The 72,089-nt window shown below is 40.8% G+C and overlaps 5 protein-coding genes across 5 annotated transcripts; 1 reads left to right on the forward strand and 4 right to left on the reverse strand.

Moving 5' to 3' along the window:
* Positions 1-968: 968 nt before the first annotated feature.
* LOC136161712 (small proline-rich protein 2E-like) lies at positions 969-1,187 on the reverse strand. Its single transcript, XM_065926739.1, has one exon. The coding sequence runs from the start codon at positions 1,185-1,187 to the stop codon at positions 969-971; it is 219 nt and encodes a 72-aa protein (XP_065782811.1).
* Positions 1,188-13,529: 12,342 nt separating this feature from the next.
* Positions 13,530-13,748, forward strand: LOC136161722 (small proline-rich protein 2E). The gene has a single exon (XM_065926747.1). It carries the CDS (start codon positions 13,530-13,532, stop codon positions 13,746-13,748), a length of 219 nt encoding a protein of 72 aa, XP_065782819.1.
* Positions 13,749-20,917: 7,169 nt separating this feature from the next.
* LOC136161729 (small proline-rich protein 2E-like) lies at positions 20,918-21,136 on the reverse strand. Its single transcript, XM_065926759.1, has one exon. It carries the CDS (start codon positions 21,134-21,136, stop codon positions 20,918-20,920), a length of 219 nt encoding a protein of 72 aa, XP_065782831.1.
* Positions 21,137-37,545: 16,409 nt separating this feature from the next.
* Positions 37,546-37,791, reverse strand: LOC136161737 (small proline-rich protein 2E-like). The gene has a single exon (XM_065926772.1). The coding sequence runs from the start codon at positions 37,789-37,791 to the stop codon at positions 37,546-37,548; it is 246 nt and encodes an 81-aa protein (XP_065782844.1).
* A 15,043-nt stretch (positions 37,792-52,834) lies between these two features.
* Positions 52,835-53,053, reverse strand: LOC136161743 (small proline-rich protein 2E-like). The gene has a single exon (XM_065926785.1). It carries the CDS (start codon positions 53,051-53,053, stop codon positions 52,835-52,837), a length of 219 nt encoding a protein of 72 aa, XP_065782857.1.
* Positions 53,054-72,089: the final 19,036 nt, after the last annotated feature.

Raw genomic sequence — 72,089 nt, forward strand, 5'->3', positions numbered from 1 at the left:
TAGAAAAGGAAAAAAAAAACCAGAATATGAAAGTACAGTACAGTGTTAAGAAACTTCTTGTTTGAAACAGAAGCTATTTCTGAGCTACTATCCTTTGGACCTAATACGGTGGTGAGGGTAACAGGTGCTGGTAACAGTGGTGATAATGCAGACAATGAGGACCTGGACAGGGAAATTTGGCGTGCTGCAGTCCATGGGGTCACAAAGAGTCTGACATGACTAAGTGACTGCACTGAACTGAACCGAACTGTCTTCCAAGTGCTATTTATGAGTCTGGCATGTCCCAACTAAATTATAGACATTCATTGGATATTAATTCCTCAGAAATTTGGAATGAAAATACAATTTTCCCTACATTTTACTAAAGGGACTGAAAACCTGGAGAGATAAATATTTTGATCCTCAAACCATCAAGTGATAATTAAGGATATAACATGGAACTGAAATTATGTAGAAGTATTCCTTGATAAGACTCAAAATTTAGACAACACTGATTATGAGAGCTTGAACCTTGGCATCAAAGGATAGAAACAAAATAAGATGATGATATGGTATTACTAAAAAACTTTTGAAAAGAAAACATTTTTGCCATCACACAAAGGAACTATAGTTTATTCATGAAGAGGAGGATAAACAACAGTTGACCAGCTGGTAGAAACCCCTGCCCAGGTGACAGACAGACCCAAGGGAGGGAGAGAATCCTCTGATGGTGCCCGGGAGAAAAGCTGCTGCTCTTCCATCTGAAGCTCTGTGATGCTTTCCCAGCTGTCCTCCCAGAGGAGAGCAGAACAGCAGCCTCAGGAAGGAAACCTCTGGTTGTCAGGATCACCACAGGCATACTGCAGGCTGAAGGATGGAGAAGCTTCTATATCCATGATAGGCTTTAAAGGGAAGATGAAGGTGGAGCTGTGGAGCCAGGTGAGTCAGTTGTCCTCATCCTTTCCTGATCCAGATACAACCTGATGCTTCTACTTGCTTTTGGGTGGGCACTTCTGCTGGCATTGTTGGGGAGGTGGCACAGGAGGGCATTTCTGCTGGCACTGAGGAGGTGGGCATGGCTCAGGGCACTTTGGAGGTGGGCAAGGCTCAGGGCACTTTGGAGGTGGGCAAGGCTCAGGGCACTTGGGAGGGCACACTACTGGAGGTGGTTGGCAGGGCTGCTTGCACTGCTGCTGCTGATAAGACATCTTTCTGGAGTCTCAGAATCTGAAAGAAATTATATGACAGTGTTCACAAGAAGGAACTGCTACAGTGAGAAAAGTCTGAGCATGTTTAATAACATAGGATAGAATCTTTACAGTCACTAAGAATGTGCTTTGATCTCTTTAATCCCTTTCAATGAAATCCTGGCTTCTCTCTCCCTCTTTAGCAAATTGTATTATTGGCTCAGAGAAAATCTTTACTTTTGCATAAAACTTGAAAAAAATGTTTTTCAATGAACCAATCAATGTTGTTTGGTTCTTCTTTTATTTCTGAAAACAGCATCTTCAAGAAAGGCCATCATAAGTTCCAAAAGCCTAGGTAAGCTCACAAGCAATTCTCATCATCACTATCTATTATGAGATCCCAGAAGTATCACTTCTGTACAGAGCAAAAGGCCACCAGGAAGGATACAAGGACCCCACACCTTCTAAGATAAATGACTCTTCAACAACAGCAGAAGGACACAAGAAAGATACAAAAAGAGGGAAAGTGCTTCTTTCTTTACCTCTTCTTGTCACAGATTTTGTTGCAATCTCTTCAATAAAGGAATTCAAACTCTGTCCCAGAAACTTAATAAATAATGTATATCACTGTGTTCATATTCCAAGCTTTCATCCACTAAGGAGCATTAAAGTCATGACAATAACTTTGGACACAGCACATTTGCTGTAGCCAGAATTAATTCATAAGTAGAGAGCCCAAGAATAGAGTTGAACTGAAGAATCAGACTCACCAGGTTCTCCAAAATCTATCTGGACTTGAGTAGCAGAAGGATGGCAGTGATGCAGCAGAGGGCCTTTTTATAGGGACTAGCTGCCCCACCCAGGAGGAAGCAGAGCTGCCAAAACAGGCCTGGTTCAGTCATTTCTCAACCAAAATGCAAATCCATCCATAAGTGGCTTGACAGGGGCTCCAGAAAGAGGAAATGTCCTGCTCCAGGATCTCCTCCCTGAATTATCTTCCCATGACGCACAGCATCCTTGTTTTAAGCTCTCAGTTTCAGGGATTTATGGCAGTGGGAGGATTTGTTTGGGTTCTTTAACTTGGAGTCAAAGCCTCCCTTTCTTGATTGGAGAAGATTCCTCTTTGATACCTTTCACCTTCCATGAATTATAAAAGTGCCTGTCTTATTCCACATGAACTGGTTGCCATTTTGTTGTACATACTGGGTTGAAAAGAGTCTGGCTATCTAGTGACGCCTTTCTCTTTACCTCAAGTCCTTCTTATGCTTTTCTCTTTGATCCATGACCTGCTAATCTGTCTCCTTTCTTCTTCCAAACTGGACCGAGGGCAGGTTGCAGATCATCGCTCCAGCCTTCCCATCATAATACTTAGATATGTTTGGTAAAGCGGTGCCCTCTAGGAACCTCCTTTCACTGCTTTTCTCCCTCAGATAAAAGACATCAAGCTGTTTATTGCAGCCTTTAGAAATCTGTTTCACCTTGGGTCCCAGGGAATTCACTAAGAGTTTAGCATCTTCTACTGTAATTCAGGTGTTGCCGCAGCCCAGACTCTAGACCAACAACAGAAAGCAAGCTTTTTGAACCTAACTCTCCAACATGATGTACCACTTACTTCTACATAATTTCTCCCAGCTGTCCTCTTTGTACTATGTCACTGTATGAAAAAAATCTCAGAGCATTGTTCAAATTTTCCAATGTGCTTCTCCTTTGAAATATCGAAAGGCCCAATCTGGTAAATATTGCCATAAAACAACTATTTTTTAGTGAAAGTTGAAATCATGAGCCATTCAGCCTTTGAAGTTAATTGCCATTCCTATACAACTTCTCAAGTCATTAATAAGGATTTCAGTGTAATTTAAACCATTTTTTTTAGATTTACCATACTGATTACATGGAATATATGTTAGATAAATCTCTTTCCTGGTCACTTCCTTCATAAAATTTGTCGGTGTGCCGGAAAGAATCATAGTTAATTTATGAGTCATCTTGACTGGCACAGGGTGCCCAGATAATTGGTCAAATATTATTCTATGTGTTTCTCTAAGGATGTTTTTGAATGAGATGGGCTTCCCTAGTGGCTCAGTGGTAAAGTATCTGCCTAAAAAGCAGGAGTTGCCAGTTGGATCACTGGTTGTGAAAAATCCCCTGGATAAGGAAATGGCAACCCACTCCAGTATCTTTGCCTGGAGAATCCCACAGAAAGAGGAGCCTTGCGGGCTACTTTCCATGGGGTCACAAAGAGTTGGACAAAGCTTAGCAACAGACAACACCCTTCAATCAGAGGTCTGGGTAAAGGAGGTTGCCCTCTATAAGGTGGGTAGTGCTTTATCCATTGAAGGCCTGAACAGAGCAAAAGTCTAAGCCTTTCTTGGGTAAGAGATAATCCTCTTGCCTGATAGCCTTCCACAGGTTTTCAGTTCCACAGATTTTTAATTTGCCAGCCTTTATAATCTCTCTTTCTATCTTTTTCCTGTTTCTCTCTGTATCTGTCACTCTCTCATATAAAAATATATATAACATGTATTATATTATAATTTGAAAATATTTTCTGCCATTTCATGTACATCATTTCTTATGTTCAATCAAATTAAAAATTCAAGGAGCTTGTCTAAAGTGATTAAAGTAAAAATATAAATATTACATGATACATGTGAAATGTAATTATGGCAAATATAATGAATTTTTAGAGAATAACTGAAGTTCAAAAAAGAATGCCCTAGCGTGTTCTCCAGCCCTGGCATAATATTTTGTTTATGCCTTTTCAGAGACTTAGCTATCAATAGATCTTCTACAGTTCCTTTGTTCAGCTGGAGCTGAACTATCCTCTTTTCTATACTATCCTCTTGGGCACTCTTCAGAGGTTGGTGAGGAATCATATCTGGTTTAGGAGTAAAGTTACAATGCTGGCTTTATATTACTATAGAATGTGGGAACACAGTTAATGGAATCAGGATGTCTCATTTCAGCTGACCCCTACAGTCCCCTAGAATGCTGTGTCGTGCTGAAGATTACTTTACCAGGAAGTAAATCATTTTTATTCTAATAATAAATATCAGGCTTAAATTGCATAAAAACAAAAATGAATGTGAGATACCATTTAAGACTCACACCACCACATACAAGTGATTGAGAGTAGGTTTGGGAGGGGAGAGAGGATCAGAGAACTAAATGTCTGAAATAATTAAATACATTCTTAGGGTTTATCTGATGAGTTTGTTTTCTTCTACTCTATCCCAACATGTTTTAGATCTTTAAAAGAGAGTGGTTTTATTTAGTAATAGTCTTTGCATATCTTTCTTTTTTCTTCCTGCACTCAGTGGAATAATTGACCTACTAACTTGCCTAGGGCAAAAAATCAGGAAGCTTTTCAAGAATGTAATTTTATAAATGGGAAGGGAAGAAGAGGAGAAGAAAAGAGAAAGAGGAAACATTTAAAGCTTTGAAACAGTCACCAGGTATGCATGTTCCAGAAGTCAGGACATAACATTCTCCTTTAGCTCAGCTGCATCTCCACTGATTACTATATATTTTTTAAATATTATAATAGAGAGGAGAAGTCAAGCTGGTAGAATAGGAGGATGTGAAGTTCATACTTTCTCACATATATACATCAAATATACATCTACAAATGGAGTAATTCTCAACAGAATATTTGATGAATATTAGTGGAAGTCTTGGGAAACCTAAAAGGACAAGAAAAATCCACTCGTAATCAGGCAAAATGAAAAAAAGTAACACAGAAAAGAGGAATCAGCAACCCTGACAGGAAGCTGAAGATGGAGGGAGGTCCCTCAAACTCAGAAAAAGCCCATCACAGTGGGGAAATCAGCTGGGACAGAAATGAGCCTTCAGGGGACCAAAGCAGAGGATGGTCTGTGAAAGGCAAGACTAAGAGCTGCATGCATGGTCTGTGCCACAGCCCTGCTCATCCTAGCCTGAATCATGTGTCTCCTGTTGCAGAGGGGCTGGGTGCTAGAATGTGGGATTCATAGTGAAGACTCAGGGAGGGAACCGTTGTTGGCTGTGAAAAGACAGCCTGAAGGGGCAGGAGTAAGGAGTTCTACATCTGGGAAAGTTTGCAGATAAAGCCTGGGACACCACAGAAGCTCGGTGTCATTGTTGAGTGGCATGCAAGGGGCAGGGCTGCCATCATAAGCCCTTTCCCACCTGCCAACTTCTTTGGCTTTCAGAGGCACTGGAAGGGGCTCCCATTGATTCATCTTGCCCATCTCTCAAGTCAAGGCCTCTTCTACACAAGTAGGTTCAGTGGTCCTGAGTGCCGCCCATCTTAAAGCCACATTTGGAATTAGCTCTGAGAGCCTTTGTGCTGGGAGGCCTGAATGCTAAAGTGTGGGGTTAAGAGAGTGGATCCTGTGAGAGGATCACAGATACAACAGAGAGGACAGGAGCAAGAGCCTCTGAGGCTGGGAGTGCCAACTGGAGGAAGTGTGTTCTGCCCAGGAAACGAGGCACTATTGTTAAGTAGCATGCAGAGGGTAGGGCCATCACAGCCCCCACACCACATACCAACCCCTGCCTCTCTGGGCACTGGGAGGGAGTCCCACAAGGGCAAGTGTGCCCCCATCTGTTGCAACTGCCTGCTGGTCTACACCACAGGCAATTTGTGCACACTCCAATTGTGGCTGCTGGTCTGAGTAAGTAAGTGTGTGCCACTCAGACTCTATTTTCACTTTGTCTCCTCTGGGTCGGAAACAGATGTCTGAGGGTGGCACGGACACATACACACACACACAGCGGGGGGCGAAACCAATGCTGAACCCCAGGGACGGTGCAACTAATGAAGAGGAGCAGAAATGTCTCCCTGTAGCTGCAGAAGCTTTGGGTTAAATCCCTGTGATCGGCTCAGTAAATCCTGTGTCTGTGGAATATCTGAATAGATAATGACTGTTACCAGTGATACTGTCCAGCTTTAGCAGCAGTGAGCTTTGGAGGCAATTACACATGGGAGTTGAGGCTGGTCACAGTCTGAGCTGGTTCTGCAGTGCCCACAGCAGATCCAGACTTACCTAGAAGTTTTGGAAGGCTGTTTGGGGAGGCAGGAGTTGGCTCTGTCTCCCTGTAGGAGCAAGGACACTGACAGAGGAAGCGCCAAGGAAATGTTTTTATTACTATTGTTCTGTTTTGCTTTGTTTCATTTTGTTCAGTTGTTTTTTTTTTTATATTCTATTTTTTTGTTGTTTCTATGTGTTTGCTTTATGTTTTCTTTTGATTTTTTTAGATTGCTTTCTATTGTTTGATTTATTTTCACTTTTTGTTAGCTTAGTCTTTATTCAATAGCCTTAGTTTTGAATTCTTTTGTTTGTTATCTTGTTTGGCTTGTTTCCTTTTTTGTCCATTCTCTCTGCTTCTTTGTTTCTGTAAGTTTGGTTTTGTTGTTATCATTTGTGGTGGATTTTGTGTGTCTGTTTTCTTTGTATGTGTGTGACTGTATTTTGTTTTTCTTGCTGTCTGTTTATATTTGTACTATTTGTCTTGGGTTTTGTTTGTTTTCTTTCCTTTTATTTATTTTTCTTCTTTTCTCTGGCCACAGTTGTGGTTTGTGGACTGTTGGGTCCCCAACAGGAATCAGACCTCTGTCCCTTTGTGGTGGGAGCACTGAGTCTGGGATGCTGTACTGCCAGAGAACCCGGGTTCATAGAATATTAATTTGCATGTGCTATCCTGGAAGTGTGTATTTCAACACCAAGCCCTCACTCCACCAAACTGCCTATAGACTCCAATACCTACAGACTCCATGCCAAACTAGCAGCAAGACAGAAATACAGCCCCGCCTATCAATAGATAGGCTGCCTAGTAATTCTAGTCTTACAGACATCCCAAAACAACCCTTGCTCATCAGAGAGAAAAGACTCAGTTCCCATCACCAGAGCGCAGACACTAAGCCCTCCCATCAGGAAGCTTAAACAAGCCCCTGGACCAATGTCGCCTACCAGGGGACAGACAACAGAAGCAAACGAAACTACAACCCTGCCACCCGTGAAAAGGAGACCATAAAAACAGTAAGACAGATAAAATGAAATGACAGAGAAATACGTTTCAGATGGAGAAGCAAAGTAAAAACTGAGGAGACCAAATAAATGAAGAAAAAACAGGCAATTTATCTGATAAAGAATTCTGAGTATTCAGAATTCTGTTTCCGTTGTTTCCCGATCTATTTGCCATGAAGTGATGGACCAGATGCCATAATTTTAGATTTTTGAATGTTGAGTTTTAAGCCAGCTTTTTCACTCTCCTCTTTTACCTTCTTAAAGAGGCTCTTTAGTTCCTCTTCAGTTTCTTCCAGATGGGTGGTATCATCTGTATACCTGAGGTTATTGACATTCCTCCCAGCAATCTTGATTCCAGCTTGTGCTTCATCCAGCCCAGCATTTCTCATGATTTACTCTGCATATAAGTTAAATAAGCAGGGGGACAATATACATCCTTGACTTCCTCCTTTCCCAATTTTGAACTGGTCTGTTGTTCCAACCTAGACAGCATATGAAAAAGCAGAGACAATACATTGTCAACAAAGGTTCATCTAGTCAAGGCTATGATTTTTCCAATAGTCGTGTATGGATGTGAGACTTGGACTGTAAAGAAGCTGAGTGCTGAAGAATTGATGCTTATGAACTGTGGTGTTGGAGAAGACTCTTGAGAGTCCCTTGGACTGCAAGGAGATCCAACCAGTCCATCCTAAAGGAGATCAGTCCTGGGTGTTCATTGGAAGGACTGATGTTGAAGCTGAAAATCCAATACTTTGGCCACCTCATGCGAAGAGCTGTCTCATTGGAAAAGACCCTGTAGCTGGGAAAGATTGAGGGCAGAAGAAGGGGATGACAGAGGATGAAATGGCATCACTGACTCAATGGACATGAGTTTGGGTAAACTCGAGGTTTGGTGATGGACATGGAGGCCTGGTGTGCTGTGGTTCATGGGTCGCAAAGGGTCGGACATGATTGAGCAACTGAACTAAACTGAACTGCACTGAAGCTTACAAAAAGTGAAAAATAATTCAAACAATAGAAAGCAATCTAAAAAAATAAATGGAAAGAAAACATAAAGCAAACACATAAAAACAATAAATAATAATAAATAATAAAAATAACTGTACAAAATGAAACAAACCAAAACAGAGCAATAGGAATAAAAACATTTTCCTGGAGCTTCCTCTGTCAGTGTCCTAGCTCCTACAGGGAGCCAGAGCCAACCCCTGCCTCCCCAAAAGGCCTTCCAAAACTTCTAGGTAAGTCTCTGGATCTGCTGTGGGCGCTGCAGAACCAGCTCAGACTGTTACCTGCCCCCACTCCCATGTGTAATTGCTCCCAAAGTTCACTGCTGCTAAAGCTGGACAGTATCACTGGTAACAGTCATTATCTATTCAGATATTCCACAGACACAGGATTTACTGAGCTGACCACAGGGATTTAACCCTCAACTTGTGGAGCTGCATGGAGTGGTTTCTGCTCTCTTCCTTAGTTGCATCACCCCTAGGGTTCAGCTTTGGTTTGGGCCTCAGTTGTATGTGTGTTTGAGTGTGTGTCACCCTCAGACATCTGTTCCATACCCAGAGGAGACAGAGTGAAAATAGTGTCTGAGTGGCACACACTTACTTACTCAGACCAGCAGCCACAATTGGAGTGTGCACAAATTGCCTGTGGTGTAGACCAGCAGGCAGTTGCAACAGATGGGGGCACACTTGCCCTTGTGGGACTCCCTCCCAGTGCCCAGAGAGGCAGGGGTTGGTATGTGGTGTGGGGGCTGTGATGGCCCTACCCTCTGCATGCCATTTAACAATGGTGCCGTTTCTCCTAGGCTGGCCGCACTTCCTCCAGTTGACATTCCCAACCTCAGAGCCTCTTGCTCCTGTCCTCTGTGTTGTATCTGTGAAGCCAACAGTGATCCTCTCCCAGCACCTTACACTTTAGCATTCAGCCCCGGGCAGGGCAAAGGCTCTCAGAGCTAATTCCAAATGTGGCTTTAAGATGGGTGGCACTCAGGACCACTGAACCTACTTGTGTAGAAGAGGCCTTGACTTGAGAGATGGGCAAGATGAATCAATGGGAGCCCCTTCCAGTGCCTCTGAAAGCCAAAGAAGTTGGCAGGTGGGAAAGGGCTTATGATGGCAGCCCTGCCCCTTGCATGCCACTCAACAATGACACCGAGCTTCTGTGGTGTCCCAGGCTTTATCTGCAAACTTTCCCAGATGTAGAACTCCTTACTCCTGCCCCTTCAGGCTGTCTTTTCACAGCCAACAACGGTTCCCTCCCTGAGTCTTCACTATGAATCCCACATTCTAGCACCCAGCCCCTCTGCAACAGGAGACACATGATTCAGGCTAGGATGAGCAGGGCTGTGGCACAGACCATGCATGCAGCTCTTAGTCTTGCCTTTCACAGACCATCCTCTGCTTTGGTCCCCTGAAGGCTCATTTCTGTCCCAGCTGATTTCCCCAGTGTGGTGGGCTTCCCCCTCCATCTTCAGCTTCCTGTCAAGGTTGCTGGTCCCTGTTTTGATTCCTCTTTTCTGTGTTACTTTTTTTCATTTTGCCTGATTATGAGTGGATATTTCTTGTCCTTTTAGGTTTCCAAAGACTTCCACTAATATTCACCATGTTTTCTGTTGAGACTTATTCCCTTTGTAGATGTATACTTGAAATATAAATGTGAGGAAAGACAAATTTCACGTCCTCCTATTCTACCAGCTTGACTTCTCCTCTTTATTATAATATTTAAAAAATATATGGTAGTCAGTGGAGATGCAGCTGAGCTAAAGGAGAATGTTATGTCCTGACTTCTGGAACATATGTATCTGGTGACTATTTGAGAACTTTCAAGTGTTTCCTCTTTCTCTTCCTCTTCTTTCTTCTCCTCTTCCCTTCCTAATTATATAACTACATTCTTGAAAAGCTTCCTGATTTTTTGGCCAAGACAAGTTAGTAAGTTAATTATTCCACTGATTGCAGGAAGAAATAAGAAAGATATGCAAAGACAATTACTAAATGCATTGCCAAAACATCAGTGTACTAAATTGAACAGTTAAGAGATATATTAATACATTAGGAAGTGAAGAGTAATATGGCAATTTGAGGGGTCTGAATGGTTGAAGGAAAAGTTAGAGAATAAACATTAAAAACCTTTAAAACCACTCTCTTTTAATGATCTAAAACTTGTTGGCATACAGTAGAAGAAAACAAACTCATCAGATAAACCCTAAGCATGTATTTAACTATTTCAGACTTTAGTTCCCTGATCCTGTCTCCTTTTCAAAACCTACTACCAATCACTTGTATGTGGCAGTGTGAGTCTTAAACTGTATCTTATATTCAGTTTTGTTTTTATGCAATTTAAACCTGATATTTACTATTAGAATAAAATGATTTATTTCCTGGTAATGTAAACCTCAGCACGAGACAGTATTCTAGCAAATTGTAGGGTTATGTTGAAATGGGACAGCCAGATTCCACTAACTTTGTTCCACATACTACAGTAATATAAAGCGAGTGTTGTAACTTTATTCCTAAACCAGACATGATTCCTCACCAGCCACAGCCTAATTATAAAAATCTTCAGTGTCCAAGAAGATAGTACAGAAAAGAGGATAGTTCAACTCCAGACCTGAACAGAGGAACTGTAGAATTATCGAGAGCTAAATCTCTGAAAAGGCATAATGAAATAATTTGCCAAGGCTGGAGAACATGCTAGCACATTCTCTCTTGAACTTTATTTATTCTCTAAAAATTTATTATATTTGTCATATTTATACTTCACATGTATCATGTAATATTTATATTTTTACTTGAATCACTTTACACAAACTTTGATTTATTGGACATAGGAAATGATGTACAGGAAATGGCAGATGAAATTTTAAAATTATAATATAATACATATTATATATTTTTTATATGAGAGAGTGACAAACACAGGGAGAAACAGGAAAAACAGAGGATGAGAGATTACAAAGGATGGCAAATTCAAAATTTGTGGAACTGAAAACCTGTGGAAGACCATCAGACAAGAGGATTATCTCTTAACCAAGAAAGGCTTAGATTTTGGCTCTAATCAGGCCTTCAATGGATGAAGGACTACCCACCTTATAGAGGGCACCTCCTTGACCCAGACCACTGATTTATATATTAAAAGGTGAAAGTCTGTCGCTAAGTTGTGTCTGACCCTTTGTGACCCTGTGGAATGTAGCCCTCTCTCTGTGGGATTCTCCAGGCAAGACTACTTCAGTGGGTTTCCATTTCCTTATCCAGGGGATTTTCCTGATCCAGTGATCAAACTGGCATCTCCTGCCTGTTAGGCAGATACGTCACCAGTGAGGCACCAGGGAAGCTCTTCTCATTAAAAAAAATCCTTAGAGAAACACATGGAATTTGACCAAATATCTGGGCACCCTGTGCCAGTAAAGATGACTCATAAATTAACCATGATCCTTCTAGAACACTGACAAAGTATATGAAGGAAGTGACTTAGGAAAGAGGTTTATTTAAATATATTCCCTGTAACCAGTATGGTAAATCTGAAAAATTGGTTTAAACTACAGTGAAATTCTTATTAAAGTGAGAAGTTGCATATGAATGGCAATTAGATTCAAAGATTGAATGGCACATAATGATTTCAACTTTCACTAAAAAATAGTTGTTTTATGGCATTACTTCCTAGATTGGGCCTTTCAATATTTCAAAGGGGAAGGACATCAAAAAATTTGAACAATGCTCTTAGCTTCTTTCACAGAGTGACGTAGTACAAAGAGGACACTTGGGAGAATTTATGTAGGAGTAGGTGGCACATCATGTTGGAGAGTTATGTGCAAAAAGCTTACTTTCTGTTATTGGTCTAGAGTCTGGGGTATGGCAACACCTGAATTACAGTAGAAGATGCTAAACTCTTAGTGAATTCCCTGGGACCCAAGGTGAAATAGATTTCTAAAGGCTGCAATAAACAGCTTGATGTCTTTTATCTGAGGGAGAAAAGCAGTGAAAGGAGGATCTGAGAGGGCACTATTTTACTGAACATACCTAAGTATTATGATGGGAAGGCTGGAGAGATGATCTGCAACCTGCCCTCGGTCCAGTTTAGAAGAAAGGAGACAGATTAGCAGGTCATGGATCAAAGGGAAAAGCATTATAAGAAGGACTTGAGGTAAAGAAAAAGGTGTCACTAGATAGCCAGACTCTTTTCAACCCAGTATGTACAACAAAATGGCAACCAGTTCAGTGGGACAAGACAGGGACTTCTATAATTCATAGAGGGTGAAAAGTATCAAAGAGGAATCTTCTCCAATCAAGAAAGGAGGCTTTGACTCCCAGTTAAAGAACCTGAACAAATCCTCCCACTGCCATAAACCCCTGAAACTGAGATCTTAAGACAGGAATACTGTGCATCACGGGAAGATAATCCAGGGAGGAGATCCTGGAGCAGGACATTTCCTCTTTCTGGAGTCCCTGTCAAGCCACTTATGGATGGATTTGCATTTTGGTTGAGAAATGACTGAACCAGGCCTGTTTTGGTAGCTCTGCTTCCTCCTGGGTGGGGCAGCTAGTCCCTATAAAATGGCCCTCTGCTGCATCACTGCCATCCTTCTGCTACTCAAGTCCAGATAGATTTTGGAGAACCTGGTGAGTCTGATTCTTCAGTTCAACTCTATTCTTGGGCTCTCAACTTATGAATTAATTCTGGCTACAGCAAATTTGGTGTGTCCAAAGTTATTGTCATGACTTTAATGCTCCTTAGTGGATGAGAGCTTGGAATATGAACACAGTGATATGGGACAGAGTTTGAATTCCTTTATTGAAGTGAAGAGATTAAAACAAAATCTGTGAGAAGAAGAGGTAAAGAATGAAACACTTTTCCTCTTTCTGTATCTTTCTTGTGTCCTTCTGCTGTTATTGAAGAGTCATTTATCTTAGAAGGTGTGGGGCCCTTGTGTCCTTCCTGGTGGCCATTTGCTCTGTACACAAGTGATACTTCTGGGACTTCATGATAGATAATAATGATGAGAATTGCTTGAGCTTACCTAGGATTTTGGAACTTATGATGGCCTTTCTTGAAGATGCTGTTTTCAGAAAAAAAAGAAGAGAACAACATTGATAGGTTTTTTGAAAAAAAATTTTTCTTTTCAAAAAGTTGTATGTTAAAAGTAAAGATTTTCTCTGAGCCAATAATACAATTTGTTAAAGAGGGAGAGAGGGGCAAGAAGTTCAGTGAAAGGGATTAAAGAGATCAAACCACATTCTTAGGGACTGCAGAGATTCTATCTGATATTATTATACAGGCTCAGTCTTATCTCCCTGTAGCAGTTTCTTCTTGTGAACACTGTCATGTAATTTCTTTCAGATTCTGAGACTCCAGAGAGATGTCTTATCAGCAGCAGCAATGCAAGCAGCCCTGCCAACCACCTCCAGTAGTGTGCACTCCCAAGTGCCCTGAGCCTTGCCCACCTCCAAAGTGCCCTGAGCCTTGCCCACCTCCAAAGTGCCCTGAGCCATGCCCACCTCCTCAGTGCCAGCAGAAATGCCCTCCTGTGCCACCTCCCCAACAATGCCAGCAGAAGTGCCCACCCAAAAGCAAGTAGAAGCATCAGCTTGTATCTGGATCAGGAAAGGATGAGGACAGCTGACTCACCTGGCTCCACAGCTCCACCTTCATCTTCCCTTTAAAGCCTGTCATGGATATAGAAGCTTCTCCTTCCTTCAGCCTGCAGTATGCCTGTGGTGATACCTGACAACCAGAGGTTTCCTTCCTGAGGCTGCTGTTCTGCTCTCCTCTGGGAGGACAGCTGGGAAAGCATCACAGAGCTTCAGATGGAAGAGCAACAGCTTTTCTCTTGGGCACCATCAGAGGATTCTCTCCCTCCCTTGGGTCTGTCTGTCACCTGGGCAGGGGTTTCTACCAGCTGGTCAACTGTTGCTTATCCTCCTCTTCATGAATAAAGTACAGTTCCTTTGTGTGATGGCAAAAGTGTTTTCTTTCTTTTAAAACTGTTTTTACTAATACCAAAACATCATCAAGTTTTGAGTCTCTCCTTTGATACCAAGGTTCAAGCTCTCACCATCAGTGCTGTCTAAATTTTGAGTCTTATCAAAGAATACTTCTACATAATTTCAATTCCATGTTATTTCCTCAATTATCACTTGATGGATTGAGGAACTAAATATTTACCTCTCCAGGTTTTCAGTCCCTTTAGTAAAACTATGGAAAATTTTATTTTCATTTCAAACTTTGAGGAATCAATATCAAATGAATGTGTATAATTTAGTTGGCAGATGCCAGACTCATAAATAGTATTTGGAAGATAGTAGGTCATCAGTGTCTCCATCATCACCACCATCACCACCACCCCTGTTACCCTCACCACCATATTTGCAGCTGACTCATCTATCTCCACAGCTCCACCTTCATCTGTTCAAAGCCTGTCATGAATACAGAAGAAGCTTCTCCATCCTTCTGCCTACAATGTGCCAAACTATTGCTTATTTAATGTGTATGCAGAGTATATCATGAGAAACGCTGGGCTGGAAGAAGCACAAGGTGGAATCAAGTTTGCGGGGACAAATATCAATAATATCAGATATGCAGATGACACCACCCTTATGGCAGAAAGCAAAGAGCTAAAAAGCCTCTTGATGAAAGTGAAAGAGGAGAGTGAATAAGCTGGCTTAAAACTCAACATTCAGAAAGCTAAGATCATGGCATTTGGTCCCATCACTCCATGGCAAATAGATGGGGAAACAGTGGAAACAGTGGCTGACTTTAGTTTTTTGGGCTCCAAAATGACTGCAGATTGTGATTGCAGCCATGAAATTAAAATATGCTTACAACTTATAAGGAAAGTTATGATTCTAAGATCAAAACTACAACGAGGTATTAGCTCACACTAGTCATGATGGCCATCATCAAAAAAATCTAAAAACAATAAGTGCTGCATGCATGTGGAGTAAAAGGAACCCTCATGCACTGTTTTGGTTTCCATGATGGCTCAGATGGTATAAAATTCTGCCTGCAGTTCTCACAACCCAGGTTTGATCCCTGTCTAGGGCAGATCCTCTGGAGAAAGGAATGGCAACCCATTCCAGTTGGTAGGAATGTTAACTGATGCAGCCACTATGGAGAATGGTATGGAGGTTCCTTCAAAAACTAAAAATAGAGTTACTATATGACCCAGAAAGCACACTCCTGGGCATAATCCCTGAGAAATCAATAATGGTCATTGCATCACTATTTACATTCGCCAGGACTTCGATGCAGCCTAAATGTTCATCAGTCGATGAATGGATAAAGAAGACACGGTACATATATACAATGGAATACTCAGCTCAGTTCAGTCACTGTAGTGACTGACTCTTCGTGACCCCATTGACTGCATGCAGCATGCCACGCTTCCCTGTCCATCAACTCCCAAAGCTTGCTCAAACTCAAACTAATGTCCATTGAGTTGGTGATGACATGCAACCATCTCATCCTCTGTTGTCACCTTCTCTTCTTGCCTTCAATCCTTCCCAGCATCAGAGTCTTTTACAATGAGTCAGTTCTTCCCATCACGTGGTCAAAATATTGGAGTTTCACCTTCAGCATCAGTGCTTGCAAGGAATATTCACGACTTACTTCTTTTTTTTTTTTTCAATTATTTTTATTAGTTGGAGGCTAATTACTTTGCAACATTGCAGTGGGTTTTGTCATACATTGACATGAATCAGCCATGGAGTTACATGTATTCCCCATCCCGATCCCCCCTCCCACCTTCCTTCTTTTAGGATAGACTGGTTTGATCTCCTTGTAATATGGGGGACTCCCAAGAGTCTTCTCTAACACCACAGTTCATAGGCATCAACTCTTTGATGCTCAGCTTTCTTTATAATCCAAATCTCACATCCATACATAACTGCTGGAAAAACCATAGCTTTGACTAGATGGACCTTTGTTGGCAAAGTAATGTCTCTGCTTTTTAATACTCTGTTTAGGTTGGTCATAACTTTCCTTCCAAAGAGTAAGCGTCTTTCAATTTCATGGCTGCAATCACCATCTGCAGTGATTTTAGAGCCCCCTAAAATAAAGTCTCTCACTGTTTCCATTGTTTCCCCATCTATTTGCTATGAAGTGATGGGACCACATGCCAAGATCTTCATTTTCTGAAAGTTGAGTTTTAAGCCAGATTTTTCACTCTCCTCTCTCACTTTCATCAAGAGGCTCTTTAGTTCCTTTTCACTTTCTGTCATAAGGTGGTGTCATCTGCATATCTGAGGTCATTGATATTTCCCTCTGCAATTTTGATTTCAGCTTGTACTTCATCCAGCCTGGTATTTCGCATGATGTATTCTGCATAGAAGTTAAATAAGCAATATACAGCCTTGACATACTCCTTTCCCACTTTGGACCAGTCTGTTTTTCCATGTCCAGTTATAACTGTAGCTTTTTGACCTATGTACAGATATTACTCAACTATAAAAATGATTGAAATTAGGTCATTTGTAGAGACATGGATGGATCCAGGGTCTACCGTACAGAGTGAAGTTAGAAAGAGAAAAACAGATGTCATATATTAGTGTATATATGTGAAATCTAGAAAAATGGAACAGATGAACTTATTTGCAGCACAGAAATAGAGATGCAGACATAGAGAAAGGTCATGTGGATACAGAGTGGGTGGGTAAGAGAGGGTGGAATGATTTGGGAGATTAAGATTGACATAAATATACTACCTTGTGTAAAATGACTAATGGGAACCTGCCAGATAACCCAGGGAGCTCAGCTCACTGCTCCCAATACAGGTGAAATGGGGTGGGGGATGATGAGAGGAAAATCCAAGAGGGAGGTGAAATAGGTATGCAAATAACTGATTCACTTCATTTTCTAGAAGATTCTAATACAGTGTCATAAAATAACCCCAATAAAAAATAAAAATAAAATGGATAACCAACAAAGATCTAGTGTATAGAACATGGAATTCTGCTCAATAACCAGGTAACATCCTAAATGGGAAAAGAATTTGAATAAGAATTGATACATGTATATGTAGAAGTGAATGGCTTTGCTATATGCCTGAAATTAACATGTTGTTAGCCAACTATACTCCAACATACAAAAAAGTTAAAATAAAGAATAGTTTGGTTAAGAATATATTTTTTCCTCCTTTGTCAAAGATAAGGTGTCCATAGGTATGTGGGTTTAGCTCTGGGCTTTCTATTCTGTTCCATTGATCTATATTTCTGCCTTTGTGCCAGTACCATACTGTCTTGATGACTGTGGCTTTGTAGTATAGTCTGAAGTCAGGCAGGTTGATTCCTCCAGTTCCATTCTTCTTTCTCAAGATTACTTTGGCTATTCAAGGTTTTTTGTATTTCCATACAAATTGTGAAATTATTTGTTCTAGTTCTGTGAAAAATACCGTTGGTAGCTTGATAAGGGTTGCATTGAATCTATAGATTGCTTTGGGTAGTGTAGCCATTTTGACAATACTGATTCTTCCAATCCATGAACACGGTATATTTCTCCATCTGTTTGTGTCCTCTTTGATTTCTTTCATCAGTGTTTTATAGTTTTCTATGTATAGGTCTTAACAGAACTTTGGACTCTGTGGGAGAAGGCGAGGAAGGGATGTTTTGAGAGAACAGCATCGAAACGTGTATATTATCTAGGGTGAAACAGATCACCATCCCAGGCTGGATGCATGAGACAAGTGCTCGGGCCTGGTGCACTGGGAAGACCCAGAGAAATCGGGTGGAGAGGGAGATGGGAGGGGGGATCAGGATGGGGAATGCATGTAAATCCATGGCTGATTCATGTCAATGTATGACAAAAACCACTACAATATTGTAAAGTAATTAGCCTCCAACTAATAAAAATAAATGAAGAAAAAAAAAAGAATATATCCTTTTTCACAGCTTACTTGATTAGTAAGCTAAACATTAGGAAAAAACTTGCTTAGCAATAGTGACTTTATAAATCTAAATAAATATTGTAAACCTCAATGTTCTTCAAAGTTGGTGTCAAAACAGAGAAGTAATTTCAGATGAGGAAAAATATTTAAGGCTCTGAGGTTAATGAGTTGTTGGAGTAAGAAGAGCAAATAGTACACATGGAGAGTGGGCAAAACTTTACCTAGTAAGGATCCTTTAAATTTTCCATTCTTCTGTACTACCCATGTTTTCAGAGCTACTATAATGTCATGAGGAGAAGGCAGTGGCAACCCACTCCAGTACTCTTGTGGAAAATCCCATGAATGGAGGAGCCTGGTAGGCTGCAGTCCATGGGGTCTTGAAGAGTGGACAGGACTGAGTGACTTCATTTTCACTTTTCACTTTTATGCATTGGAGAAGGAAATGGCAACCCACTCCAGTGTTCTTGCCTGGAGAATCCCAGGGACGGCAGACCCTGGTGGGCTACCATCCATGGGGTCGCACAGAGTCAGACACGACTGAAGTGATTTAGCATAGCATAGCATAGCGTAATGTCATGCAGAATGTTCCACTACATCCCAAAAGTCCTTTATCTGCAGTATCACATTAAACATAAGGTTAAATTAGAAAAGAAAAAGCACAATAAGAAAATGAAGGGGCAAAGGAGTGTAAAAGTCTTCTTGGTTGCTGTGCTTATTACGTCTGTGTCACTTCCCTGCTGGAGCAAGCATGGTGGTTAGGCGATGATGTTGATGGTGATGATGGAGACAATGATGATCTGAGGTCTTCCCAGTGCCATTTCTGTGCCCCAACATGTGAAATTATAGTATACACAATCATGTAACTTTTACGCCTCAGATATTTTGCAGTGTAACACTATTTTCCCCATTTCAGTATAGGGACTTTAATTCTGAGGAGTTAAATAATTTTTTACTCAAATTAGTCAAGCAATAATTAACATGCATTCTAAATTATATAGCAATAATCTGTTTTAAAAAGAGCTTCCTTTCTTTTTTAAACGGTGTATTTATTAATTTATTTTGGCAATGCTGGGCCTTCATTGCTACATGGGCTTTGCTCTAGTTGCGATGAGTTGGACTGCTATCTAGTTGTGGTGTGTGGACTTCACACTGAACTGACTTCTCTTGTGTGGAGCACAGGCTCTAGGGTGCTTGGATTCAGTAGTTGCAGCATGTGGGCACAGAAGTTGCAGTTTCTGGGCTCTAGAGCACAGGCTCGATAGTTGTGTCACTTGGGCTTAGTTGCTCCTCGGAACGTGGGATCTTCCCAGACCAGGGGCCAAACCCATGTCTCCTGCATTGGCAGGTGGATTCTTTACCACTGACCCATCAGGGAAGATCAGAAAGTGTCTCTGATATTACTCATTTTCAGACAACACTGATTGTGGAAACTGGAACTTTAGGATCAAAGAAGGAAAATAATAAACCCAAACACAATATGCTTTTGCTATAAATGCTTTTAATAGAAAGAAACATTTTTACCATCACAAAAGAGAATTGTAACTTACTCAGGAAGTGCAGAACAAGTAATAATTTTCTAGTTGGTAGAAACCCCTGCCCAGGTGACAGACAGACACAGAAGACAGGGAGAGGATCTTCTGATGGTGCCCAGGAGGAGAGCTGCTGCTCTTCCCTCTGAAGCACTGTGTTTTCTCAGCTGTCTTCCCAGAGGCAAGTGGTGTAGCAGCTTCAGGAAGGAAGCCTCTACTGTCAGGAGCCCCAACAGGTATATTGCAGGCTGAAGGATGGAGAAACTTCTTTTGTATTCATGGCAGGCTTTAGCAGAAGATGAAGGCGGAGCTGTGGAGCTGATGAGTCAGCTGCAAATATGGTCAGGGAAACGGGTGGTGGTGATGGTGGTGATGATGGAGGCAATGATGACCTGCTATCTTCCAAGTGCTATTTGTGAGTCTGGTATGTGTCAACTAAATTATACACATTCCTTGAATATTGATTCTTCAGAAGTTTGAAATGAAAATACAATTTTCCCTACATTTTATTAAAGGGACTGAAAACCTAGAGAAGTAAATATTTTGATCCTCAAACAATCAAGTGATAATTAAGCAAATAACATGGAATTGGATTATGTAGAAGTATTCTGTGATAAGAATAAAAATTTAGACAGCGCTGATTGTGAGAGCTTGAAATTTGGCATCAAACAGATCACCAGCCCAGGTTGAATGCATGAGACAAGTGCTCAGGCATGGTGCACTGGGAAGACCCAGAGAAATCGGGTGGAGAGGGAGGTGGAAGGGGGGTTTGGGATGGGGAATACATGTAAATCCATGGCTGATTCATTTCAATTTATGACAAAAGCCACTACAATATTGTAAAATAATTAGCCTCCAACTAATAAAAATAAATGGAGGGGGAAAAAAGGATAGAAACAAAACTTGATGATGGTATGGTATTATACTAAAAACAATTTTAAAAGAAAAGAAACATTTTTTTCCATCACACAAAAAAACTGTACTTTATTTGTAAAGAGGAAGATAAGTTACAGTTGACCAGCTGGTAGAAATCCCTGCCCAGGTGACAGACCCAAGAGAGGGAGAGAATCCTCTGATGGTGCCCAGAAGAAAAGCTGCTGCTCTTCCATCTGAAGCTCTGTGATGCTTTCCCAGCTGTCCTCCCAGAGGAGAGCAGAACAGCAGCCTCAGGAAGGAAACCTCTGGTTGTCAGGTATCACCACAGGCATACTGCAGGCTGAAGGATGGAGAAGCTTCTATATCCATGATGGACTTTAAAGGGAAGATGAAGGTGGAGCTGTGGAGCCAGGTGAGTCAGCTGTCCTCATCCTTTCCTGATCCAGATACAAGCTGATGCTTCTACTTGCTTTTGGGTGGGCACTTCTGCTGGCATTGTTGGGGAGGTGGCACAGGAGGGCATTTCTGCTGGCACTGAGGAGGTGGGCATGGCTCAGGGCACTTTGGAGGTGGGCAAGGCTCAGGGCACTTTGGAAGTGGGCAAGGCTCAGGGCACTTGGGAGTGCACACTACTGGAGGTGGCTGGCAGGGCTGCTTGCACTGCTGCTGCTGATAAGACATCTTTCTGGAGTCTCAGAATCTGAAAGAAATTACATGACAGTGTTCACAAGAAGGGACTGCTACAGGGAGAAACGTCTGAGTTTGTTTAATAACCTAGGATAGAATCTGTGCAGTGTCTAAGAATGCCATTTGATCTCTTTAACCCTTTGCAATGAACTTCTGGCCTCTCTCTCCCTCTTTAACAAATTGTAGTTTTGGCTCAGAGAAAATCATTTTACATACCACTTTTCAAAAAAATTTTTTTTTCAAAAAACCAATCAATGTTTTTCTGTTCTTCTTTTTTTAATTTTTTCTGAAAACAGCATCTTCAAGAAATGCTATCATAAGGTCCAAAATCCTGGATAAGCTCACAAGCAATTCTCATCATCATTATCTATCATGAGGTCCCAAAAGTATCACTTGGGCACAGAGCAAATGGCAACCAGGAAGGATACAGAAGGATACACCTTCTAAGATAAATGACTCTTAAATAACAGCAGAAGGACACAGGAAAGATACAGAAAAAGAAAAAATACTTCTTTCCTTGCCTCTTGTCATAGAATTTGTTGCAATCTCTTCAATAAAGGAATTCAAACTCTGTCCCAGAAACTGAATAAATACTGTATATCACTGTTTTCAAATTCTAAGCTTCCATCCACTAAGGAGCATCAAAGTCATGACAATAACTTTGGACACACCAAATTTGCTATAGCCAGAATTAATTCACAAGTTGAGAGCCCAAGAATAGAGTTGAACTGAAGAATCAGACTCACCAGGTTCTCCAAAATCTATCTGGACTTGAGTAGCAGAAGGATGGCAGTGATGCAGCAGAGGGCCATTTTATAGGGACTAGCTGCCCCACCCAGGAGGAAGCAGAGCTACCAAAACAGGCCTGGTTCAGTCATTTCCCAACCAAAATGCAAATTCATCCATAAGTGGCTTGACAGGGACTCCAGAAAGAGGAAATGTCCTGCTCCAGGTTCTCCTCCCTGGATTATCATCCCATGACGCACAGCATCCCTGTCTTAAGATCTCAGTTTCAGGGGTTTATGGCAGTGGGAGGATTTGGGAGCATTCTTTAACTTGGAGTCAAAGCTTCCCTTTCTTGATTTGAGAAGATTCCTCTTTGATACCTTTCACCTTCTATGAATTATAAAAGTGCCTGTCTTGTCCCACTTGAACTGGTTGCCATTTTGTTGTACCTACTGGGTTGAAAAGAGTCTGGCTATCTAGTGACACCTTTTTCTTTACCTCAAGTCCTTCTTATAATGTTTTTCCCTTTGATCCATGACCTGCTAATCTGTCTCCTTTCTTCTAAAATGGACCAAGGGCAGGTTGTAGATCATTGCTCCAGCCTTCCCATCATAATACTTAGATATGTTCAGTAAAGTGGTGCCCTCTCGGATCCTCCTTTCACTGCTTTTCTCCCTCACATAAAAGACATCAAGCTGTTTATTGCAGCCTTTAGAAATCTATTTCACCTTGGGTCCCAGGGAATTCATTAAGAGTTTAGCATCATCTACTGTAATTCAGGTGTTGCTGCAGCCCAGACTCTAGACCAACAACAGAAAGCAAGCTTTTTGCACATAACTCTCCAACATGACATACCCTCTACTTCTATATAATTTCTCCCAACTGTCCTCTTTGTACTATGTCACTCTGTGAAAGAAGCTCAGAGCATTGTTCAAATTTTCTGACGTCTTTCCCCTTTGAAATATTGAAAGGCCCAATCTGGTAAGTAATGCCATAAAACAACTATTTTTTAGTGAAAGTTGAAATCATTATAAGCCATTCAGTTATTGAAGTTAATTCCCATTCATATACAACTTCTCAATCATTAATAAGAATTTCACTGTAATTTAAACCAATTTTTCAGATTTACCATACTGGTTACAGGGAATAAATGTTAAATAAACCTCTTTCCTGGTCACTTCCTTCATATATTTTGTCAGTGTGCCAGAAAGAATCATAGTTAATTTATGAGTCATCTTGACTGTACAAGGTGCCCAGATAATTGGTCAAATATTATTCTATGTGTTTCTCTATGGATGTTTTTGAATGAGATGGTCTTCCCTGGTCACTCAGTGGTAAAGTGTCTGCTTAAGAAGGAGGAGATGCCAGTTTGATCACTGGATCAAGAAAATCCCCGGGTAAGGAAATGGCAACCCACTCAAGTATCTTTGCCTGGAGAATCACACAGAGAGAGGAGCCTTGCTGGCTACATTCTGTGAGGTCACAAAGAGTTGGACACAACTTAGTGACAGACAAAACTTTTCAAAATATAAATCAGTGGTCTGGGTAAAGGAGTTTGCCCTCTATAAGGTGTGTAGTCCTTCATCCATTGAAAGCCTGAGTAGAGCAAATATCTGAGTCTTTCTTGGGTAAGAGATAATCCTCTTCCTGATGGCCTTCCACAGGTTTTCAGTTGCACAGAGTTTGAATTTGTCAGCCTTTATAATCTCATTCTCTCTCTGCTGTTTCTCTCTGTGTGTGTCACTCTCTCATATAAAATATATGTATATCATGCATTATATTATAATTTAAAAATTTCTTCTGCCATTTCATGTATATCATTTCCTATGTTCAATCAAGTTAAAAATTCAAGAAGATTGGGTAAAGTGATTAAAGTAAAAATGTAAATATTACATGATACATGTGAAGTGTAATTACGAAAAATATAATGAATTTTTAGAGAATAACTGAAGTTCAAGAAAGAATGCCCTAGCATGTTCTCCAGCCCTGGCATAATATTTTGTTTATGCCTTTTCAGAGATTTAGCTCTCAATAATTCTTTTACAGTTCCTTTGTTCAGCTGGAGCTGAACTATCGTATTTTCTGTACTATACTCTTGGGCACTGAAGATTTTCATAATAGGCTATGGCTGGAAAAGAATCATATCTGGTTTAGGAACAAAGTTACAATGCTGGCTTTATATTACTATAGAATGTGGGAACACAGTTAATGAATGTCCCATTTCACCTAACCACTACAATCCCCTAGAATGATGTCTCATGCTGAATATTACCTTACCAGGAAATAAGTCATTTTTATTCCAATGTAAATGTCAGGTTTAAATGACCTAAAAACAAAAATGAATGTAAGATACCATTTAAGACTCACACTGCCACATACAAGTGATTGAGAGTAGGTTTGGGAGGGGAGAGAGCATCAGAGAATTAAACATTTGAAACAGTTAAATACATGCTTAGGGTTTGTCTGATGAGTTTGTTTTCTTCTACTCTATCCCAACATGTTATAGATCTTTAAAAGAGAGTAGTTTTAAAGATTTTATTTTTTAATTAATTAATTAAATTATATTACTTTATAATATTGTGTTGATTTTGCCATACACTGACTTGAGTCTGCCATGAGTGTACATGTATTCCCCATCTTGAATTCCCTTCTCACCTCCCTCCCCCCTCCCTCTGGGTCATCCCATTGCACCAGCACCGAGCACCCTGTATCATGCATCACACCTGGACTGGTGATTTGTTTAACTTGTGATATTTTTACATGTTTCAATGCCATTCTCCCATATCATCCCGCCCTCACCCTCTCCCAGAGTCCAAAAGACTGTTCAATACACCTGTGTCTCTTTTGCTGTCTCACATATAGGGTTATCATTACCTTCTTGCTAAATTCCATATATATGTGTTAGTATACTGTATTGGTGTTCTTCCTTCTGGCTTACTTCACTCTGTATAATAGGCTCTAGTTTCACCCACCTCATTAGAACTGATTCAACTGTATTCTTTTTAATGGCTGAGTAATATTCCATTGTATATATGTACCACAGCTTTCTTATCCACTCATCTGCTGATGGACATCTAGGTTTCTTCCATGTCTTGGCTATTATAAACAGTGCCACGATGAACATTGGGGTACACATGTCTCTTTCGACTCTGGTTTCCTCGGTGTGTATGCCCAGCGGTGGGATTGCTGGGTCGTATGGCAGTTCTGTTTCCAGATTTTAAAGGAATCTCCACTCTGTTCTCCATAGTGGCTGTACTAGTTTGCATTCCCACAAACAGTGTAAGAGGGTTCCCTTTTCTCCGCACCCTCTCCAGCATTTATTGCTTGTAGATTTTGGATAGCAGTCAATCTGACTGGCGTGTAATGGTACCTCATTGTGGTTTTGATTTGCTTTTCTCTGATAATGAGTGATGTTGAGCATCTTTTCATGTGTTTGTTAGCCATCTGTATGTCTTCTTTGGAGAAATGTCTGTTTAAATCTTTGGCCCATTTTTTGATTGGGTCTTTTATTTTTTTGGAATTGAGCTGCAGGTGTTGCTTATATATTTTTGAGATTAATCTTTGTCCATTGCTTCATTTGCTATTATTTTCTCCCATTCTGAAGGCTGTCTTTTCACCTTGCTTATCGTTTCCTTTGTTGTGCAGAAGCTTTTAATTTTAATTAGGTCCCATTTGTTTGTTTTTGCTTTTATTTCCAATATTCTGGGAGGTGGGACATAAAGGATCCTACTGTGGTTTATGTTGGAGAGTGTTTTGCCTATGTTTTCCTCTAGGAGTTTAATAGTTTCTGGTCTTACTTTTAGATCTTTAATCCATTTTGAGTTTATTTTTGTGTATGGTGTTAGAAAGTGTTCTAGTTTCATTCTTTTGCAAGTGGTTGACCAGTTTTCCCAGCACCACTAGTTAAAGAGGTTGTCTTTTTTCCATTGTATATCCTTGCCTCCTTTGTCGAAGATAAGGTGCCCATAGGTATGTGGGTTTATCTCTGGGCTTTCTATTCTGTTCCATTGATCTATATTTCTGTCTTTGTGCCAGTACCATACTGTCTTGATGACTGTGGCTTGGTAGTAGAGACTGAAGTCAGGCAGGTTGATTCCTCCAGTTCCATTCTTCTTTCTCAAGATTACTTTGGCTCTTCGAGATTTTTTGTATTTCTATACAAATTGTGAAATTATTTGTTCTGGTTCTCAGAAAAATATTGTTGATAGCTTGATAGGGATTGCATTGAATCTATAGTTTGCCTTGCATAGTATACTCATTTCACTGTATTGATTCTTTTGATCCATGAACATGGTAAATTTCTCCATCTATTTGTGTCCCCTTTGATTTCTTTTATAAGTGTTTTATAGGTTTCTATATATAGGTCTTTTGCTTCTTTAGGTAGATTTATTTCCTCGTCTTTCCTCACATATATATTTAAAATATACATCTAAAAATGGAATAATTCTCAACAGAATATCCAGTGAACATTATTGGAAGTCTTTGGAAACCTAAAAGGACAAGAAATATCCACTCATAATCAAGCAAAATGAAAAAGTAAAACAGAAAAGAGGAATCAAAACAGGGACCAGCAACCTTGACAGGAAGCTGAAGATGGAGGGGAAAAGCCCATCACAGTGGGGAATCAGCTGAGACAGAAATGGGCCTTCAGGGGATCAAAGCAGAGGATGGTCTGTGAAAGGCAAGACTAAGAGCTGCATGCATGGTCTGTGCCACAGCCCTGCTCATCCTAGCCTGAATCATGTGTCTCCTGTTGCAAAGGGGGAGTGGGTGCTGGAATATGGGGTTTGGAGTGAAGATTCAGGGAGGGAACTGTTGTTGGCTGTGAAAAGACAGCCTGAAGGGGCAGGAGTAAGGAGTTCTACAGCTGGGAAAGTTTGCAGATAAAGCTTGGGACACCATAGAAGCTAGGTGTCAATGTTGAGTGGCATGCAAGGGGCAGGGCTGCCATCATAACCACTTTCCCACCTGCCAACTTCTTTGGCCTTCACAGGCACTGGAAGGGGCTCCCATTGATTCATCTTGCCTATCTCTCAAGTCAAGGCCTCTTCTACACAAGTAGGTTCAGTGGTCCTGAGTGCCGCCCATCTTAAAGCCACATTCGGAATTAGCTCTGAGAGCCTTTGAGCTGGCAGGGGCTGAATGCTAAAGTGTGGGGTTAATAGAGTGGATCCTGGGAGAGGATCACTGTTGGCTTCACAGAATACAACAGAGAGGACAGGAGCAAGAGCCTCTGAGGCTGGGAGTGCCAACTGGAGGAAGTGTGTTCTGCCCAGGAAATGTGGCACCTTTGTTAAGTAGCATGCAAAGGGTAGGGTCATCACAGCCCCCACACCACATACCAGCCCCTGCCTCTCTGGGCACTGGGAGGGTATCCCACCAGGGCTAGTGTGCCCCCATCTGTTGCAACTGCCTGCTGGTCTGTATCACCACAGGCAATTTGTGCACGCTCCAATTGTGGCCACTGGTCTGAGTAAGTATGTGTGGGCCACTCAGACACTATTTTCACTCTGTCTCCTCTGGGTGGGGAACAGATGTCTGAGGGTGGTGTGCACGCATACACACACACACACACACACACACACACACACACACACACACACTCAAATGGGGCCCAAACCAAAGTTGAACCCCTGGAGCAGAGCAACTAAGGAAGAGGGGCAGAAATCACTCCATGCAGGTCCACATGCTATGGGTTAAATACCTGTGATCAGCTCAGTAAATCCTGTGTCTGTGAAATATTTGAATAGATAATGACTGTTACCACTGAGACTGTCCAGCAGCAGTGAACTTTGGGGGCAAGTTCACATGGAGTTGGGGCTGGTCAGAGTTTGAGCTGGTTCTGCAGTGCCCACAGCAGATACAGAGACATACCTAGAAGTTTTGGAAGGCCTCTTGAGGAGGCAGGGGTTGGCTCTGGCTCCCTGTAGAAGCAAGGACACTGACAGAGGAAGCACCAGGAAAATGTTTTTTATTAATATTGTTCTGTGTTGATTTGTGTAATTTTGTTCAATTGTTGTTGTTTATTATTTTTTGATTGTTTTTATGTGTTTGCTTTATGTTTTCTTTGCATTTATTTATTTTAGATTGCTTTCTATTGTTTGCTTTATTTTTTGACTTTTTGTAAGCTTCAATTCAGTTCAGTTCAGTTCATTTGCTCAGTCGTGTCCAACTTTTTGCAACTGCATGAACCACAGCAGGCTGCGCCTCCCTGTCCATCACCAACTCCCATATTTACTCAAACTCATGTCCATTGAGTTGGTGATGCGATCCAGCCATTTCATCCTCTGTCATCTGCTTCTCCTCCTGCACCCTATGCCTTCCAACATTAGGGTCTTTTCTGATGAGTCAACTCTTCGCATGAGGTGGCCAAAGTATTGGAGCTTCAGTCTCAGGATCAGTCCTTCCAATGAACACCCAGGACTGATCTCCTTTAGAATGGACTGGTTGGATCTCCTTGCCATCCAAGGGACTCTCAAGAGTCTTCTCCAACACCACAGTTCAAAAGCATAAATTTTTCGGTGCTCAGCTTTCTTCACAGTCCAACTCTCACATCCATACATGACCACTGGAAAAACCATAGCCTTGACTAGACAGACCTTTGTTTGCAAAGTAATGTCTCTGCTTTTTAATATGCTATTTAGGTTGGTCATAACTTTCTTTCCAAGGAATAAGCATCTTTTAATTTCATGGCTGCAATGCTTTTGGAGCCCCCCAAAATAAATCTGACACTGCTTCCACTGTTTCCCCATCTATTTCCCATGAAGTGATGGGACCAGATGCCATGATCTTAGTTTTCTGAATGTTGAGCTTTAAGCCAACTGTTTCACTCTCCTCTTTCACTTTCATCAAGAGGCTTTTTAGTTCTTCTTCACTCTCTGCCATCAGTAGATAGGCTGCCTAGTAATGCTATGCTCACAGACATCCCAAAACAATCCCTGCTCATCAGAGGGAAAAGACTAATTTCCATTCTCCAGAGCACAGGCACTATTCCCTCCCATCAGGAAGCTTACACTAGTCCCTGGACCAATCTCACATATCAGGGGACAGACAATGGAAGCAAATGGAACTACAGCCCTGTCACCTTTGAAAAGGAGATCATAAAAACCATAACATAGACAAAATAAATGACAGATAAATATGTTGCAGATGGAGAAGCAAAGTAAAAACCCAGAAGACCAAATAAATGAAGAAAAAACAGGCAATTTATCTGATAAAGAATTCAGAGTATACAGAATTCTGTTGCCATTGTTTCCCCATCTATTTGCCATGAAGTGATGGGACCAGATACCATGATTTTAGTTTTTTGAATGTTGAGTTTTAAACCAGCTTTTTCAATCTCCTATTTCACCTTCTAAGAGGCTCTTTAGTTCCTCTTCACTTTCTTCCAGAAGGGTGGTTGCTGGGCCAGCCGGAAGATTTCAGCGAGCAACACGATGCGTTACTTTAGGCTAAGAAATAAAGACACAGGACAGATGGGGTCGAGAGGATCGTTGCAGTCAACGATGCTCCTTTATTTCTCTAAGCTTCATTTATACTTAAACCAAGAAGGAGGCATCCCAAAGAAAATTCTTCCCCATGTACATCATCTTTAAGATAACAATCACTAGAACTCTCACTAGGCGCCAGAGCACAGGAATGGCATCCTGATATATCTTGGGGGTAATCGTAAAAAGGCTATCTGTCTGCGTCTTGTGTGCATTCAAGGCTTACTAGTGTTCTGTTTAACTTTGGATAGTAAATCCAGAGGGGTGGGGGGACAGAGAGCTGTGTCCTTGAACAGACCCTTGATAATCAATCAAGGCAGCTCCCAGAGTCAGCTCTTTCAAGCCATTCCCCGCAGGTGGTATCATCTGTATACCTGAGGTTATTGACATTTCTCCCGGCAATCTTGATTCCAGCTTGTGCTTCATCCAGCTCAACATTTTGCATGATTTACTCTGCATATAAGTTAAATAAGCAGGGGTACAATATACAGCCTTGACTTCCTTCTTTCCCAATTTTGTCTAGGTTGGAACAACCTAGACAGCCTATTAAAGAGCAGAGACACTACTTTGCCAACAAAGGCCCATCAAGTCAAACCAATGGTGTTTCCAACAGTCATGTATGGATGTGAGGGTTGGACGATAAAAAAACTGAGCACCAAAGAACTGATGCTTTTGAACTATGGTGTTGAAGATTATTTTTCAGATTCCTTCAAACTGCAAGGAGATCAAACCAGTGCATCCTAAAGAAAATCAGTCCAGACGATTCATTGGGAGGACTGATGCTGAGGCTGACACTCCCATACTTTGACCACCTGATGTGAAGAATGACTCATTTGAAAAGACCCTGATGCTGGGAAAGATTTAAGGCAGGAGGACAGAGAATGAGCTGACTGGATGGCATCACCAATTCCATAACATGAGTTTGAACAACCTCTGACTGGGAACCCAGGTGTGCTACAATCCATGGGGTTGCAAAGACAGAGATACGACTCAGCAACTGAACTGTACTGAACTGAACTGTTGTTCCATGTCTGGCTCTAGCTGTTGCTTCTTGATCTGCATACAGATTTCTCGGGAGGCAGGTATGGTGGTCTCATATTCTTATCTATTTAAGAATTTCCCACAGTTTGTTGTGACCCAGAGAGTTAAAGGTTTTAGGGTAGTCAACGACATGGAAATAAATATTTTTCTGAAATTCTCTTGCTTTATCTATGGCAGTCAGAATTATTTCCTTTACCCTTATCATAGTTTGTCCTCAGGTCAAACTACAGGGAGGGAAAACAGCCCCATCCGTCAGCAGAATGTTGGACTAAAGATTTACTGAGCATGGCCTTGCCCACCAGAGAAAGAACCAGTTTTCTCCACAGCCAGTCCCTCCCATTAGGAAGTTTCCACAAGCCTCGTATCCTAACAAGGGCAGACAGAATGAAAACGAAAGTCACAGAAAACTAGACAAACTGATCACATGGATCACAGCATCGTCTAACTCGATGAAACCATGAACCATGCCATGAAGTGCCACCCAAGACAGAAACAGTGGAGAATTCTGACAGAATGTGGTCACTGGAGAAGGGAATGGTAAACCACCAGCATTCTTGCCTTGAGGACCCCCTGAACATTATGAAAAGGAATCATAAAAATCAGATATAGAAACAAAGAAAACAATAGCAAAGATTAATGAAGCTAAAAGGTGGTTCTGATGCTGGGAAAGATTTAAGGCAGGAGGACAGAGAATGAGCTGACTGGATGGCATCACCAATTCCATGACATGAGTTTGAACAACCTCTGACTGGGAACCCAGGTGTGCTACAATCCATGGGGTTGTAAAAGATGAACACAATTGAAAAATAAATTGATAAATATAAATAAATTGATAAATATTTAGCCAGACTCATCAAGGAAAAAATGGAGAAGACTCAAATCAATAAAATTAGAAAAGAAAAAGGACGAGTTACAAATGACACCATAGAAATAAAAAAGATTATAAGAGACTACTACAAGCAGTGATATGGCAATAAAATGGACAACCTGGAAGAAGTGGATAAATACTTAGAAAAGTGCAACTTTTCATGACTGAACCAGAAAAAATAGAAAATATGAATAGACCACTCACAAGGGCTGAAACAGAAACTGTGATTAAAAATCTTCCAACAAACAGATGTCCAGGACCAGATGGCCTCACAGGCAAGTTCTATCAAATATTTAGAGAAGAGGTTACACCTATCCTTCTCAAGCTCTTCCAAAAATTGCAGAGAGAGGAACATTCCCAAACTCTTTATATGAGACCAAGATCACCCTGATATAAAAACTAGTATGGAAACAAAAAAGACCCCAAAAAGAGAAAAATAGAGGTCAATATCACTGATATACATAGACACAAAAGTCCTCAACAAAATACTAGCAGACAGAAACCAACAACACAGTAAAAGGAACACACACCATGAACAAGTGAAATTTATCTCAAGGATGCAAGGATTTTTTGCTATCTCCTAATCAATCAGTATGATACACCACACAAAGAAACTGAAGAATAAAAACCATATGATCATCTCAATAGATACACAAAAATCTTTTGACAAAATTTAACACCCATTCATGTTTAAAAATTCTTCAGAAAGTGGGTAGGTAGAGGGAAACTACCTCAACAGGAAAAGGTGACAATGACAAACTCACAGCAAATACAATTTTCAATAGTGAAAAACAGAGCACTTCCTCTAAGATCAGGATCAAGACAGGGATGTCCACACTCACCACTATTAGTCAACATAGTTTTGGAAGTCCTAGCCATGTTATTCAGAATAGAAAAATAAATAAAAGAAATCTAAAATGGAACAGAAGAAGTAAAACTGTCACTGCTTGCAGATGACATGATACTATACACAGGAATTTGTAAAGAGGTTACATCAATGAATTTGGTAAGGTTGCAGGATACAAAACTAATGCACAGAAATCCCTTGCATTCCTATATACTAGCTATGAAAGATCAGAAAGAAAAATTAAGTAAGCAATCCCACTTACCACTGCAACAAAAATAACAAAAGACCAAGGGTTAAAGCTACCTATTGAGGTAAAAGATCTATACTCACGAAAATATAAGACACCGATGAAAGAAATCAAAACAGACACAGCCAAATGGAGAGATATACAATGTTCATGAATTAGAAGACTCACTATTGTGAAATGACTATAGTACCTGAGAAATGTACAGATTCAGTGTAATCCTTATCAAATTACCAATGGCATTTTTCACAGAATTAGAACAAATTTACAGTGTGTATGGAAACACAAATGACCCCAAACAGCCAAAGGAATCTTGAGAAAGAAAAATGGAGCCTGAGGAATCAGGCCTCCTGATGTCAGAATATGCTATGAAATTATAGTCATCAAAACAGTATGGCACTGGCATAAAAACTGAAATATAGATGAATGGAACAGGATGGAAAGTGCAGAGATTAAGCCCACTCAACTATGGTCTCCTAATCTATGACAAAGAGGCAAGAATATACAATGGAGAAAACACAGTCTCATCAATGAGTGGTGCTGTGAAAACTGGATAATTATATGTAAAAGAATGAAATTAGAACACTCCCTAAAAAAATACCCAAAAATAAACTAAAAATAGAATAAAAGCCTAAATATAAAAGCCAAAATAAAAGCCTAGACTCTATAAAAGTCTTAGTGGAAAACAACGGAAGAACCCTCTTTGGCATAAATTATAACAAGATCTTCCTTGAACCACCTCCTAGAGTAACAAAAATAAAAATAAGCAAATGAGAGCTAATTAAACTTAAAAGTTTTTGCACCACAAAGGAAACTACAACAGGAGAACCCTCAGATTGGAAGAAAATATGTTTAAATAAAGCAACTGACGAGAGATTAATCTCTAAAAATATGCAAACAACTCATGAAGCTTGATATTAAAAAAAAAAAAACAAAAAACTAGCAACCCAAGGAAAAAAAGTGGGTAGAAAACATAAATAGACATTTCTCCAAGGACATATAGATGACCAAGAGTCACATGGATAGATGCTCAACATTACTAATTATTCAAGAACTGCAGATCAAAACTACAATGAGGTATCACCTCACAATGGTCATGATGGTCATCATCAAAAAAATTTACAAACAATAAATGCTGGATGGTTGTGGAGAAAAAGGAACCCTTATGCACTGTTGTGGGTTCCCTGATGGCTCAAGTGATAAAAATCTGCCTGCAGGGCACAAAACCCAGGTTTGATCCCTGAGCAGGGAAGATCCTCTGAAGAAGGGAATGGCAACCCACTCCAGTTGGTAAGAATGTTAACTAATGCAGTCACTATGGAGAATGGTTTGGAGGTTCCTTCAAAAACTAAAAATAGAGTTACTATATGATCCAGAAAGCACACCACTGGGTATATCACCCGAGAAATCAATAATTGTCATTACATCACTATTTACAATCGCCAGGACTTTGATGCAGCCTAAGTGTTCATCAGTTGATAAATGGATAAAGAAGACAAGGTACATATATACAATGGAATATTCAGTTCATTTCAGTCACTGTCGTGACTGCCTCTTTGTAACCTCATTGACTGCATGCAGCATGCCACACTGCCTTGTCCATCAACTCCTGGAGCTTGTTCAAACTCATGTCCATAGAGTCAGGGATGCCATCCAACCATCACATTCTCTGTTGTCCCCTACTCCTCCTGCATTCAGTCTTTTGCAGCATTGGCTCCATGGACCTCAGCACACCAGGCTTCCCTGTCCTTCAATTCCCAGAGCTTGCTCAAACTCAAACTCATGTCCATTGAGTCGGTGATGCCATCCAACAATCTCATCCTCTGTTGTTAACCTTCTCTTCTTGCCTTCAATCTTTCCCAGCAACAGGGTCTTTTCCAAAGAGTCAGTTCTTTGTGTCAGGTGGTCAAAGGATTGGAGTGTCAGCTTCAGCATCAGTCCTTCAAAGGAATATTCAGGACTAATTTCCTTTAGGATAGACTGGTTTGATCCCCTTGTAGTTCAAGTGCCTCTCAAGAGTCTTCTCCAACACCACAGTTCAAAAGCATCAATTCTTTGGTGCTCAGCTTTCTTTATCATCCAACTCTCACATCCATACATAACTGCTGGAAAAACCAAAACTTCAACCAGATGAACCATTGTTGGCAAAGTAATGTCTCTGATTTTTAACATGCTGTCTAGTTTGGTCATAGCTTTTCTCCAAGGAGCAAGCATCTTTCAACTTCATGGCTGCAGTCACAATCTGCAGTGATTTTGGAGCCCCCCAAATAAAGTCTCTTACAGTTTCCATTGTTTCCCATCTTTTTTCCATGAAGTGATGGGACCAGATGCCATGATCTTTGTTTTCTGAAAGTTGAGTTTTAAGCCTGATTTTTCACTCTCTTGTGTCACATTCATCAAGATACGCTTTACTTCCTTTTCACTTTCTGCCATAAGGGTGGTGGCATCTGCATATCTGAGGTCATTGATATTTCTCACAGCAATTTTGATTCCAGCTTGTGCTTCATCCAGCGTGGCATTTCGCATGAAATATTCTGCATAGAAGTTAAATAAGCACTATACAGCCTTGACACACTCCTTTCCCAATTTGGAACCTGTCTGTTTTTCAGTGTCTGGTTCTCTTGTTTTTAGACCTACATACAGATATTACTCAGCTATAAAATGATTGAAATTAGGTCATTAGCACATTGCAAACCAACTATACTCCAATATACAAAAAAAGGTAAAATAAAGAATAGTTTGATTAAGAACATATCCTTTTTCACAGCTTACTTGATTAGTAAGCTAAACATTAGAAAAAAGTTGCCTAGCTACAGTGACTTTGTAAATCTAAATAAACGTTGTAAACCTCAATGTTCTTCAAAGTTGGTGTCAAAACAGAGAAGTAATTTCAGATGTGAAAAAATATTTAGGGCTCTGAGTTTAATGAGTTGTTTAAGTAAGAAGCGCAAGTAGTACACATGGAAAGGTGGCAAAACTTTACCTGGTAAGGATGCTTTAAGTTTCCCATCCTTCTGTACTACCCATGTTTTCAGAGCTACTATAATTTCATGCAGAATGTTCCACTACATTCTATAGGTCCTTTATCTGCAGTTTCACATTAAACATAAGGTAAAATTAGAAAAGAAAAAGCACAACAAGAATATAAATGGGCAATGGAGTGTAAGAATCTTCCTGGTTGCTGTGCTAGTTATGTCTGTCTCACCTCCCTACTGGAGCAAGCGTGGAGGTGAGGCAATGATGGTGATGGTATTGATGGAGAAAATGATGATCTGCTGTCTTTCCAGTGGCAATTCTGTGCCCCAACATGTGCAAATTAAAGTACACACAATCATGTAATTTTTATGCCTCAGATATTTTGCAGTAAACACTGTTTTCCCCATTTCAGAAAAGGGACTTTAATTCTGAAGAGTTAAATAACTTTTTACTCAAATTAGCCAAGCATAATTAACATGGATTTTAAATTATAGAGCAATAATCTTTTTTTTAAAAAAAAGCTTTCTTTCTTTTTTAAACAGTGTATTTATTTATTAATTTATTTTGGCAATGCTGGGTCTTCATTGGTACCTGGGCTTTGCTCTAGTTGCCATGCATGAGTCGGGCTGCTATCTAACTGGTGTGCGGACTTCACACTGAACTGACTTCTCTTGTTGCGGAGCACAGGCTCTAGGGTGCTTGGATTCAGTAGCTGCAGCTTGTGGGCGTGGGAGTTGTGCTTTCTGGGCTCTAGAGCAGAGGCTCGCTAGTTGTGTCACATGGGCTTAATTGCTCCACAGAACGTGGGATCTTCCCGGAGTAGGAATCGAACCCATGTCTCCTGCATTGGCAGGTGGATTCTTTACCACTGACCCATCAGGGAAGATCAAAAAGGATCTCTGATATTACTCAAATTCAGACAACACTGATTGTGGGAGTTGGAACTTGATGATCAAGAAGGATAGCGATAAAACCAAACAAAAGATGCCATCACTATAAGTGCTTTTACTAGGAAAAAACAAACATTGTTACCATCACAGAAGAGAATTGTAGTTTATTCAGGAAGTGGAGAAGAAGTAACAATTGTCAAGTTGGTAGAAACCCCTGCCCAGGTGACAGACAGTCACAGAAGACAGGGAGAGGATCTTCTGATGGTGCCCAGGAGGAGAGCTGCTGCTCTTCCCTCTGAAGCACTGTGTTTTCTCAGCTGTCTTCCCAGAGGCAAGTGGTGTAGCAGCCTCAGGAAGGAAGCCTCTGGCTGTCAGGAGTCCCCTCAGGCATATTGCAGGCTTAAGGATGGAGAAGCTTCTTCTGTATTCGTGACAGGCTTTGAAGAGAAGATGAAGGTGGAGCTGTGGAGCTAGATGAGTCAGCTGCAAATATGGTGGGTATTTTACCCTCAAATGGGTATGTTTTGAGGGTATGTTACCCTCAAAAATGAGGGTAACAGGGGTGGTGATGGTGGTGATGATGGAGACAATGATGACCTGTTGTCTTCCAAGTGCTATTTATGTGTCTGGCATGTGCCAACTAAATTATACACATTACTTGAATATTGATTCCTTAGAAGTTTGAAATGAAAATACAATTTTCCCTACACTTTACTAAAGAGAATGAAAACCTGGAGAGGTAAATATTTAGTTCCTCAAACCGTCAAGTGATAATTAAGGAAATAACATGGAATTGAAATTATGTAGAAGTATTCTTTGTTAAGACTCAAAATTTAGACAACACTGATGGTGAGAGCTTGAACCTTGGCATCAAAGGATAGAAACAAAACAAGATGATGATATGGTATTGCTAAAAGCAGTTTTAAAAGAAAGAAAATATTTTTGCCATCACACAAAGGAACTGAATTTTATTCTTTGAGGAGGATAAGCAACAGTTGACCAGCTGGTAGAAACCCCTGCCCAGGTGACAGACAGACCCAAGGGAGGGAGAGAATCCTCTGATGGTGCCCGGGAGAAAAGCTGTTGCTCTTCCATCTGAAGCTCTGTGATGCTTTCCCAGCTGTCCTCCCAGAGGAGAGCAGAACAGCAGCCTCAGGAAGGAAACCTCTGGTTGTCAGGTATCACCACAGGCATACTGCAGGCTGAAGGATGGAGAAGCTTCTATATCCATGACAGGCTTTAAAGGGAAGATGAAGGTGGAGCTGTGGAGCCAGGTGAGTCAGCTGTCCTCATCCTTTCCTGATCCAGATACAAGCTGATGCTTCTACTTGCTTTTGGGTGGGCACTTCTGCTGGCATTGTTGGGGAGGTGGCACAGGAGGGCATTTCTGCTGGCACTGAGGAGGTGGGCATGGCTCAGGGCACTTTGGAGGTGGGCAAGGCTCAGGGCACTTTGGAGGTGGGCAAGGCTCAGGGCACTTTGGAGGTGGGCAAGGCTCAGAGCACTTGGGAGGGCACACTACTGGAGGTGGCTGGCAGGGCTGCTTGCATTGCTGCTGCTGATAAGACATCTTTCTGGAGTCTCAGAATCTGAAAGAAATTACATGACAGTGTTCACAAGAAGGGACTGCTACAGGGAGAAAAGTCTGAGTTTGTTTAATAACATAGGATAGAATCTCTGCAGTCCCTAAGAATATGGTTTGTTCACTTTAATCCCTTCCAATGAACTTCTGGCCTCTCTCTCCCTCTTTAACAAATTGTATTATTGGCTCAGACAAAATCTTTTTACATACAACTTTTCAAAAAATCAATCAATGTTGTTCTGTTTTTCTTTCTTTTTTTTTTTTCCCCCTGAAAACAGCATCTTCAATAATGGCCATCATCATATTCCAAAATCCTAGATAAGCTCACAAGCAATTCTCATCACCATTATCTATCATGAGTTCACAGGAGTATAACTTGGGTACAGAGCAAATTGTCACCAGGAAAGATACAAGGCCCCACACCTTCTAAGGTAAATGACTCTTCAATAACAGCAGAAGGACACAAGAAAGACACATAAAAAGGAAAAATACTTCTTTCTTTGCCTCTTCTTGTCACAGATTTTTAAAAAGCTCTTCAGTAAAGGAATTCAAACTCTGTAGCAGGAACTTAATAAATAACGTATATCACTGTTTTCAAATTCCAAGCTTCCATCCACTAAGGAGTATTAAAGTCATGACAATAACTTTGGACACACAAAATTTGCTATAGCCAGAATTAATTCATAAGTAGAGAGCCAAAGAATAGAGTTGAACTGAAGAATCAGACTCACCAGGTTCTCCAAAATCTATCTGGACTTGAGTAGCGGGAGGATGACAGTGATGCAGCAGAGGGCCTTTTTATAGGGACTTGCTGCCCCACCCAGGAGGAAGCAGAGCTACCAAAACAGGCCTGGTTCATTCATTTCCCAACCAAAATGCAAATCCATCCATAAGCAGCTTGACAGGGGCTCCAGAAAGAGGAAATGTCCTGCTCCAGGATCTCCTCCCTGGATTATCTTCCCATGACGCACAGCGTCCTTGTCTTAAGCTCTCAGTTTCAGAGGTTTATGGCAGTGGGAGGATTTGTTCGGGTTCTTTAACTAGGAGTCAAAGCCTCCTTTCTTGATTGGAGAGATTCCTCTTTGATACCTTTCACCTTCTATGAATTATAAAAGTGCCTGTCTTATTCCACTTGAACTGGTTGCCATTTTGTTGTACATACTGGGTTGAAAAGAGCCTGACAATCTAGTGACACCTTTTTCTTTACCTCAAGTCCTTCTTATAATGCTTTTCCCTTTGATCGAGAGCTGCTAATCTGTCTCCTTTCTCCTTTCTTCTCCTTAATGTATAAAATGGACCGAGGGCAGGTTGCAGATCATCTCTCCAGCCCTCCCATCATAATACTTAGATATATTCAGTAAAGTGGTGCCCTCTCGGATCCTCCTTTCACTGCTTTTCTCCCTCACATAAAAGACATCAAGCTGTTTATTGCAGCCTTTAGAAATCTGTTTCACCTTGGGTCACAGGGAATTCACTAGTTTAGCATCATCTACTGTAATTCAGGTGTTGCCGCAGCCCAGACTAGGCCAACAACAGAAAGCAAGATTTTTGCACATAACTCTCCAACATGACGTACCACCTACTTCTACATAATTTCTCCCAACTGTCCTCTTTGTACTACTTCACTCTATGAAAGAAGCTCAGAGCATTGTTCAAATTTTCTGAAGTCCTTCTCCTTTGAAATATCGAAAGGCCCAATCTGGGAAGTAATGCCATAATACAACTAGTTTTTAATGAAAGTGAAATCATTAGGAGCCATTCAATCATTGAAGTTAATTGTCATTCATATACAGCTTCTCAATCATTGATAAGAATTTCCCTGTAATTTAAACCAATTTTTCAGATTTACCATACTGGTTACAGGGAATATATGTTAAATAAATCTCTTTCCTGGTCACTTCCTTCAGATAATTTGTCATTGTGCTAGAAGGAAGCATGGTTAATTTATGAGTCATCTTTACTGGCACAGGGTGCCCAGATATTTGGTCAAATTCCATGTGTTTCTCTAAGGATGTTTTTCAATGGAAGGGCTTCCCTGGTGCCTCACTGGTGACGTATCTGCCTAACAGGCAGGAGATGCCAGTTTGATCACTGGATCAGGAAAATCCTCTGGATAAGGAAATGGAAACCAACTTAAGTATTCTTGCCTGGAGAATCCCACAGAGAGAGGGCTACATTCCACGGGGTCACAAATGGTCGGACACAACTTAGCGACAGACTTTCACCTTTTAATATATAAATCAGTGGACTGGGTCAAGGAGGTGCCCTCTATAATGTGGGTAGTCCTTCATCCATTGAAGGCCTGATTAGAGCTAAAGTCTAAGCCTTTCTTGGATTTGAGATAATCCTCTTGCATGATAGCCTTCCACAGGTTTTCAGTTCCACAAATTTTGAATTTGCCAGCCTTTATAATATCTCATCCTCTCTCTTTCCTGTTTCTCCTTGTGTTTGTCACTCTCTCATATAAAAAATATATGATATGTATTATTAAAATTTGAAAATTTCATCTGCCATTTCATGTATATCATTTCCTATGTTCAATTAAATTAAAAATTCAAGAAGATTGGGTAAAGTGATTAAAGTAAAAATGTAAATATTACATGATACATGTGAAGTGTAAATATGACAAATATAATAAAAAATTTTTAGAGAGTAACTGAAGTTCAAGAGAGAATGCCCTAGCATGTTCTCCAACCTTGGCAAAATATTTCATTATTCCTTGTCAGAGATTTAGCTCTCAATATTTCTTCTATAGTTCCTCTGTTCATGCCTGGAGCTGAACTATCCTCTTTTCTGTACTATCCTCTTGGGCACTGAAGATTTCATAATAGGCTGTGGCTGGTGAGGAATCATGTCTAGTTTAGGAGTAAAGTTACAATGCTGGCTTTATATTACTATAGAATGTGGGAACACAGTTAACGGAATCAGGATGTCCCCTTTCACCATAACCCTACAATACCCTAGAATGCTGTCTCGTGCTGAGGATTACTTTACCAGGAAATACATCATGTTTATTCCAATAGTAAATATCAAGTTTAAATTGCATAAAGATAAAAATGAATGTAATATACTATTTAAGACTCACACCACCACATACAAGTGATTGAGAGTAGGTTTGGGAAGGGAATGAGAATCAGAGAACCAAACATCTGAAGTAGTTAAATACATGCTTAGGGTATATCTGATGAGTTTGTTTTCTTCTACTCCATCCCAACATGCTTTATATCTTTAAAAGAGTGTGGTTTTGGAGAATCCCATGGACAGAGGAGCCAGGTGGGCTACAGTCCACAGGGTCGCAAAGAGTCAGGCACGACTGAGCGAGTACACACTTTCTTTCTTTAAATGTTTTTAATGTTTATTCTCTAACTTCTCCTTCAACCCTTCAGACCTCTTATCCTGCCATATTACTCTTCGATTCCTAATATATTAATATATATCTTAACTGTCCAATTTAATGCACTGAGGTGTTGGCAAAGCATTTAGTAATAGTCTTTTCATATCTTTCTTATTTCTTCCTGCAATCAGTGGAATAATTGACCTACTAACTTGTCTTGGTCAAATAATCAGGAAGCTTTTCAAGAATGTAGTTATATAAATAGGACGGGAAGAAGAGGAGAAGAATGAAGAGGAAGAGAAAGAGGAAACACTTGAAAGCTCTGTAACAGTCACCAGGTATGCATGTTCCAGAAGTCAGGATGTAACATTTTCCTTTAGCTCAGCAACATCTCCACTGACTACCATATATTTTTAAAATATTATAATAAAGAGGAGAAGTCAAGTTGGTAGAATAGGAGGATGTTAAACTCGTCCTTCCTCACATATATATTTCAAGTATACATTTCCAAACTTAATAATTCTCAACAGAAAACTTGGTGAATATTGCTAGAAGTCTTTGGAAACCTAAAAGGACAAGAAATATCCACTCATAATCAGGCAAAATGACAAAAGTAAAACAGAAAGAAGAATCAAAACAGGGACCAGCAACCCTGACAAGAAGCTGAAGATGGAGGGGGAAAGCCCATCACAGTGGGGAATCAGCTGGGACAAAAATGGCCCTTCAGGGGGTCAAAGCAGAGGATGGTCTGTGAAAGGCAAGACTAAGAGCTGCATGCATGGTCTGTGCCACAGCCCTGCTCATCCTAGCCTGAATCATGTGTCTCCTGTTGCAGAGTGGGACTGGGTGCTGGAACATGGGGTTTGGAGTGAAGATTCAGGGAGGGAACAGTTGTTGGCTGCGAAAAGACAACCTGGAGGGGCAGGAGTAAGGAGTTCTACAGCTGGGAAAGTTTGCAGATAAAGCCTGGGACACCACAGAAGCTCGGTGTCATTGTTGAGTGGCATGCAAGGGACAGGGCTGCCATCATAACCCCTTTCCCACCTGCCAATTTCCTTGGCCTTCACAGACAATTGAAGGGGCTCCCATTGATTCATCTTGCCCATCTCTCAAGTCAAGGCCTCTTCTACACAAGTAGGCTCAGTGGTCCTGAGTGCTGCCCCTCTTAAAGCCACATTTGGAATTAGCTCTGAGAGCCTTTGCCCTGCCCGGGGCTGAATGCTAAAGTGTGGGGTTAAGAGAGTGGATCCTGGGAGAGGGTCACTGTTGGCTTCACAGATACAACGGAGAAGACAGGAGCTAGCTCTGAGGCTGGGAATGCCAACTGGAGGAAGTTTGTTCTGCCCAGGAAAGGTGGCACCATTGTTAAGAAGCATGCAAAGGCTAGGGTCATTACAGTCCCCACACCACATACCAGCCCCTGCCTCTCTGGGCACTGGGAGGGTATCCCACCAGGGCTAGTGTGCCTCCATCTGTTGCAACTGCCTGCTGGTCTACATCACCACAGGCAATTTGTGCATACTCAAATTGTTGCAGCTGGTCTGAGTAAGTAAGAGTGTGCCACTCAGACACTATTTTCACTCTGTCTCCTCTGGGTGGGGAACAGATGTCTGAGGGTGGCGTGCACAGACATACACACAGACACACAAGTGGGCCCAAACCAAAGCTGAACCCCAGGGGTGGTGCAACTAATGAAGAGGAGCAGAAATCACTCCATGCAGCTCCACATGCTGAGGGTTAAATCCCTGTGATCAGCTTGGTAATTCCTGTGTCTGTGGAATAGCTGAATAGATAATGACTGTTACCATTGAGACTGGTCCAGCTTTAGCAGCAGTGAACTTTGGGGGCAAGTACACACGGGAGTTGGGGCAGGTCACAGTCTGAGCTGGTTCTGCTGTGCCCACTACAGATCCAGAGACTTACTTAGAAGTTTTGGAAGGCAATTTGGAGAGGCAGGGGTTGGCTCTGGCTCCCTGTAGGAGCAAGGGCACTGACAGAGGAAGCCCCAGGAAAATGCTTTTATTACTATTGTTTTACTACTACTGTTTAGCTTTGTTTCATTTTGTTCAGTTGTTGTTTTTATTATCTTTTATTTTTTATTGTTTTTATGTGTTTATGCTTTCTTTCCATTTTTTTTAGATTGCTTTCTCTTGTTTGATTTATTTTTCACTGTTCGTTAGCTTAGTCTATACTTATTAGCCTCGTTTTTTAGTTCTTTTGTTTGTGATCTTGTTTGGTTTGTTTTCTTTTTTGTCTATTATCTCTGGATCTTTGTTTCTGTAAGTTGGTCTTGTTGCTATCATTTGTGTTGGATTTGATGTGTCTGTTTTCTTTGTATGTGTGTGATTGTATTTTTTCTTGCTGTCCGTTTATATTTTTACTATTTGTCTTGGGTTTTGTTTGTTTTCTTTCCTTTTATTTATTTTTCTTCTTTTCTCTGGCCACAGTTGTGGTTTGTGGACTGTTGGGTCCCCAACAGGAATCAGACCTCTGTCCCTTTGTGGTGGGAGCACTGAGTCTGGGATGCTGTACTGCCAGAGAACCAGGGTCCATAGAATATTAATTTGCATGTGCTATCCTGGAAATGTGTATTTCAACACCAAGCCCTCACTCCACCCAACTGCCTGTAGACTCCAGTGCCTATAGACTCCATGCCAAACTAGCAGCAAGACAGAAATACAGCCCCGCCTATCAATAGATAGGCTGCCTAGTAATTCTAGGCTCATAGACATCCCAAAACAACCCCTGCTCATCAGAGGGAAAAGACTCAGTTCCAATCACCAGAGTGCAGACACTAAGCCCTCCCACCAGGAAGCTTACACAAGCCCCTGGACCAATGTCATCTATCAGGGGACAGACAACAAAAGCAAGTGGAGCTACAACCCTGCCACCTGTGAAAAGGAGACCATAAAAACAGTAAGATAGACAAAATTAAATGACAGAGAAATACGTTTCAGATGGAGAAGCAAAGTAAAATCCCAGAAGACCAAATAAATGAAAAACAGGCAATTTATCTGACAAAGAATTCTGAGTATTCAGAATTCAGTTTCCATATCTTTCTGCCATGAAGTGATGTACCAGATGCCATGATTTTAGTTTTTTGAATGTTGAGTTTTAAGCCAGCTTTTTCAGTCTTCTCTTTCACCTTCATCAATAGGCTCTTTGATTCCTCTTCTCTTTCTTCTAGAAGGGTGGTATCATCTGAATACCTGAGGTTATTGACTTTCCCAACAGCAATTTTGATTCCAGCTTGTGCTTCATCCAGCCCAGCGTTTCTCATGATTTACTCTGCATATAATTTAAATAAGCAGGGGGACAATATACAGCCTTGACTTCCTCCTTTCCAAATTTTGAACTGGTATGTTTTTCCAACCTAGAGAGCATATTAAAAAGCAGAGACATTGCTTTGCCAACAAAAGTCCATTAAGTCAAAGCTATGGTTTTTCCAACAGTCATGTATGGATGTGAGTGTTGGATTATAAAGAAAGCTGAGCACTGAAAAGTTGATGCTTTTGAACTATGGTGTTGAAGAAGATTGTTGAGAGTCCCTCAAAATGCAAGGAGATCAAACCAGTGCATCCTAAAGGAAATCAGGCCTGAGGATTCATTGGGACGACTGATGATGAAGCTGTCACTTCAATACTTTGGCCACCTGATGCGAAGAACAGACTCCTTTGAAAAGACTCTGATGCTGGGAAAGATTGAAGGCAGGAGGAGAAGGGTTGGTTGGATGGCATCACCAATTCGACGGACGTGAGCTTGAGCAACCTCAGGACAGGGAAGCCAGGTGTGCTGCAGTCCATGGGGTCGCAAAGAATTGGATAAGACTGAGTGACTGAACTTAACTGAACTAAACTTTCTTCCATGTATGGTTCTAACTGTTGCCTCTTGATCTGCATACAGATTTCTCAGGAGGCAGGTATGGTGTCTGATATTCCCATCTTTTTATGAGTTTTCCACACTTTATTTTGATCCACACAGTCAAATGTTTCAGGGTAGTCAAAACGCAGAAATTATTTCTTTCTTCTGAAATTCTCTTGCTTTTTTATGGCAGTCAGAATTACTGCCATTACCCTTATGATAGGTTAACCTCTGGTCAAACTACAGGGAGGGAACAGAGTCCCATCCATCAACAGAAGGTTGGATTAAAAATGTACTGAGCATGGCCACCAGAGCAAGAACCAGTTTTCCCCACAGCCAGTCCCTTCCATCAGGAAGCTTCCACAAGCCTTGTATCCTCTTCCATCAAGGGTAGACAAAATGAAAACCACAATCACAGAAAACTAAGCAAACTGATCAGATGGATCACAGCCTTGTCTAACTCGATGAAACCATGAGCCATGCCATGAGGCGCCATCCAAGACAGAGACAGTGGAGAGTTCTGACAGAATGTGGTCACTGGAGAAGGGAATGGTAAACCACCAGCATTCTTGCCTTGAGAACACCCTGGACATTATGAAAAGGAATCATAAAGATCAGATATAGAAACAAAGAAAACAATAGCAAAGATTAATGAAGCTAAAAGGTGATTCTTTGTGGAGATAAACACAATTGATAAATATTTAGCCAGACTCATCAAGAAAAAAATGGAGAAGACTCAAATCAATAAAATTAGAAAAGAAAAAGGAGAAGTTACAATTGACACCATAGAAATACAAAAGATTATAAGAGACTACTACAAGCAGTGATATGGCAATAAAATGGACAACCTGGAAGAAGTGGATAAATACTTAGAAAAGTGCAACTTTTCATGACTGAACCAGAAAAAATAGAAAATATGAATAGACCACTCACAAGGGCTGAAACAGAAACTGTGATTAAAAATCTTCCAACAAACAAATGTCCAGGACCAGATAGCCTCACAGGCAAGTTCTATCAAATATTTAGAGAAGAGGTCACACCTATCCTTCTCAAGCTCTTCCAAAAATTGCAGAGAGAGGAACATTCCCAAACTCTTTATATGAGACCAAGATCACCCTGATATAAAAACTGTTATGGAAACACAAAAAACTCCAAAAAGAGAAAAATAGAGGTCAATATCACTGATATACATAGACACAAAAGTCCTCAACAAAATACTAGCAGGCAGAAACCAACAACACAGTAAAAGGAACACACACCATGATCAAGTGAAATTTATCTCAAGGATGCAAGGATTTTTTGCTATCTCCTAGTCAAACAGTATGATACACCACACCAAGAAACTGAAGAATAAAAAATATATGATCATCTCAATAGATACAGAAAAATCTTTTGACAAAATTCAACACCCATTCATGATTAAAAATTCTCCAGAAAGTGGGTATGTAGAGGGAACCTACCTAACAGGAAAAGGTCACATATGACAAACTCAAAGCAAATATAATTTTCAATAGTGAAAAACTAAGAGCACTTCCTCCAAGGTCAGGAACAAGACAGGGTTGTCCACTCTTACCACTATTAGTCCACGTAGTTTTGGAAGTCCTAGCCATGGTATTCAGAGTAGAAAAATAAATAAAAAAAAATCTAAACTGAAAAAGAAGAAGTAAAACTGTCACTGTTTGCAGATGACATGACACTATACATAGGAAATTGTAAAGAGGTTACAAGAAAACTACTAGGGCTAAACAATGAATCTGGTAAAGTTGCAGGATACAAAATTAATGCACAAAAATCCCTTGCATTCCTATATATTAGCTAAGAAAGATCAGAAAGAGAAATTAAGGAAATAATTACATTTACCACTGCAACAAAAATAATAAAATATTAAGGGCTAAAGCTACCTATTGAGGTAAAAGATCTATACTCAGGAAACTATAAGACACCAATGAAAGAATTCAAACAGGACACAGCCAGATGGAGAGATATACAATGTTCATGAATTAGGAGACCCAGTATTGTGAAATGACTATAGTACCTGAAGCAATCAGCAGATTAGGTGTAATCCTTATCAAATTACCAATGGCATTTTTCACAGAATTAGAAGAACAAATTTGCAATTTGTTTGGAAACACAACAAATCGCAAGCAACCAAAGGAATCTTGAGGAAAAAAAAATGGAGCTTGAGGAATCAGGCTTCCTGATATAAGAATATACTATGAAGTTACAGTTATCAAAACAGTATGGTACTGGCATAAAAACTGAAATATAGATGAATGGAACAGGATGGAAAGTTCAGAGATTAAACCCATGCAACTATGGTCTCCTAAATTATGACAAGAAGGCAAGAATATACAATGGAGAAAACACAGTCTCATTAGTGAGCGGTGCTGTGAAAACTAGACAATTATATGTAGAAAAATGAAATTAGAACATTCTCTAACACCAAAGCCTAAAATAAACTAAAAATGGAGTAAAGGCCTAAATACTATAAAACTCTTAGAGGAAAAAACAGGAAGAACACTGTGGCATAAATTACAGCAAGGTCTTTTTTGAACCACCTCCTAGAGTAACAAAAATAAAAACAAAAATAAACAAATGAGAGTTAATTAACCTTAAAAGTTTTTGCACCACAAAGGAAACCACAACAGAAGAACCCTCAGATTAGAAGAAAATCTTTTAAAATAAAGCAACTGATAAGAGGTTAATGTCCAAAAAATAAGCAAACAGCTCATGAAGCTTGATATAAAAAAAATAAGCAACCCAAGCAAAAAAATGGGTATAAAACGTAAATAGACATTTCTCCAAAGACATATATATGGCCAAGAGTTGCAGGGATAGATGCTCAATATTACTAATTATTAGAGAAATGCAGATCAAAATTACAATGAGGTATCACCTCACACTGGTCAGGATCAGTTCAGTTCAGTCCCTCAGTCATGTTCGACTCTTTGCGACCCCATGAATCGCAGTATGCCAGGCCTCCCTGTCCATCACCAACTCCCAGAACTTACTCAAACTCATGTTCATTGAGTCGGTGATGATCTCATCCTCTGTCGTCCCCTTCTCCTACTGCCCCCAATCCCTCCCAGCATCAGGGACTTTTCCACCTCTTTGCATGAGGTGGCCAAAGTATTGGAACTTCAGCTTCAGCATCAGTCCTTCCAATGAAAAACCAGGACTGATTTCCTTTAGGATGGATGGCTTGGATCTCCTTGCAGTCCAAAGGACTCTCAAGAGTCTTCTCCAACACCACATTTCAAAAGCATCAATTTTTCAGCGCTCAGCTTTTTTTCACAGTCCAACTCTCACATCAATGCATGATCACTGGAAAAACCACAGCCTTGACTAGATGGAAATTTGTTGGCAATGTAATGTCTCTTCTTTATAATATGCTAGCTAGGTTGGTCATAACTTTCCTTCCAGGAGTAAGTGTCTTTTAATTTCATGGCTTCAATCACCATCTGCAGTGATTTTGGAGCCCCCCCAAAAAACAGTCTGACACTGTTTCCACTATTTCCCCATCTATTTCCCATGAAGTGATGGGACCGGATGCCATGATGTTTGTTTTCTGAATGTTGAGCTTTAAGCCAACTTTTTCACTCTCCTCTTTCCCTTTCATAGAGGTCTTTAGTTTCTCTTCACTTTCTGCCATAAGGGTGGTGTCATCTGCATATCTGAGGTTATTGATATTTCTCCCGGCAATCTTGATTCCAGCTTGTGCTTCTTCCAGCTCAGGGTTTCTCATGATGTACTCTGCATATAAGTCAAATAAGCAGGGTGACAATATACATCCTGGTCAGGATGGTCGTCATCAAAAAAAATTTACAAACAATAAATGCCCAATGGGTGTGGATAAAAAGGAACCCTCAGGCAGTGTTGTGGTTTCCCTGATGGTTCAGATGGTAAAAAATCTGCCTAGAGTACAAACCCAGGTTTGATCTCTGCATAGGGAAGATCCTCTGAAGAAGGGAATGGCAACCCACTCCAGTTGGTAAGAATGTTAACTGATGCAGCCACTGTGGAGAATGGTATGGAGGTTCCTCAAAAAACTGAAAATAGAGTTACTATATGATCCAGAAAGCACACCACTGGACATATTCCCTAAGAAATCAATAATGGTCATTGGATCACAGGACTTGGATGCAGCCTAAATGTTCATCAGTTGATGAATGGATAAAGAAGACATGGTACATATATAAATGGAATACTCAGTTCAGTTCAGTCACTGTAGTGACTGACTCTTTGCGACCCCATTGACTGCATGCAGCATGTCACGATTCCCTGTTCATGAACTCTTGGAACTTGTTCAAACTCATGTCCATAGAGTCAGTGATGCCATCCAACCTACTCCTGCCAGCATTGGCTCCATGGACTGCAGCACACCAGGCTTCCCTGTCCATCAATTCCCAGAGGTTGCTCAAACTCAAACTCATGTCCATTGAGTCAGTGATGCCATCCAACCATCTCATCCTCTGTTGTTGCCTTCTCTTCTTGCCTTCAATCTTTCCAGCATCAGGGTCTTTTCCAATGAGTCAGTTCTTCATATCAGCTGGTCAAAGGATTGGAGTTTCAGCTTCAGCATCAGTCCTTCAAAGGAATATTCAGGACTGATTTCCTTTAGGATAGACTGGTTTGATCTCCTTGTAGTCCAAGGGACTCTCAAAGGTCTTCTCCAACACTACAGTTCAAAAGCATCAGTTCTTTGGTGCTCTGCTTTCTTTATCATCCAACTCTCACATCCATACATAACTGCTGGAAAAGTCATAGATTTGACTAGATGGACCTTAGTTGGCAAAGTAATGTCACTGCTTTTTAACATGCTGTCTAAGTTTGTCATAGTTTTTCTTCCAAGGAGCAAGCACCTTTCAATTTCATGGCTGCAGTCACCATCTGTAGTGATTTTGGAGCCCCCCAAAATTAAGTCCTTACTGTTTCCATATCTATTTTCCATGAAGTGATGGGACCAGATGCCATGATCTTAGTTTTTTGAAAGTTGAGTTTTAAGCCTGATTTTTCACTCTTTTGTGTCACTTTCATCAAAAGGCTCTTTAGTTTCTTTTCACTTTCTGTCATAAGGGTGGTGTCATCTGCATATCTGAGGTCATTGATATTTCTCAAAGCAATTTTGATTCCAGCTTGTGCTTCATTCAGCTTGGCATTTCGCATGAAATATTCTGCATTGAAGTTAAATAAGCACTGTACAGCCTTGACATACTCCTTTCTCAATTTGGAGCCTGTCTGTTTTTCCATGTCTGGTTCTAACTGTTGTTTTTTGACTTACATACAGATATTACTCAACTATAAAAATGATTGAAATTAGGCCATTTACACATTGTTAACCAGCTATAGTCCAATATACAAAAAAAGGTAAAATAAAGAATAGTTTGGTTAAGAACATATCCTTTTTCACAGCTTACTTGATTAGTAAGCTAAACATTAGAAAAAAGTTGCCTAGCTACAGTGACTTTGTAAATCTAAATAAACATTGTAAACCTCAATGTTCTTCAAAGTTGGTGTCAAAACAGAGAAGTAATTTCAGATGTGAAAAAAATATTTAAGGCTCTGAGTTTAATGAGTTGTTTGAGTAAGAAGAGCAAGTAGCACACATGGAAAGGTGACAAAACTTTACCTGGTAAGGATGCTTTAAGTTTCCCATCCTTCTGTACTACCCATGTTTTCAGAGCTACTGTAATTTCATGCAGAATGTTCCACTACATTCTATAGGTCCTTTATCTGCAGTATCACATTAAACATAAGGTAAAATTAGAAAAGAAAAAGCACAACAAGAATATAAATGGGCAATGGAGTGTAAGAATCTTCCTGGTTGCTGTGCTAGTTATGTCTGTCTCACCTCCCTACTGGAGCAAGCATGGAGGTGAGGCAATGATGGTGATGGTATTGATGGAGAAAATGATGATCTACTGTCTTTCCAGTGGCAATTCTGTGCCCCAACATGTGCAAATTAAAGTACACACAATCATGTAATTTTTATGCCTCAGATATTTTGCAGTAAACACTGTTTTCCCCATTTCAGAAAAGGGACTTTAATTCTGAAGAGTTAAATAACTTTTTACTCAAATTAGCCAAGCATAATTAACATGGATTTTAAATTATAGAGCAATAATCTTTTTTTTAAAAAAAAGCTTTCTTTCTTTTTTAAACAGTGTATTTATTTATTAATTTATTTTGGCAATGCTGGGTCTTCATTGGTACCTGGGCTTTGCTCTAGTTGCCATGCATGAGTCGGGCTGCTATCTAACTGGTGTGCGGACTTCACACTGAACTGACTTCTCTTGTTGCGGAGCACAGGCTCTAGGGTGCTTGGATTCAGTAGCTGCAGCTTGTGGGCGTGGGAGTTGTGCTTTCTGGGCTCTAGAGCAGAGGCTCACTAGTTGTGTCACATGGGCTTAATTGCTCCACAGAACGTGGGATCTTCCCGGAGTAGGAATCGAACCCATGTCTCCTGCATTGGCAGGTGGATTCTTTACCACTGACCCATCAGGGAAGATCAAAAAGGATCTCTGATATTACTCAAATTCAGACAACACTGATTGTGGGAGTTGGAACTTGATGATCAAGAAGGATAGCGATAAAACCAAACAAAAGATGCCATCACTATAAGTGCTTTTACTAGGAAAAAACAAACATTGTTACCATCACAGAAGAGAATTGTAGTTTATTCAGGAAGTGGAGAAGAAGTAACAATTGTCAAGTTGGTAGAAACCCCTGCCCAGGTGACAGACAGTCACAGAAGACAGGGAGAGGATCTTCTGATGGTGCCCAGGAGGAGAGCTGCTGCTCTTCCCTCTGAAGCACTGTGTTTTCTCAGCTGTCTTCCCAGAGGCAAGTGGTGTAGCAGCCTCAGGAAGGAAGCCTCTGGCTGTCAGGAGTCCCCTCAGGCATATTGCAGGCTTAAGGATGGAGAAGCTTCTTCTGTATTCATGACAGGCTTTGAAGAGAAGATGAAGGTGGAGCTGTGGAGCTAGATGAGTCAGCTGCAAATATGGTGGGTATTTTACCCTCAAATGGGTATGTTTTGAGGGTATGTTACCCTCAAAAATGAGGGTAACAGGGGTGGTGATGGTGGTGATGATGGAGACAATGATGACCTGTTGTCTTCCAAGTGCTATTTATGTGTCTGGCATGTGCCAACTAAATTATACACATTACTTGAATATTGATTCCTTAGAAGTTTGAAATGAAAATACAATTTTCCCTACACTTTACTAAAGAGAATGAAAACCTGGAGAGGTAAATATTTAGTTCCTCAAACCGTCAAGTGATAATTAAGGAAATAACATGGAATTGAAATTATGTAGAAGTATTCTTTGTTAAGACTCAAAATTTAGACAACACTGATGGTGAGAGCTTGAACCTTGGCATCAAAGGATAGAAACAAAACAAGATGATGATATGGTATTGCTAAAAGCAGTTTTAAAAGAAAGAAAATATTTTTGCCATCACACAAAGGAACTGAATTTTATTCTTTGAGGAGGATAAGCAACAGTTGACCAGCTGGTAGAAACCCCTGCCCAGGTGACAGACAGACCCAAGGGAGGGAGAGAATCCTCTGATGGTGCCCGGGAGAAAAGCTGTTGCTCTTCCATCTGAAACTCTGTGATGCTTTCCCAGCTGTCTTCCCAGAGGAGAGCAGAACAGCAGCCTCAGGAAGGAAACCTCTGGTTGTCAGGTGTCACCACAGGCATACTGCAGGCTGAAGGATGGAGAAGCTTCTATATCCATGACAGGCTTTAAAGGGAAGATGAAGGTGGAGCTGTGGAGCCAGGTGAGTCAGCTGTCCTCATCCTTTCCTGATTCAGATACAAGCTGATGCTTCTACTTGCTTTTGGGTGGGCACTTCTGCTGGCATTGCTGGGGAGGTGGCACAGGGGGGCATTTCTGCTGGCACTGAGGAGGTGGGCATGGCTCAGGGCACTTTGGAGGTGGGCAAGGCTCAGGGCACTTTGGAGGTGGGCAAGGCTCAGGGCACTTGGGAGTGCACACTACTGGAGGTGGCTGGCAGGGCTGCTTGCACTGCTGCTTCTGATAAGACATCTTTCTGGAGTCTCAGAATCTGAAAGAAATTACATGACAGTGTTCACAAGAAGGGACTGCTACAGGGAGAAAAGTGAGCTTATGTAATACCATCAGAGACAATCTCTCTAGTGTCTAACGTGCTTTATTTCTTCTACTCCTTTTAACAAGTTTCTTACTTCTCCCTCATTAAGAGAGTTTTTAATTAGAAGAAAATCTTCTCTCATACAATTATTCAAAAATTTGTTTTTTGTTGGAAAAAAGCAATATTTTGAGTTGTTGCTTTGATTTTATGAAAATAGCATCTTTAAGAAAACCCATCATAAGTTCTGAAATTCTGTGTAAGCTCACAAGCACATTCCATCATCGTTATCTCTCATGAAGTCCAAACAGGATGACTTTTTTACAGAGCAAAGGGTCACCAGGAAGGATACAAGGGTTCTATACCTTCTAAAATACCTGGGTGGATGGATACCAAAATATAGAGAAAAAGGAAAAGTACTTCTGTCCTTACTTCTTCATGTCAAAAATTTCATATTTATTTTATATTTCAATAAGAGAATTTGAACTCTGTACCAGAAACTTAATAAATACCATTTATCTTTGGGTTTAAATTTCAAGTTCCCATCAACCATCAACAAAGTAGCATTAAATACATGATCATAACTTTGGACACAGCATATTTGTTCTCTCCAGCATAAATTCAACATTGGGAGCCCCAGAACAAAGTAGAACTGAAGGATCAGACTCACCAGTTTCTCCAAAATCAATCGGGATTTGAGTAGCAGGAGGATGGTGGTAGTGCAGCAGAGGTCCTTTTTATTGGGGCTTACTGCCCCACCCAGGGGAAGTGAAGCTGCCAAAACTGGCCTGGTTCAGTCATTTCCCAAGCAAAATGCAAATCCATCCATAAGTGGCTTGACAGGGACTCTGAAAAGAGGAAACATCCTGCTCCAGGATCTCCTCACTGGATTATGTTCTCATGATTCACAGAGCCTCTGCCTTAACTCTCAGGGATTTTCAGCAGTGGGAGGATTTAGCAGGTTCTCTAACTTGTACTCAAAGGCTCCCCTTCTTGTTTGAGGAAGATGGCTCTTTTCTATCTTTCACCTTCCTTGAGTTATAAAACTTCCTATCTTGTTCCACTGGAACTGGTTGCCATTTTGTTGTACATACTGAGGTGAAAAGGGCCTGGCTGCCTGGTGACAGCTTTCTCTTTACCTCAAGTTCTTCTTATAATGGTTTCCCCCTTGATCCATGGCCCACTAATCTAAGTCTCCTTTCTTCTTATAAAATGCACTGAGGGTGAGTTTTAGATCACCTCCGTAGCCTTCATGATACTTAGATGTGTTCAGTGAGGTGGTGACCTGTAGAATCTTTCACTGCCATGCTCCGTAAAAAACAGGTCATCAAGCAAATTCCTCTGACCCTTATAAGTCTGTTTTACCTTGGATCACAGAGAACTCAATATGAGTGTAACATCACCTATAGCAATTCAGATGTTCCAGTAGCTTAAGCCCTAGATCTACAACTGAAAGCAAGCTTTTTGATCATAACTCCCCAACTTGACATACCACCTGATCCTACATAATTTCTGCCAAGTGGCCCCTCTTTATTTCTTCCACTTTTGAATAAAACTTAGAGAACTGTTCAAAATTTCTGGCTTCCTGCCCCTTTGAAATGATTGGAAAACCTAATCTAGAAAGCAAGGGCAATCAGACATCTAATTATATATGAAAGTTGAAATCACTTTATTAATAATTCATTCAGTGTAGTTAATTGCCATTCATGCATAACATCTTAATCATTAATAATAATTTTAATATACTTTCAATTCATTTAAAAATCCATTTAAAAATGTTAAAAGATTTTCCATATCAGTCACAGTGGAGTATAAATCAAATGATCCTATTTCCTGCTCTGCTTTCTTCATGAAATTTGTCAGTGTCCTGGAAGGTTTGATAGTTCATTTATGGGTGAATTTGACTGGCACAGGGTGCCCAGATATTTGGTTAAACACTATCCTGTGCGTTTCTCTAAGGCTGTTTGTGGATGAGATAAGAGGAGCCTGGCAGGCTACAGTCAACAGTGTGGCACAGAGTTAGACACAACTGAAGTGACTTAGCAGGCACATGCAATGTTTAAATAAATGGCCTGAATAAAAGAGGTTGCCTTCTATAAGGTGGGTAGTTCTCATCAGTGCATTGAAGACCTGAATAGAACAAGACTCACCCTTTCCTGGTAAGAGATAATTCCCCTGCCTGTTGGCCTTCAGTAGGATTTTGGCTCTGTAGAGCTTGAATTTTCCAGCTTTAGTTATTTCTCTCTCTTTCTCTGTCTCTCTGTGTGTCTCTCACTCTTTCTTTATATATACAATATATGCATTGTAATTTACAATTTCATCTGTAACTTCATATACATGATTTTCTGTGGCCAATTAAATTAGAAATTCAAGAAGTTAGTATGAATTGAAGTTAAAGCAAAACTATTAATATTACATGATTCATGTGATCTATAATTTTGACAAATATAATGAGCCTTTAGGGAATAACTAACATTCTGTGAACAGTGCCCTAGTGTGTTTTCCAACACTGACCAAAAATCTTGTTTCTGCCTTTCATAGATTTATAGATTTAGCCCTCAATAATGCTTTACTTCTACAGTCCCCTGTTCTTTCACAGAGCTGAACAGTCCTCTTTCCTGTGATGTCCCCTTGGGCACTCAGGCTTTTTATGGTGGGCCTTGGTTTTTTGAGGGTTCCTGTCTAGTTTAGAAATAAGTAATAATACCAGGTTTATATTACTGTAGAATGTGGAAACACATTTTTAATGAACTCAGGAACCCTCTATTCCTCACCCCTATGCTTCCTTAGACTGCTATGAAGTGCTTAAAATTCTTTATCAGGAAATAAATCTTTGTATTCCAATTAAATTTCAGGTTTAAATTGTGTGAAACAATAATAAATGTAAGATACTGTGAAGACTCACACCATCACATACAAATGATTGAAAGCAAGTTTGTAAGGGGAGAGAGAATCAGAACACTAAAGGTCTGAAATCTAGGGTAATTATGAAATTAGGGCTGATCTGATACACTTGCTTTTCTTCTACTCTTTCCCAAGATGTTTTAGGCTTCTAAAAGACAATAATTAAAAAATTATGTTAATGTTTATTCTGTCTTCTCTTTCAATTGTTCAGACACCTCAGCTTGCTATATTACACTTTGCTCCCCAATGTATACCTCTTAACTCTCCAACATTGGTACACTGACATGTTGTCAATACATTTACTGAATAGTCCTTTCATATCTTTTCAAAGTCTTCCTGTGGTCAGGAGGGCTGACGAATTGTTGCCAATTAAACATCTAAAGTAATATTGGTAGATCTCCCTTCCTTGTCTTGGCCAAATTATCAGGATGCTTTTCAAGAATGTGGTTTGATAAATGGAAAAGGAGGAAGACTAGGAGGATGAGGAGGAAGAGGAAGTGGAGATATGTGAAACCTGTGACAGAGTTACCAGCTATGCTCCAGCAAATAAAGGATTACTGAATCAAGCCATCATCACATTGGTTAAACAGGTTAGGTTTCCTGAACTGTCACTGCTCCTGTCAGTAAGGAACAGCTTTTGACCAAGATAACCGCTGACCATGACCATCCAGGAACAGAGCCATCACTATAGCACCTTAAGGATTAATGTCTACAAGCAGTGTCATCACCAAATGGTTCATGTAAACTATTACAGTTGCCACTGTGTACAAATTACCTGAGTGCAGTCAGAATACGTGTTTTGTACTCAATAATGGGGACCCATATAGTAGGAAGAGACACTAGTAGTCACATTTTGATGTGATTTCCCCTGAGTATGCCATAAGGACTTTAATAGCCTCTCTCATCTCAGGGTGGAGCCTCAGGGTAATTTAATCCACCATGACATGCCTAATGCTTTAATCCCATCAAAAATTCGCACTCTAAAAAAAAAAAAAACAACTCACACTCTTATCTATTCTGTTTATTGGTTTTCCATTTATAGCAAAAAAAAAAAAAAAAAAAAAAGGTGATAACTGTACCCTACATTTCATCAGGCAACCTACTGCTACATTTTCTCCATTATAACTCAACATTTTTCTTCCATTCAGTCTTCAAGATTTATAGTTACATATTGATCCACCTACAGGGATTCATATGCCACATTATTATGTAGCCCTACAGGGAGTGTTTCCTAGATTCCACCTGTTAGCTAGTTAGAATAGGAAAAAGGAGTCCAGAATGGCAGTGGCTAAAAAACAAAGAAGGGAAAAGACCATGAAAATAGAACAAAGGGAGGTCCAAGGACCAGAGTGAGAACCTCAGGTAAAACAAACAGCCTTCTTGGCTAGCCCAAATTACATAGGGCAGGCTCAGAGGGAGGAGAAAAAACATATAAAAAGAGGAGACAAAATTGAGCCCTCACACCTGGAGGATGTATTTCCCTTTGCTTGCCAAATAAAACTGAGCTGTAACTACTTAGTTAGCTTATATGCAGAATACATCATGAGAAATGCTGGGCTGGAGGAAGCACAAGCTGGAATCAAGATTGCCGGGAGAAATATCAATAACCTCAGATACGCAGATGTCACTACCCTTATGGCAGAAAGCAAAGAAGAACTAAGGAGCCTCCTGATGAAAGTGAAAGAGGAGAGTGAAAAAGTTGGCTTAAAGCTCAACATTCAGAAAACTAAGATCATGGCATCTGGTTCCATCACTTCATGGGAAATAGATGGGGAAACAACGGAAACAGTGGCTAACTTTATTTTCTTGGGCTCCAAAGTCACTGCAGATGGTGATTGCAGCCATGAAATTAAAAGACACTTACTCCTTGGAAGGGAAGTTATGACCCACCTAGACAGCATATTAAAAAGCAGAGACATTACTTCGCCAACAAAGGTCCGCCTAGTCAAGGCTATGGTTTTTCCAGTGGTCATGTATGGATGTGAGAGTTGGACTGTAAAGAAAGCTGAGTGCTGAAGAATTGATGCTTTTGAACTGTGGTGTTGAAGAAGACTCTTGAGAGTCCCTTGGACTGCAAGGAGATTCAACCAATCCATCCTAAAAGAGATCAGTCCTAGGTGTTCATTGGAAGGACTGATGTTGAAACTGAAACTCCAATACCTTGGCCATCTGATGTGAAGAGCTGGAAAAGACCCTTGGGAAAGACCCTGATGCTGGGAAAGATTGAGGGCAGAAGGAGAAGGGGATGACAGAGGATGAGATGGTTGGATGGCATCACTGACTCAATGGATATGGGTTTGCATAGACTCCAGCAGTTGGTGATGGACAGGGAGGCCTGGCGTGCTGCAGTTCATGGGGTCACAAAGAGTCGGACATGACTGAGTGACTGAACTGAACTGAACACTGGTCTGTCTGTCACTTCAAATTTTTGCTGTGGCGAGACAGAACAGAGGAAATTACAAACTTCCCTGCACATCCAAATAATGTATTTTGTAATAGATGTACTCTGGAAAACAAAACTCAAAAGCTATTGACACATTACTACAGTTCTGCTCAGTCAATAACATTTGGTACAGTTAATCATCATACTGTATGATCACAATGTCTCCCAGAGGATTCCACTTTTAAAAAATTCTATCTGGCCTTATAAGTTTCCAAAAGCAGGAATGGTCTCAGCCAGGCCAACATATGACTTCACTCTCTCTGGCAGTTTGCATAATTGTACTGAGATAGTTTTATTCTTTTGCTCTGAGTCTCTCAAGGTAATGTTGATTTTCCTCTTTGCATAATGCATTTATTTATCATTTTTTCCTCAGCTACTATTTCTCCTTCTATCCATTTGTCACAAATTTAAACCTAAACTTTCCATGTTTGGAAGGGACATTAGGTTCAGCCATTGTGCTTATCCAGATTTGCAGGAGAAATATCAGTCTAGCAAGTACTCCCTGTCTGTCTATTGCCATTCATACAGAGGACTAGCTCAGACACTAGATAATGCAGCTGCATTCACTGTTAAACAAAATTTTGCCAAATGGGTAAAGGCACAATCCATCTCTATATTGGACCAAATATTTCTCATGGGGCAAACAACATATATGGGTACTCAGGACTGAAGAGTGCTGCTGCATTCATCAAATATTATGGACTCGTGTACAACTTTGATTTTGGCCTTAGATAACAGTCCAAATGGGTTGGAAAAGGTCAGTTGTCCTTCCAATCCCAAATAAAGGCAATGCCAAAAAAATGTTCAAACTACTGCACAGTTGCACTCAGCTCACATGTTAGCAAAGTAATGCTCAAAATTCTCCAAGAAAGATGTCAATAGTAAGTAAACTGAGAACTTCCAGATGTTCAAGTTTGATTTAGAAAAGTCAGAGGAACCAGAGACCAAATTGCCAACATCTGTTGGATCATAGAAAAAGCAAGAGAGTCCCAGAAAAATACCTACTTCTGCTTTATTGACTATACCAAAACCTTTGAGCACAATATTGTGTGGATCACAATAAAATGGAAAATTCTTCAAAAGATGGAATACCAGACTACCTTACCTGCCTCCTGAGAAATCTGCATGCAGGTCAAGAAGCAATAGTTAGAACTGGACATGGAACAACAGACTGGTTCCAAATTGGAAAAGGTGTATGTCAAGGTTGTATATTGTCACCCTAGTTATTTAACTTCTATGCAGAGTACATCCTGGAAAATGCCTGGCTGGATGAAGCACAAGCTGGAATCAAAATTGCCGGGAGAAATATCACTAACCTCAGATGCGGGGAGCGGCTTGAAAGAGCTGACTCTGGGAGCTGCCTTGATTGATTATCAAGGGTCTGTTCAAGGACATAGCTCTCTGTCCCGCCACCCCTCTGGAATTTACTATCCAAAGTTAAACAGAACACTAGTAAGCCTTGAATGTACACATGACCCAGACAGATAGCCTTTTTACGATTACCCCTAAGATAAATCAGGATGCCATTCCTGTGCTCTGGCACCTAGTGAGAGTTCTAATGATTGTTTTCTTAAAGATGATGTACATGGGGAAGAATTTTCTTTGGGATGCCCCCTTCTTGGTTTAAGTATAAATGAAACTTAGAGAAATAAAAGGGCATCGTTGACTGCAGCGATCCTCTCGACCCCATCTGTCCTGTGTCTTTATTTCTTAGCCTAAAAGAACGCGTCGTGTTGCTCGCTGAAATCTCCCGGCTGGCCCCGCAAGTGGCGCCCAAACAGCGTGGGGCTCGATGAAAGTTCCTCTTGGCCGCTACCCATTGGAAATTTTGCAGCAAGTAAGTAAAAGGATATTTGCTTGAACATTGTGGGGTAGGAAGGTTTATTGTCGAGAGTATAAACTATGGGGCAAGATCATAGTCGTCAGTTGTTTGTGCATATGTTACAGATAATGTTGAAGCATCGGGGAATGCAGGTTACTAAAACAAAATTGCAGACTTTTCTTAGTTTTGTTGAGGAAGTATGTCCCTGGTTTCCACAGGAAGGGACTATGAGTTTAGAGATATAGAAAAAGATAGGGAAACAGATTCAAACCTATTATACTCTCCACGGACCTAATAAAGGTCCTGTGGAGACATTTTCATTATGGTCTTTAATAAGAGACTGCCTTGATTTTGAACATAAGGAAGGGAGTAAATTAAAACACATGCTCCCACCCGAAGATCCAATTTATGCTACTCCCAAAGTTTATGCTACTCCTGAAGGGAAAGGACCCACAACCTTTGAATTAGAATCTGCCAAACATTTGAAGGAAAATGAGGGAACGTTGACTCCAGAAGGTGAGGAAAGTTTGAAAAAACAGGCAGCTGCTTACCATAAGGATGATCATTGGGAATTACTTGTAACTGATGATTCGAATGTGCAGGCAGCAGCTGCCCCTCCGACAAAGAGTCTGGAGGCACTCATGCAGCAATTATTAATAACAATAAAGGAAGAAATAAAAAGGGAAGGTAGGGATGAAGGTGCTGGTGCAATCCCTACTGCACCTCCTGCTTATGCACCCTCAATTATTGCTGGATTAGATCCTCCGCCTATTTCCAAACCTGAAAAATCGTTAGCTATAGCTCATGAATCACAGAGTTTGTCCCCCTTGCAAAAAGCTATGCGACAAGCCCAAAGAGCTGGAGAGGCTGTTCTAGGATTTTCTGCTGCTTTCCCGGTGTTTGAGAGTGCTAATCAGTGGTATTATGAAGCTTTACCTTTCAAACAACTAAAAGAATTAAAAATTGCCTGTGCACAATACGGCCCCATGGCTCCCTTCACCCAGGCTATGATAGAAAATTTAGGAGGTCAAAATCTGCCACCTAGTGACTGGAAACAAATAGCGAGAGCTTGCTTAACAGGAGGGGACTATTTATTGTGGAAATCAGAATTTATGGAACAATGTGGCCTTATAGCTGAATTAAACCAGCGACAAGGGATTAATACTACATATGAGATGTTGATAGGGGAAGGAGCTTATCAGAATACGAATGCTCAATTAAATTATTTGCCTGGAGCATATGCTCAAATTTCTAATGCTGCTCGGCAGGCTTGGAAAAAGCTCCCTTGTTCTAGTAATAAGACTGAGGATCTTTCAAAAATTCGTCAGGGGCCTGATGAACCATATCAAGATTTTGTGGCTCGTCTTCTTGAAGCAGTAGGTAAGATTATGGCTGATGAGCAGGCTGGAATGCTGCTTACAAAACAATTAGCCTATGAAAATGCAAATTCTGCCTGTCAGGCTGTGCTTAGACCGTACAGAAAAAAGGGGGGCCTATCAGATTACATTCGTATATGTGCTGATATTGGACCTTCCTATATGCAGGGTATTACCCTGGCTGCAGCTTTACAAGGTAAAAGTATAAAAGAAGTATTATATCAACAGCAGATAAAAAATAAACGAGGATTACCTAGTAGAGGAAATGCTGGCTGTTTTGTTTGTGGCCAGCCCGGACATCGTGCCGCCTTTTGCCCCCAATGAGCCAATTCGGGGAATATTAAAACTCCTAATTTATGCCCTAGATGCAAAAAAGGAAGACATTGGGCAAAAGATTGTAAATCAAAAATTGATGTCCAGGGCAACCCACTTCCCTCACAGTCGGGAAACTGGGTGAGGGGCCAGCCCTTGACCCCAAAACAATGTTATGGGGCAATCCAGGGAAATCAGATGGTAGAAAGCGAGTCACAGACTTGTTCAGAGCCACCTCAGGGAGCGCAGGCTTGGACCTCTGTTCCTCCTCCTACACAGTATTGACTCCCGAAATGGGAATGCAAGCTCTGCCCACTGGGGTATACGGCCCTTTGCCTGATGGAACCGTGGGCCTTTTGCTTGGATGTAGTAGCTCTACCATAAAAGGACTGCTCATAGCTCCTGGAGTAATTGATGCTGATTATACAGGAGAAATCAAAATTATGGCCCATTCTCCGCAATGCATTACCACCATAGCTAGTGGGCAGCGTATAGCTCAATTGATATTGGTCCCTGCGGTGCAGACAGGAAAAGCATTGGCTTCCAGGAGAGGGGAAAGTGCCTTCGGATCCTCTGACGCCTACTGGGTCCAGGCAATGAGTAATAATCGCCCTGAGTTAACGTTAAGAATAAATGGAAAGTTGTTTACAGGTATTTTGGACACAGGAGCTGATGTTTCTGTTATTGCTGAGAGACACTGGCCCCGAGAATGGCCTAAACAGATAGCTATATCAACATTGCAAGGAATTGGTCAAACCAATAACCCTGAACAAAGTACAGAGCTATTACATTGGACTGACCATGAGGGTCATGAAGGGGACATTAGACCTTATATCCTCCCAAACCTCCCTGTAAATTTGTGGGGACGAGATGTTATGACCCACATGGGAGTATATTTATACAGTCCCAGTGAACAGGTTAGTAATCAGCTTTTAGATCAAGGGCTGCTTCCCACCTCGGGACTTGGAAGAAATAATCAGGAAACTGTTGCGCCTATTCAGACAAAAAGGTTACCAAAAAGAAGTGGACTTGGGTATTTTTAGAAGGGACCTCTGATCCTCCTGTAATTCACGCAGATCCTATTACTTAGAAGTCTGAAGAGCCTGTGTAGGTTGATCAGTGGCCCCTTTCCAAAGAGAAAATTGACGCTGCCCAACAACTGGTGCAGGAACAGTTAGAATTGGGACATATTGAACAGTCTAATTCACCTTGGAATTCGCCCATTTTTGTTATTAAGAAAAAATCTGGAAAATGGAGGCTTTTGCAAGATTTGCGAAAGGTTAATGAAACTATGGAAGTCATGGGAGCATTACAACCTGGCTTACCTTTCCCCATGGCTATTCCGAGAAATGCTCATATAATAATCATAGACCTAAAGGATTGTTTCTATACTATTCCCTTGGCACCTCAAGACTGTCCTCGATTTGCCTTTAGTGTTCCATCTATTAATTTCTCTCAACCAATGCGCCGCTATCAATGGAAAGTTTTGCCTCAAGGTATGGCTAATAGTCCGACTTTATGTCAAAAATTTGTTGCAGCAGCATTAGAAGAGACTCGAGTGAAATACTCTGATGTTTACATTTTGCATCACATGGATGATATACTGCTGGCACATTTTGATAAAGAACATCTGTTAGCAGCTTATGCCTTCATGGAACCAACTTTGAAGGCTGCAGGGCTTATAATAGCCAAAAAAAAAAAAGGTGCAAACCTTTCCTCCTTATTCCTCTCTTGGCTTTCGTTTAGAAAGGGAGACATTTAGAGTTCAGCCCATTGTTTTGCGAAGGGATAATCTGAAAACACTTAATGATTTTCAAAAGTTACTCAGGGACATTAATTGGATTAGGCCCTATTTACATCTTGCAACATATGAATTAAAGTCTCTTTTTGATATCTTAAAGGGAGATAATAATCCTACCTCCCCACACAGCCTTACAGAAGCTGGAGAGCGAGCTCTTCAGAAAGTGAAAACTGCCTTATCAAAGCAGCACTCCAGTTACTGTGATTATGAAAGGCCTTGGGGACTTTTTATCCTTGCCTCAGAACATTCACCTACCGGTGTCCTGTTTCAAGATAACCCTCTAAGGTGGATTTACCTACCTGTTTCTCCCCTATGGGTGTTAAGTCCTTATCATATTCTTGTGGCCAAAGTAATAATAAAAGGTAGACAGGAATCTGTGACCTATTTGGGAAGAGATCCCCACTTTATCTGTATTCCTTTTTCAATTGAACAGCAACTATGGCTCTCTCAATTTTCTGATGATTGGGCAATTGCGCTTGCACAGTATGCAGGGGAGATTAAACAACATTATCCTGCTAATAAATTGTTACAATTTGCACAGTTGCATCAGTTTATTTTTCCAAAAGTCGTGCAGCAATGCCCTTTGGAAAAGGGGACAACTGTCTTTACTGACGAATCTTCTAATGGCATGGCCAGTTTGGTGATTGAAAATGAATCTTATTATTGTCAAACCTCATATTCATCAGCTCAAAAAGTAGAGCTTTTTGCAGTACTCCAGGCTCTGCAACGTGTTCCTCAAAGTTTTAATTTATACTCTGACAGTCATTATTTTGTCAGAGCTCTCTCACTCACTAAAACAGTACCCCTCATTGGAGCTGCAAAGCCCTCTATTCAAACCTTGTTTTTGAAAATTCAGAATCTCATTCGAGCCCGAACTCATCCTTGCTTTTTTGGGCACATACGCGCTCACACTGCCCTTCCTGGGCCCTTAGCGGCCGGGAATGCTTTGGCAGATGAAGCCACCCGTATGGTATGTTATTCTTCCTTAACCCCTATCTCTGCGGCACAGGCCTCTCATACAATACACCATCAGAATAGCAATTCATTACGGCTGCAATTTGAAATTTCCTGAGAGGCCGCTCGTCACATTGTAAAAACTTGTCCTACCTGCCCGCAGTTTTTTGTTCTTCCCACTTATGGAGTCAATCCTCAGGGTTTACTCCCCAACGATTTGTGGCAAATGGATGTTACACATATTTCTGATTTTAGAAAATTGAAATATGTGCACGTTACTGTTGATACCTTTTCTGGTTTCCTCATGGCCAAACTTCAACCTGGAGAGGCTAGTAAGCATTGTATTCAACGTTGCTTGCGAAGTTTTTCCACTATGGGCCTACCTAAATGCATCAAAACAGACAATGGCCCTGGATATACTGGTCGCAATTTTCAAGCCTTCTGTGCCCAATTACAAATTGTGCATAATACTGGTATTCCATATAATCCCCAGGGCCAAGGAATTGTTGAGTGGGCACATCAAACCCTTCAGCACCAATTAAAAAAATTAAAACGGGGGAATTTATATACTATTACTCCTAACAATCTCCTCAGCCATGCCTTATTCGTTTCGAATTTTCTAAGCCTTGACCGGGATGGCAAATCAGCAGCTCAACGTTTTTGGCACTATGACAATAAAAAGGCTTGGCCATTAGTCAGGTGGAGAGACCCGCTGGAAGGCAGATGGCATGGGCCGGATCCAGTTCTAACATGGGGGAGAGGTCATGTTTGTGTTTTCCCGCAGAATGCCGAAGCGCCGCGCTGGCTCCCGGAAAGGCTGGTACGCACGGCGGAGGAGATCACTGGTGGAGGGAATGAGACAGCTCACAATCCAGGAGACGGTCCCGCTGCCGACAGCTCAGCAGATACAGGCACTGTTACAGATGGCATGTGAGAATGCTCCGAACCCTTTCCCCGCCTCTCCTACTAGTATATTAATTTCTTTACTACTCCTTTTGAACCAGATAAGTTCCATGGAAGCCAGTGTCTTCTGGGCATATGTTCCTGATCCCCCTCTTTTACAGCCTGTTGGATGGGAAATGAGTTCTGTTCCTGTGTATGTGAATGACACAATACTTTTAGGGGGGTCTTCTGATGAACATATTTTTCCGCAGAATGCCAACATTTCTTATACTGGATTTTCTTCACAATTACCAATGTGCTTTTTCCAAAATCATAATGTTTCAGGTTGTCTCACTGTTACAGATGTTGGATATTCTGATTATAGCACTGGCTGGAGTGTGGATATTCCTGGTGTGACCAAGCTCACAGGGCATGCACAGCGATGCAATGCAACGGGACCCCAGGATATCCCATTCTGTGGCCTGGGGCATAAAGGGAAACATACAGCGGTGCCATGGAAACTCTGCCTGAATGAGACTGCTACGGTGTATTCTATTCCTAACAGCACACCCATTCACTTTGGGACTGGTCGCCAGACTCCAACAGGAACCCCGGAAGGGAAGGAAGCAGACAACTTGCAGCCAGAATTGGGAATCTTGGCAGTACCACGGTGTATCAGACCGAGATATGGAAGCTGTTGGCTGCTTTCAGAACAGATAGGACCCGTTTGCGGACCGGAGGGAAGATCAAAGGAGTACTATCCTGGAGAGCATATTGGTGGAATGAGACTTGGAGATATCCTCGGGCCTGTACCCTATCTCTTTATGATCCTTGTTGGCTCTGTGACTCTTTCTAAAAATGCTAGTCTATATTATGTTCATTGTTTTAATTGTACCCTAACCAATTGCATTCGAAGAATAAGAAATAATTCTGGAGTCTTAATAGTTAAACAACCATCTTTTGTTATGTTGCCTGTAAATCTTACTGAGCCCTGGTATGAAGAGTCTGGGCTTGAACTATGGGAAAGAGTGCGCACGGCTCTTGCTAGGCCACGAAGAGAGATAGGATTAATAATTTTGGGGATAGTGTCACTAATAACTTTCATTGCTTCTGCTGTTTCTGCTTCTGTATCTTTATCTCAATCTGTGCATACTGCTAGCATTGTAGACGATTTGGCAAAAAGTACTTCCAAAGCTTTAGGGATTCAAGAAGATATAGATAGAAAATTAGAGGACAGACTAAATGCGCTTTATGATGCAGTAAGATTTTTGGGAGAAGAAGTGCAAGGGTTAAAGCTAAGAACAAAAATTAGATGTCATGCTAACTATCGTTGGATTTGTGTTACACCAAAAATTTATAATGATACTAAAACTCCTTGGGACAGAGTGAAATCACATTTAGATGGTATTTGGCATAATGAAAACATTTCCTTAGATCTAATACAACTTCATCAAGAAATTCTTGATATAGAAAATGCTCCTCTGGCTAGTATGGATTTGGCAAAAAATGCTGAAGAATTTGTTAACGGTTTGTTTTCCAATTTTCCCTCAATAACCTCACTTTGGCATCTTTTTTCGGGGGTCGTGGCCGTGCTTCTGGTATTAGTGCTTTTTGTGTGCATTGCTCCTTGTATCATAAAGAAATTCATTACAGAGTTGTGGGACATCAAGGCTGTCCTACACAGTAATTACTTGCGCCAAAAAAATCAGGCATGCCATTTTACTAAATAAAAGAGGGGGAGCTGCGGGGAGCGGCTTGAAAGAGCTGACTCTGGGAGCTGCCTTGATTGATTATCAAGGGTCTGTTCAAGGACGTAGCTCTCTGTCCTGCCACCCCTCTGGAATTTACTATCCAAAGTTAAACATAACACTAGCAAGCCTTGAATGCACACATGACGCAGACAGATAGCCTTTTTACGATTACCCCTAAGATAAATCAGGATGCCATTCCTGTGCTCTGGCGCCTAGTGAGAGTTCTAGTGATTGTTATCTTAAAGATGATGTACATGGGGAAGAATTTTCTTTGGGATGCCTCCTTCTTGGTTTAAGTATAAATGAAACTTAGAGAAATAAAAGAGCATCGCTGACTGCAGTGATCCTCTCGACCCCATCTGTTCTGTGTCTTTATTTCTTAGCCTAAAAGAACGCGTCGTGTTGCTCGCTGAAATCTTCCGACTGGCCCGGCACTCAGATATGCAGATGACACCACCCTTATGGCAGAAAGCAAAAAGAAACTAAAAAGCCTCTTGATGAAAGAGGAGAGTGGAAAAGTTGGCTTAAAACTCAACATTCAAAAAAAATGAAGAACATGGCATCTGGTCACATTGCTTCATGGCAAATAGATGGGGATACAATGGAAACAGTGACAGACTTTATTTTCTTGGTCTCTGAAATCACTGCAGATGGCGAGTGTAGCCATGAAATTAAAAGACATTTGCTCCTTGGAAGGAAAGGACCAACCTAGACAGCATATTAAAAAGCAGAGATATTTTTTACTGACAAAGGCCCATTTAGTCAAAGCTATGGTTTTTCCAGTAGTCATGTATGGATGTGAGAGTTGGACCATAAAGAAAGCTGAACACCAAAGAATTGATGCTTTTGAACTATGGTGTTGGAGAAGACTCTTGAGAGTCCCTTGGACTGCAAGGAGATCGTACTAGTCAATCTCACAGGAAATCAGTCTGGAATATTCATTGGAAGGACTGACGCTGAAGCTGAAGTTCCAACATTTTGGCCACCTAATGCAAAGAAGTGATGCATTGGGGAAAAAAAACCCCTGATGCTGGGAAAGATTGAAGGCAAGAGGAGAAGGGGGCAGCAGAGGATGAGCTGGTTGGATGGCATCACTGACTCAGTGGACATGAGTTTGAGCAAGTTCTGGGAGTTGGTGATGGACAGGGAAGCCTGGTGTGCTGCAGTTCATGGGGTCACAAAGAATCAGAAATGACTGAGCTGAACAGTTAGAACTGGTTAGAACAGTTAGAACTGGACATGGAACAACAGACTGGTTCCAAATAGGAAAAGGAGTACGTCAAGGCTGTATATTGTCACCCTGATTATTTAACTTATATGCAGAGTACATCATATGAAACGCCTGGCTGGATGAAGCACAAGCTGGAATCAAAATTGCTGGGAGAAATATCAGTGTCCTCAGATACACAGAAGGCACCACCTCTATGGCAGAAAGCAAAGAAGAACTAAAGAGCCTCTTGATGAAAGTGAAAGAGGCAAGTGAAGATGTTGGCTTTAAATTCAACATTCAAAAAACGAAGATCATGGCATCTGGTCCCATCACTTCATGGCTAATAGATGGGGAAACAATGGAAACAGTGAGAGACTTTGTTTTTGGTGGCTCCAAAATCACTACAGATGGTGACTGCAGCCATGAAATTAAAAGACACTTGCTCCTTGGAAGAAAAGCTATGACCAATTTCGAGAGCATATTAAAGTACAGAGATGTTACTTTGCTGAAAAAGGTCCGTCTAGTCAAAGCTATGTTTTTTCCAGTGTTCATGTATGGATGTGAGAGTTGGACTATAAAAAGAAAGCTGAGCACCGAAGAACTGATGCTTTTGATCCATGTTGTTGGAGAAGACTCTTGAGAGTTTACTGACTCGCTGGAAAAGACCCTAGTGCTGGGAAAGATTGAAGGGAGGAGGAGAAGGGGACAACAGAGAATGAGATGGTTGAATGGCATCACCAACTCGATGGACATGAGTTTGAGCAAGCTCCGTGAGCTGGTGATGGACAGGGAAGCCAGGCTTGCTGCAGTCCATGTGGTCACAAATAGTCAGACACAACTGAGTGACTGAACTGAGTCATTCCCTACTCCAGGGGGCCTTCCTGACCCATGGATCAAACTGGGTTTTTCAGGCAGTTTCTTTACCATTTGAGCCACCACAAAAGTTCATGTTACTGTAGAATGTGGAAACACATTTCTAGTGAAATCAGGATAACTCATCTCTCCTCACTCCCAACATTTCCTTAGACTACTCTCATGTACTTAAAATTCTTTTATCAGGAAATAAATCTTTTTATTTCATAATGAAATATCAGATTTAAATTTCATGAAACCAAAAAGAAATCTAAGATACCATTTAAGACTCACACTGTCATATATAAGTGGTTGAGAGTAGGTGTGGGAGGGAAGAAAGGATGAGAGAACCAAAGTTCTGAAATTTAGTTGGCACAGAAATCTAGGTGGCATAGAAACTTAGGACTAATTCGATATATTTGCCTTCTTCTACTCTTTCCAAACATGTTTTAGGACTTTAAAAGACATTTATCTTTTTAAAAAATATTTTAATGTTTATTCTCTATTTTTTCCTTCAACCTTCCAGGCCCCTTTTACAGATTTTCCAGACCTATATTACACTTTGCTCCCCAATGTACACCTCTTAACTGCCCAACTTGGTGCATTGACATGTTGTCAATGCATTAATGAATAGAACTTTAATATCTTTTTATTTTTTTTACTTATTTTTATTAGTTGGAGGATAATTACTTTACAATATTGTAGTGATTTTTGCCATACATTGCTGTGAATCAGCCATGGATTTACATGTGTTCCCCATTCCGATCCCCCCTCCCACCCCCCTCCCCATCCCATCCCTCTGGGTCTTCCCAGTGCACCAGCCCTGAGCACTTGTCTCATGCATCCAACCTGGGCTGGTGATCTGTTTCACCTTTGATAGTATACTTGTAGAACTTTCATATCTTTTTAAACTGCTGACTGTTGCCAATTAAATGTTTAAAGTGATGTTCCTAGATCTTCTTTCCTTGTCTTGATCAGGAGTTTTGTAAGAATGTGGTTTGATAAATGGAAAAGCAGGAAGAATAGGAGAATGAGGAAGAAGAGGAAGTGGAGACATTTGAAACCTGTGACAGAGTCACCAGTTATGCTCCAGCAAATAAAGTATCACTGAATGAACCCATCATCATATCAGTTAGACAGGTTAGTTTCCCTGAACTGTCATCTCTCCTGTAAGTAAGGAAGAGATTTTGACCATGATTACCGTTGGCCAGGACCATCTAGGGACAGAGTCATCACTATAGCACCTTCAGGATTAGTGTCTATAAGCAGTATCATCACCAGATGGTTCATGTAAACTATTACAGTTGCCACTATCCAACCAGTCCATCCTGAAGGAGATCAGTCCTGGGTGTTCATTGGAAGGACTGATGTTGAAGCTGAAACTCCAATACTTTGGCCACCTCATGTGAAGAGTTGACTCATTGGAAAAGAACCTTATGCTGGGAAGGATTGGGGGCAGGAGAAGAAGGGGATGACAGAGGATGAGATGGCTGGATGGCATCACCGACTCGATGGACATGGGTTTGGATAGGCTCCGGGAGTTGGTGATGGACAGGGAGGCCTGGTGTGCTGCGCGATTCATGGGCTCGCAAAGAGTCAGACACGACTGAACGACTGAATTGAACTGAACTGAACTGATGTACTCATTATCTGAATGCAGTTAGAATACATGTTTTGGACTCAATATATGGGGACGCATCTAGTAGGGTTAGACAGTAGTAGTCACACCTACCTGTGATTTCATTCGAGTATGCCCTGAGGACTTCCATAGGCCCTCTCATCTCAGTGGTCCAATCCTCAGGGTAATTTGATTCACCACGATATGCCTACTTATTTAATCTCATCAAAAATCCATCTTTAAAAAAACTCTGTTTCTTAGTTTTCCATCCATAACAAAAAAAGGGTGATAATTGTATGACTACATTTTTTTCAGCCAACCAACTGCTGCATTTTGTCATTTAAAACTCCAGACCTTTCTTCCATTCAACCATCAGGGTTTATAGTGACATAGTGATCTGTCTGCAGGAAGTCATATGTCACATTATTAGGTTGCCCTATAGGGAGTATTTCCCAGAAATTCCACCCCAAATAATATTTTTAGAGTAGATGTATCCTGGAAGATGGGTTAAAATTTACTGTCCTTTTACTACAGTTCTGCTCAGTCAATAACAATTGGTACAGTTCCTCATCATATTGTACAATCAAAAGGTCTTCCAGATGATGCCACTCAGATTTTAAAAATTCTGTTTACCCTTATAAGACTCCAAAAGCAGGGGTGGTCTCAGTCAACATACAACTTCACCTTCTTTGGCATCTGCTTGTTGTTGCTGTTTAGTCACTAAGTCGTGTCTGATTTTGCAACCCCATGGACTGTAACATGTCAGTCTCCTCTGTCCTCCACTCTCTCCCAGAGTTTGATCAAATTCATGTCCATTGAATCGGTGATGCTATCTAAGTGTCTCATCCTCTGCTAACCCATTCTCTTTTTGCCTTCAATCTTTCCTAGCATCAGGATCTTTTCCAATGAGTCAGCTCTTTGAGTGGGTTGCCTTTTCCTTCTCCAATGCATGAAAGTGAAAAGTGAAAGTGAAGTCGCTCAGTCCGACTCTTGGCGACCCCATGGACTGCAACACACCAGGCTCCTTCATCCATGGGATTTTCCAGGCAA

The sequence above is a fragment of the Muntiacus reevesi genome, chromosome 1 (genome assembly GCF_963930625.1).
Source record: "Muntiacus reevesi chromosome 1, mMunRee1.1, whole genome shotgun sequence".
Taxonomy (NCBI): Eukaryota; Metazoa; Chordata; class Mammalia; order Artiodactyla; family Cervidae; genus Muntiacus; species Muntiacus reevesi.

Excerpts from the sequence above, each read along its gene's own strand:
- LOC136161712 (XM_065926739.1), bottom strand. The coding sequence starts at position 1,187 with ATGTCTTATCAGCAGCAGCAGTGCAAGCAGCCCTGCCAACCACCTCCA.
- LOC136161737 (XM_065926772.1), bottom strand. The coding sequence starts at position 37,791 with ATGTCTTATCAGCAGCAGCAATGCAAGCAGCCCTGCCAGCCACCTCCA.
- LOC136161743 (XM_065926785.1), bottom strand. The coding sequence starts at position 53,053 with ATGTCTTATCAGAAGCAGCAGTGCAAGCAGCCCTGCCAGCCACCTCCA.
- LOC136161722 (XM_065926747.1), top strand. The coding sequence starts at position 13,530 with ATGTCTTATCAGCAGCAGCAATGCAAGCAGCCCTGCCAACCACCTCCA.
- LOC136161729 (XM_065926759.1), bottom strand. The coding sequence starts at position 21,136 with ATGTCTTATCAGCAGCAGCAGTGCAAGCAGCCCTGCCAGCCACCTCCA.